The 72,089-nt window shown below is 46.7% G+C and overlaps 1 protein-coding gene and 1 pseudogene across 2 annotated transcripts; one reads left to right on the top strand and one right to left on the bottom strand.

Annotated features, from left to right (window-relative positions):
• The first annotated feature begins 20,294 nt into the window (after window positions 1–20,294).
• LOC146205888 (uncharacterized) lies at window positions 20,295–21,578 on the top strand (annotated as a pseudogene).
• Window positions 21,579–31,621: 10,043 nt separating this feature from the next.
• On the bottom strand, window positions 31,622–68,995 carry LOC146205887 (uncharacterized). Of its 2 annotated transcripts, XR_014704282.1 has the most exons (3): window positions 68,801–68,995; window positions 36,793–37,946; window positions 31,622–36,003 (listed from the first exon to the last, which is right to left on the bottom strand). XR_014704282.1 is itself a non-coding variant. In XM_084590552.1 (2 exons), the coding sequence occupies exons 1-2, from the start codon at window positions 68,806–68,808 to the stop codon at window positions 36,881–36,883; spliced, it is 1,074 nt and encodes a 357-aa protein (XP_084446678.1). In that variant the 5' UTR covers window positions 68,809–68,995; the 3' UTR covers window positions 31,622–36,880. The 2 variants fall into 2 exon arrangements, 1 of the variants encoding a protein (XP_084446678.1); XM_084590552.1 differs by having other exon boundaries at window positions 31,622–37,946.
• Between the last annotated feature and the right edge of the window lie 3,094 nt (window positions 68,996–72,089).

The raw sequence follows: 72,089 nt of genomic DNA, 5'->3' as shown, positions 1-72,089 counted from the left end.
TACACATGGACTTCACCGGACGGTCTGTACAGGAATCAGATCGATTATATTATTTGCCGGCAGAGATGGAGAAGCGCTATACAAGCAGTAAAAACAAGGCCTGGGGCCGATTGTGGCACCGATCATCAGCTTCTTGTTGCCAAAATTAAGCTTCGATTGAGGAAAACGCAGAAAACTAGAAGGCCTTTCAGGTATGATCTGGATCAGATTCCATTAGAATATGCTGTGGAAGTGAGGAATCGATTTCAAGAATTAGATCTAGAAGACAAAGAGCCCGAAGAGATGTGGACTGATGTTCGTGATATAATACAAGAAGTTGCTACTAAGGTAGTTCCAAAGCAAAAGAAATGCAAAAAAGCAAACTGGTTATCTGAAGAGGCTTTGCAAATAGCTGAGGAAAGGAGGATGGCAAAAGGTATGGGGGAAAGAGAAAGATACAAGGTTCTCAATGCGGATTTTCAGAAATTAGCAAGGAGAGATAAGAATGCCTTCCTGAACATACAGTGTCAAGCAGTTGAGGACAACAGCCAATTAAGGAACACAAGAGCTCTGTATAAGACAATCAAAGATATCAAAGGAAGCTTCTGTGCTAATCTGGGCGTGATAAAGGACAAACGAGGCAAGGACCTCCCTGAAGCCTCAGAGATAAAGAAGAGGTGGCAGGAATACACAGAAGAACTGTACAAGAAGGACCCGGATGTACAAACCCAACATAGGACGGTTGTGATTACTGATCTCGAGCCGGGCATCCTGAAGAGTGAAGTTGAATGGGCCTTAGCCAGCCTTGCTAAGAACAAAGCTAGCGGAATTGATGGTATTCCAGCTGAGTTGCTTCAAAACCTCAACCACGACGCTGTTAACACAATGCATACATTATGTCAAAAGATTTGGAGAACCCTGCAGTGGCCACAGGATTGGAGGAGGTCAGTTTACATCCCCATTCCAAAGAAAGGCAGTGCCAAAGATTGTTCCACCTACCGCACGTTCGCGCTTATTTCGCATGCTAGCAAGGTGATGTTAAAAATCCTGCAAGGTAGGCTGCAGCATTATGTGGATCGGGAGCTTCCGGACGTGCAAGCTGGGTTTCGCAAGGGCAGAGGAACTAGAGACCAAATTGCCAACCTTCGCTGGATCACGGAAAAAGCAAGAGAGTTCCAGAAACCCATTTACTTCTGCTTTATTGATTATGCGAAAGCGTTTGACTGCGTAGATCACAGCAGATTGTGGCAAGCTCTCCAAGAGGTGGGAGTTCCAATTCACCTCATCTGTCTCCTCAGGAACCTTTATGAAGGGCAAGAGGCCACAGTCAGAACTGGGCATGGTCTTACTGATTGGTTTCCGATTGAGAAAGGGGTGAGGCAAGGCTGCATACTGTCGCCCTGCCTATTTAACCTATATGCAGAGTGCATCATGAGGAAGGCCGGTCTGGATGAGTCTTCAGCTGGAGTGAAGATTGCTGGAAAGCGTATCAACAACCTTAGATATGGGGATGATACCACTTTAATGGCAGAAAGTGAAGTGGAACTCAAGAGACTTCTTATGCGCGTACAAGAAGAGAGTGAGAAGTTTGGGCTTAAACTGAACATTAAAAAGACGAAGATCATGGCGTCTTGCCCTATCAAGTCCTGGAGCATCAATGGACAAGAAGTGGAAGTTGTGACAGATTTTCTGTTCTTGGGCGCCAAGATTACCTCGGAAGGAGACTGCAGCCATGAAATTAGGAGACGCCTGCTTCTGGGAAAGAGAGCAATGGTTAGCCTTGACCGCCTAGTAAAGAGCAGAGACATTAGTCTGCCAACCAAGATCCGTATAACCGTGCTATGGTCTTTCCAGTTGTGATGTATGGATGCGAGAGTTGGACTGTGAAAAAGGCTGACCGCCGAAGAATTGACGCGTTTGAATTGTGGTGCTGGCGAAGACTCTTAAGAGTTCCTTGGACTGCCAGAAGATCAAATCAGTCGATATTGTCGACCATAAACCCTGACTGCTCATTGGAGGGTCAAATTCTAAAGTTAAAGCTCAGCTACTTTGGTCATCTGATGAGATGAGAGGAGTCGCTGGAGAAAGATTTGATGTTGTGAAAGGTTGAGGGGCGCCGGAGAAGGGGTAGGCAGCGAACGCGATGGTTAGATGGCATTCTCGAGGCATTGCAGATGAAGCTATGTGATGTTAAGAAGATAGTGAGAGACCAGAAAGCGTGGCGTGACATGGTCCATGGGGTCACGAAGAGTCGGACACGACTGAACGCCTGAACTGAACTGAACTAATAATTAGTAGAAGTAATAATAATAGTTCATAAAATTTAGGTGGTGGTTTAACTTCGGTTCACCCTGGAGGGAAGCGAAAGCTTCATGTACAGTCGTGAGCAAAAGTGGTATACTCCATGCGCTGCGAGAAAACTGCCCGCCGGAGTTTTCCGATAGCGAAACAGTTATTTCTGAGATATGCATTACGTACCCTCCTTGATATCTTGTCCAAGCAATTTTGCGTGGCACATTTTTTTATACTGAAAAAAAAAAAAAAGCGATCGTTGCGGTTCGCGTGGAGTATACCACTTTTCCTTATAGGTGTACATACTATCGTGCGCAAAAGTGGAGAGACCACGGCTTCGGCGGCAGGAGTTGTGGCGGCGGTGCTGTCTCGCGCGGCGCGGCTCGCTCGCTACAAGAGTACCCGGCGTGACGCACAACTTCCCTCGCTCTCGCGCTGGCGCTTATCATGACTGACAGACTTCCAGCGCGGCGTTCAGCTGGTTCAGCCGTTCAGCCACTCTGCTGCTGACGGTCGCGTCAGAACGAGCGGCATCGCGAGGTGTTCAGACGGTAGCGATACGTCCACTGACTTGACTCCGCAGCGGCTAAAGGCATTTTACTTTAGTTGCACCGCCGTTTCGTATTTTTCTCCCCACAGAAGGAATAGCAATTTGAAAGCGATAGCGTTAGTAAACCCAGGTCGAAAAACAATGTCCGTCAGCGTCAGCATTTTAAATACTCGAAGCCTTAAAAAATTGAACGATCCCGAACTCCCCCCCCCCCTTTTTTTTTTTCGAGGCATGGCAGCCTCGTAAACTCACGACCATGGTCTGAGAGATGGCATGGAAGTCCGCACTTCTCTTATTATGAGATTATGATGATCCCATTGAGCTCGAAGCATTCACCTGAAAGAAATGTCGACGGTACGTGACAGGATATGTCGTGTGGTCTACGCCGATAGAAAAAAAAAAATCTACGACACACTAAATGATTTAGAAACAAGCAATAATCTCGCTTTGATTTCATTGCAAAGACGGTAGCATAATCATGTAGCATGTTGTAGAAAAGTAATGCTATCGCGTATATGTGGCGTGCTTGTCATTGGTAACCTGAGAATTTTTCTCTTAAGTTGAGAACTCGTTTGCTCGAGTTTCCCCTTCCAAGGAGCTAACAGCTCATTTCAATCGAAGAACCGGAGCAAGCTTTCTCTCTCCACATACCGGACAGCACACTTCAAAGGACGGTATGGATTAAGATCCTGAGTATCTGAGTGGCTACTGTGACGCCGTACTGTATTTTCCGCTGTATCGTTCGGTCCAGATCACAGGCGCGGAAAAGTGGAGCGACGGCACTAAGAGTGATTGACCGCTGTTGCGCGATATGACGGCGAGTGCCTGAATGCTAAGTGTGCTCTTCTAATGACGCTGACTTGGTCATCCATGCGTTTATATAACACGCAACTTTGGATGCAGAAGCGGCAAGAGGTAATTCTTTGCTTTCGCTTTGCTTTAATTTTGCTTTTATATCAGATAGCTTGATGAGCTTCGCTGTGATAGCGGCTCACGCTAAAGATTGCGTCACCGGGCACTCTTGTAGCGAGGGAGCCGCGCTAGAGCGCCTCGACACCAGTGCAGACGTTCATCTAGGGTGTCTCAACGACGGCGCTGACATCGAGGTACCCTACGCTCATCCGTTCATCGAGATAGCAGCGCCTTGGTGCGTACCCGCAGCCGCTCTGACCGCCAAAGCCCTGGTCTGTCCTTTTTTTTTTTTTTGCGCGCGATGGTACTTGGCTACGGTCATTGCCAAGCTTGAATAACATTGTGCGTTTCTTCAAACATAAAACCCGTTCTTCATCGGTCTCTTCAGCAGGCCGCCTTTTCAGGGCCTCATTCCGAAGTGCCTTCTTCGCGTTCCGACGCGTTACTGTAGAAGGGTGTTCATCCTCCTACAGTTTGCGCAGTGTTGTAACCCTATTTATACCCCTATTTATACCCCCGATCTCTACTTTGACGTCACACTGGTAGACTTGTGACCTTGAAAGTGGTCACAGGCCACTTAGTGGCAGTAAAAATGGCTTTCGGCTCCCCGGTCGTCGATCCGTCAGAGACAAATGGCACTTGGTGGAGCAGCTTCTTTTTGTACCTCGGTCAGACGGGCAGATATGTTTAAATGACCGTTTAAGGGAACAGCAGCTTTCTATGAGGACTAAGACAGGGTCGAATTTAGCCTTGCACTGCGGCGCTTGTCCGGAAGCTACACGTGACAAGCCATGCGTATACCTTTGCTAAAGAAAACAAAAATTTTAAAGAGAAGCAGAGACCAGGTCGCACGTGAACTTGCCGAGGTGCTTTTCATTGGTAAGCGTGGGGATGATTGTGTAAGTGACCGTTCAATCAACCTTTATGAAAAAGAAGGCAGATTTCTGAACTGCGCATGGGTCTAGATACGACGCTTGAAGGCATATAAGATGTGGTTCCTTCCATATGAATTTCAGTCGCGAGTCTGCGCTTGTTGTGTACCTTTCTCGTCCTTGTTTTTTGTGTGCGCAGTATACCTTGAAGATAGCAGCATCTGTCACTCGTGGAATCCCGCTATCATCCTCACGGTAGACAAGCGGAATTATGAAGAGCGCTTCATGACCCGCGGTCACAGAACATGACCACGCACCCTTTGGCATGATTGTCCTCCTTGGACCGCACAGCCTGTGGAAAACGCGTATGCTGGATCGGAATGCTGAGCCTCTCGTCTCCCCCGCTACTCGTTTTGGCCAGATGGTGCACCAGCTTAGAGACGCTTACGAAGATAGTGGCCATCAACCGGATTGGCTGCCATTGTTGATGTGTTGTCTTTCGTTGTCACCATTTTAGTGAAGTTGTGCCAAGTCGCATTCTAGTTGTGTGGTGTTGTGTTGTATATTTCAATTGTACTTTTCGCCCACAAGCTGATTACTTTGTAAGTGATGTATATAGCACTTTGTTGAATTTAAAGGCATATAATAAATACCATGCTAAAAAAAAAAAAAGAAGAAAAAACCGCGGCGTGGCGCTGCGGTAAATTCCGCTGTGATGTCATAAATGGCCGTGTGGCCATCCTGCAGCTTGACCTTGAAAAGGTGTTCGACTGTGTTGTCCATGAAATTCTACTTTGTATAATGGACCATATAAATGTTGGTTTTGTTATTCGTGAGGGCGTGGCCCTGGCGTACCGAAATTGCCTACGAGATTAGTCGCAAATAAAAATCTGGGGGCCCCCATTAGCGCGTAGCGTTCTGTGCGGCAGGGCTGCCCCCTCAGCCCTCTTTTATTCTGCATTTACATTGAAACCCTTTGATTAAATATTTTGGACAATGAGAATATTACTGGTTTTCGTTTGCTTGTGCACCGCTGATTGGACTGTACAGATTGAACTTTGGTTCCCAGCTAGGGAAGTGGGGATAACAGACCATATTTGAACGGCGGAAATTGTCTCCACCGAGAGCTCCTTTTCGTCCTTCAACTTGTCCATATTTCATCATGTAAAGAGTTGTAAAAAGAATTTCTTCGCCTTTACTCCCTGGCTGCTCCTACTCCTTCTCCGTCGTCTAGGCTCCTCATGGTTTTATTGCAATGAAGTCTAGGCCCCCGAACCCCGATCACATCATCTCATCCACCTCGAAGCCCATCTCTTCTCATCGTCACTCCGCAGCAGCAGCCTTCCGAGCCAGGACCCGGGAACCTCGGCCCGACGAGAGACATCCCAGGCGAACCAACGGCGCTCCCCTTCAAACAGCACGCAGCGAGGTCGAATGAGACGAAGCGCCGTGGTCATTCACTTCTGCCGTCACTGTCACAGAAAAGAATATCAACATTTTGTGCGCAAACCTCCAGGCAGCGTTCTTCTCTTCGACCGGCTGCAGACTAGGTAGCAATACAACGAGGCACTGCTTACGTTAAGGTTAGCGTGAACTAATATCGGTGCATATTTAAACGGCCGTGAAGATGTATAGTTTCTTCCACCTGGCCTCCTTTGAAATGCACAGGCATCGCATTAACGTCCCCAAGCCATTTTTCGCACGTCATCGACATCAGAATGTGGCAGCGGCGGATGGGATTCGATCCCGCGACCTTAGGCTGGGCAGACGAATGCAGTGGAACTAAGCTGCCGAGGCGGCTTAGTATAGTTTCTTCGTATTTCTTCTGGAACTGTACCTAAGAAAATATATTCGTTGTTATTTTCGTTGATATTCGGCTGGCTCCAAAGTAGGCTGTATATTGACTTGTATAAGACTTTCGTGAATTTCTCTTAAAAACACTGTCCAGGAACATCTCTCTTGAGTATTTTGCCCACAGCCTTTTGTTATTACTAGTCAGTTTATTTTTGACATACGAGCTTACTTGTCAGCACGTAGGAACGCCTTCGACGGCTTGTTGCGCTTGTCAATTCTGCAAAATTTCCATGAAAATGGGTCATGAAAAATGCTAAACGAAGGTCTCGATATTCGCTCTCATTCAACCTTTCAAATCAAAGATTCCTTAGTTACTTCGAATTATTTGAAATGATTATCCGATATTACATTTTAATCACTGGCAGCTATTCCTTCGCTAAGGCCTAAAGAGTACTATCCCACGTATATAGTTGTTCCGTTTAAGTGATAATTTCAGTTCCACACTTCATATTGGGGATGTCCCTACAAATGTCACGCGTAGACGAAGACAAGTCCACTTGTCGAAACGTTGGCTCGGCTTGCGAACTGAGTCTCCCCCTCTACTCTTGTTCAGTGCTCTTTCATACTGTGTAGCTATCTTCTTTCTCTCGTTCTACCACGTATGGGGCTTTAGCATTCATTTAGGGTGGATACCATTCACCAACCTTTCTGCTCATTGGCTAAATTAAACTCATGGTCGGTTGGTTTAGTCTACGAGTGTATTATTGCTCTTTTTTTCTTTTTATTACATACAAGGATGCAATTTTTTTTTTTTTCACTATTGTTCACATGGCAATCGCTGAGAATGCTTTTGATTTGAGTTTCATGCGTCCATATGTTTGCCTCTCTGTGCATCAGTGCGTTGCAAGTGTAACGCCTGCTAATACTTCAGGGGCAGCCACCTCGTCAAGCCACTGAGAACCTCTCTGTATCGAAAGCCGGTTAACGAATTTCAATGTAAAAACTTGGGTCAGCTATTTTTATTATGCAGAACTTTCCCCTGAATGCGAGTTTTCGTCGCGCTTTCGACGATGTTTGTAACGTCTGTTAATGCTCGAAGGGACTGACACGTGTTTTTATCATTTTGTGAAGCGACAGGCTACCAATGTTCTCTTGAACGACTGCAGCAAAAGCACAACTGCCTCTACGATGTTCGAGATTCTTGTAAGCGTTTACCGCGCCCAATCCAGAAAGTCCACCTTTGAAACGAGTGCGGCAGAGAGCTGTAGTGATTCTGATCTTCGACAAACACCAAGCTAACTTGCCGTTATTGCCGCCACCGAGATCACTTCTTCTGCAGGCATAGAGCGAACCGCTCAAATTCCAAGCCAGTCTCTTATCTGACGTCGATGCCTGCGGCCGTACGGTCACCACAGCCGCGTGACAAAATTGCTAACTATAAATGTTATTAGCCTGAAAGATGCAAAACATGAAAGCGTGGAGAAAAAAAATAAGAAATGTCAGCAGCTCGCAATTTAGGGCATAGCACCTTTCTTGGTTGAGGAAGAGGGAGTAGTAGATAGGACACTCTAAAAGAAGGCAAGAAGACGGCAAAGGAAACAAAAACACACAAAAAAAGTAATGGCCTCGGTGATGCGAGTCCATTACGAGCGCTGGAGCGGTCGCCGAGAGGACTCAAGGGGAAGACAAAAGTAAAAACGAAACGCGCAATTCCAGCTCTCGACATAGTGAAAAGAACAAACAAATAGAAACATGGCCGGCCCCGACAACAAACGCTGAGACGAAGGCGAGAAAATGGCGCAAACTTCCCCTCTCTATGCGACTCTTCTGGGAACACCGGCTGGCTTATGCATGCATGTGGAAAACTGTTCTTGCGTAAGCTGTCCAGCAACCCCTGTCTTTTGCGTCGTAACAGGAGTGCAGCCTAATAAAATGCCCTGCGTCACCTTTATCGGCACTCAGGGCTGTGACAAAGCGGGGAAAGTGCTCGCGTCTTAATAGCCCCGCTGGTTACATTTGATAAGGTAATGCATCCTCGCTCAGCCGAGGAATTCGGGTGAATAGGAACTTTCCGGTCGAGTGGCAGCTATTTGGCGTTTTCCCCGTCTCTTTTATAGAGCGCAGTAGCGCTGTGCATTCAGGACCTCAGCCAGCTCGTTTCCTGGCAATGCCGACTTGAGCAGGAATCAATGCAAGCTGGCCTCCCTTTGCTAGAAGGCATATAAAATCTGGGCAGCTGTGAAGCTTTTACGAAAACTAGTTGCATGCCGTGATGAAGCTTGTGAGAACAAGCTGGAAAGTCTTCTGAAAAGCAGCAGCTATGAGCTAGGGCGACCTCACTTAGTATTCACAACGTTATTTGGTCTGGCCGTCCAGGTTAAAACAAGACAGAAGATCAGGAGTGTACGCCGGCAGCCTTCTCATCTCACAAGTCCGCCTGTTCGGGCATTCAGGCGGATTCGGCAAATTTCGCCAATGTGCTCTGACGTAAAATGATTTTTTTCCCAGAATAAAATTATATCTCTGAGGCCGTAGCATCTTTTCCACATATTTTCTTCTACCAGTCGGGATCAGAAGAAGCACTTTCATTCTGCGAGTGTTTCGAGGAGGTGCCTGTTAATACTGGGAGTGGGGTGAGTGGGTGGGTCTGAGAAACATTACTTCTGAATGTCAGTACGTTCCCATGAAAAGAAATTGACTTCGATGCCACTGCGAAAGCTGCGGTGTGTATGAGCCGCAGGCGATGCATCGGGATGCCTAGTTTCAGTGTCCTTGCGAGGAAGGAATGGTTGAATTTAAGCCCACCGAGAGGAATTGTCACGCATTGTTGGCGCATGCGTGTATAGGCCTCGTGTTTGCGTCATTCTGCGCGTTTTAATGCAGGTACGCATCACTTGTCTCTCTCTGTATGCCAACTTTTTTCGCGTCTCTGTGCCCGCAATGACGCCTTATCACGGGACTTCTAAAGCCTTTTTTCATACTTTGGGAGCAATATGACAGAGGCTTGGAAGCTAGCCTTTTGCCTTCATCAGCTAAACCGCATGAAAATAAGTGTTAATGTGCATATATTATGCTACAGCGCTCAAGCACCAATTAACTCAGCTTCAATGCAATCTCATAGTGTTTGGTATTAACATAGGGGGCTGCCCGATCGCATTTTCCGACCATTGCATGAAGGAGACCGCTGCGTGAAAATTTCGACCAACCTGAGCGTAAAAACAGCTTGATCTGAAGTAAAACTCGTCAAAAGCTCGGATAGAACCGAGGTGTTCGTTGTGGAATTCATGACGGCCGCACTACCTAATGTGCGACCAGTGGCGGACGTATACGATCATAGAACTTTGGCACCTGTCTAACGCCGCAGTTAGCAATAAAGGCCACATCACCGTGACGGAATCACGTGCTGCGGTGTCAGTGCTGAACTGACATTCTTTTAACCCTTGAGTGTTAACAGAGCAACGTCTCATTAGCAAGGTCATACATTCTGCCTCTAATAGTTAACATTCAATTGTCAATCATTTTTAGTGGGTTACTTCTGTAAGCCTCTGAGCCTTGTATTTCAGCTTTTTCCGGCAGTACTCCGCTTCGCCCCTTAGGCATGCTGTAAATAACTTACCTCTAAAAAAAAAAAAAAAAAAGAAAAGCTATGATAAATACAACGACTTCCTAATTATTTCCAATTAAGCGTAGCCCTTGGATATAAGTACCACATCAATAACTCCACCCTATGAAATATGCGGTACATGCGATGCTTGCGCTGCTAAACCTGTTTTTGGGTTATCCTTTAAGAATAATAAAGACCTACAAAGTACCTTTATAACTTACTGAGCACATTGAGTGGCCATGCACTGTGTTGCGTACAGCTGTTTTAAAAACAAAGGGGGAGAGGCAAACATGCAAGACCTTTGCATCGGGCGAAGGAATCGCCGAAATTCCTCCTCTTTGGACAGTCGGAAACAGGTTTCGCTGTAGCTTCCACAGTGCTTGCGCGGCGTCTGTCCAGCGAACAATATGGCAGCGCCCAGGGAGCCCAAAATGCAAAGGTCTATACATCTATCTTGGCCATGTTATGGAGATGCGGAGCCAGCGACGCCGGCCGCAGAGGCTTTGTCTCAGTCACGGCAAGGCTGCCGACGAAAGGATCATGCTTCGGCCTTCTCTCCGATTTGACAGGCGGGGCAGCACGTGCGGTCAAGGTTGAACGGGTGCACCGTTTTTTTTTCTTTTTCTTTTTTTACGGTATATATGTCTGCTCTTTCCCGGCAGCCTATAGGCCACTATTTTAAACCTCTAAGCGAGACCAGGAAAAGTGACTGAGATGGTAGGGGTCAAATGGATGCAGCTAGCGCATAACCGGGTTAATTGGAGAAATATGGGAGAGGCCTTCGCCCTGCAGTGGGTATAGTCAGGATGATGATGATGATGATGATGATGATGATGATAGAGTAAACAGAAAGAAAGGAATTAATATTGAATGCGCGAATGGAGCTAGCTTGTTCGTGAGGAAGTGTGCCAGCCTGGTCAAAAGCAGTTCGCCTGTAGACCTGCCACTTGCATGAACCTGAGTGAAAGCTTTGCATCTTTCTTTAGTACACCTAGTATATTTGCCTGATATCCATTCGTACTCTTGATGCACCCTGTCATCGTTGTATTTTCTTGCGATTCTGAGTTCTTGCGCCCACATGTTTTATGCTACCAAGTTAGGCAAGCTGTGTGCAGTTTTTGGAGGGCGGATGGGCTCAGGTATTTGTTTTGATACACTTTTTTTGCTGTTCAGTACAATATGTTCTCAAGTGGCCACACCCTGCCTCGATCTTATTTTTAATGATGTCATCACAAAATGCCTGTACTCCAGATGTCCAGCTAATCTCAGTCAATTAGGATCTTTGTCTGGGCTAGTTTGTTCATAGCTTTCAAAAATTTAACACACAGCGCCTTGTGTGTTGTCTTATTCTTGCGTCCGGTTTCTTCGCGCTGTGTTAATTTTTTTGTAGCCAGAGTCAAGGGGTAAAAGATAGGTAGGCAGGGGAATCCAGCTACATACAACTGCCAGCCGCCTTGCGCAGCACGGGCAGTTTTTTTTTTTCGTAAATATTTATTTATATAATTCAGGTAGCCTAAGTTGCTATACATTGACTGTGGATAACAAATAAGATTTGCAAAGACAGCACCTTCAGAAACCGCCATTCTATTATTTGCCATAAGGGAAGCCTCACGTGTATCTTTTTCTGAGGTCCAAACAATGCCGGCGAAGTGGATATATTGCTACGAAGATGACGATGCGGGCAGTGGCGCGGGGCGGAGCGCTCGCGCCAGGCCCGCTGGCCATTAAAGCATATTTCATCGTCATGTCATCACGTTGTTCTGTTTCTGTTGTGTCGCCGTGTTCCATCGCTTTTCATGCTATCACGTAACCAGAGGTGGGCAACCTCATGAGGTCAACCTCAACCTCAAAATGACCTCAACCTCACGGAATGAGGTGAGGTTGAGGTGAGGTCGGTAACACCTGAAATATTTTTGAGTGAGGTCAGCAAATGAGACCTCGAGGTCGTAACTTAGTGAGGTCGGCTTGTGAGGTCGAAATTATTGTTTCCCACATCGATGAAATAGCCGACAAAACACCTTTCATAATGCCTGTCGTGTACACTCTTTTGGCTACCAACGCACACGTAACAACAGTTTGCGTCCGTGCGTTTACGTTCGACACGAAAAAAAAAAAAAAAGGAGGGGGGGGGGGGCGTAAAGTGCAGCGCGGCAAACGAGTGGGGCCAGACGACGGCTGCAGACACGAAAGAAGGTGAAACAAGATCCCGCCACCATTCCGAGCGAGTTTGGGAAGTAAAGAAAGTCTGCGCAAACTCGAAGGGCTTCCAGACCTACGTGGGTGTGCCGACTTCTCGAAAAAAAAAGCTAGAATAGTAGAAAAGAGGGAAGCGCAAGATACAGCAACCAAGGAATTGCTTGGGGAGGATGGCACGAGAGAGGTTTCAGAGAGGCATATGGAAAGAACAAGGATGCAGAAGAGACGAGAGATAAATGGCTTGACTAGAAGTCACCCCAAGAAGATTGCATTTTAGTAAATAAAATCTGCTTTTGCTATTGTATATGGTACGAGTTAAAACCAAAGAAAGCAATAGGACGGTAGATCGTAGTTGCATCAGTGCAATCCACTCTTTTATTATTATTATTATTAGTCACTAGACATTAAATTAACCCTTACATAAAAAGATAAATTTAATGTGCCCTTCTCGAAGAATCATTGAACAGACAGGTGACTGACGACTCCTTGCAGTCATTCTCATACCCTACGTGAGCTTGCGTCTTTTTCATTTACATGTTTCTTTATCGAGGGCCTCCCCTCCGTTTTACAGCTTGCAGCCAAAGTGGCGGGCGCGCCTTTTGTTCGTAAGCTGGCTTCTGCTCTTTCGGTTCCGCAGCCGGTATCCGATCTCAGCTAGCGGACAAAGAGCGGACCCGGGAACCCCTCGGCATTTCTTGGAAAGTAAGCGACTGCACATAAGCGCGCCTCAGTGGGAGTTTGTGAGTTTTAGGTATTTTTAAGTGCGTTTCTGTCAACGGGCCGAGAGTTACAAGGACAGTGGCAGTGTGGGCGAGAGAGCGAGATGTGTGCGCGGTGCTTGAGCGTGTGAATGCGCTACTGAAGACCTGCGTCTCCTCTTCTCTTTGGTTTTTCAGTACACTTGCACCACCCCTATTTTTCCTCACTTCTTATTTTCGTTTTGTGTGGTCACTTACCAGTGCCCCCTCTCGCGTTTGCGCACCCGCGTTTACTCACAACCGGCCGCTTTTCTGCGGTACGGCCAATCGTCACCCCCCCCCCCCCCCTTTCGCCTAAGAAAAAAAAAAGAAAACAAAATTCAGAAGAGACAACTCTCAGATTCTTCCTCTAGCAACATTTTTTTTTTTGCTTCTTTGGCTTTTGGTTGTACGCTACCTCCGACTGGCGTATTCCTGTTGGTCTAAAGAAATGTAAAGACAGGCCCTTCTTGCTTCTCGAAACACTGCGGCGGCTGCGCTGACTTCTGTCGCTTGTCGACCATGCAGGCATCTCATCGTTTCGCAGGAGGGACACGCCAGTGTTCAAACTCTGCTCTTCCTCCGTGTAGACGCGTCGCCACCCTGCTCGCCACCCGCTAGTCTTCCTCTCTTGACGGATATTGTACAGTCGAAGAAAAACGAAACAACTCCCGTATCATGGGTTAAGTGTTCGCGCTTCCTTCTCCCAGTGGGCGTGGTTCTCTCGTCGCGACTAGAAGCTGGTGTCTCAGCCCCACATTCTCATCGACACCAATCGTTCCTGGAACGTCTGCTTGGAAGTCGCTCCCAAACGGCGTCGGTGAGCCGCCCGAAATCGGCAAAGAAGAAGAAGAAAAAAAAAAGGCCGCATCTAAACAACATATTGTGTTCTTCGCCATTTACCGTGGCCGTCTTTTTTCAGCGAAGACACGCAGCCATGCCGCGGTCGGCGACCTGCTGTAATTTATGACGGAAGTTTCCGCCCTTTCCAGCTGAGGTCTGCTGTTCTTCTTCGAGGTCTATCGCATTGTTGCGTTCGGTGTTGAGGGTGCATGACATGGTTGTAGTTATTATGGCAGATATAGCTAAAAAATCTAAATATGCCAATAATGATGTGTGCGCGCGCAGTTGTCGAATTGACAAAAAACATCGAAGGCAATTCCCGTTACAATAGCCACGCAAAAGAAACGAAAAGCACTGTACACTTGGAATGCATTCACTGCCACAAGAAACTGTGTGGACAAGGAAAGCAGCTTTTGAGCTTCTCTCGGTATCTCAAGGTAATGTGCGAATTATCTCTAATCCAACGTATTATTTCTTTAACTTACATCAATGATAAAAGGAATGTTTTGGGGCTGCATTAGTTATTATAAGTAAAAGGGAGGGTGATCTTTCCAATAATTTGTCACGGGGTTTGTTCTATACAGCACAACCCCCTCGTCAGGATTATCGAAAGTAGCGCAATGTCAAAAGTCAAGCACGCTTTACCTTTTCCTAACTAAGCGTCTCTGCATATGGCAACATTTTGTTCTGTCCGCCTCTTGTGATGAGTCCCGCGTGAGAAGTCAATTTGATAAAAGAATATTATGGTACTACAGCTTCCATATATACGTAAGTGGTCGATCAACTTTTTTTTTTTTTTTGTAACAGAGTCGTAACACTGCAGAAACATTAGATTGCTTGTGATTTTGTCATCCGATTCGATTTCAAATCGCAGGAAAATGTCTTCACCAAGAAATTATGACTTGCTTGTCATGAGGAAACACTATTTGACGGTCACAGATATGTGCGACGTTTCACTGCAGACCTTCGGGGGTTCGCATCCAACAGCGCCAAGGACACAAAAGCTTTATAGCGGGAATTAGGTCAAAAGTCATCATATCAAAACATATAAAAATAAAATTTGAAGAGTTGAAACTGACCAATTATACTGCCGTTATTAGGTCAGCCTGCTATGAATTAGTAGCCCCGCTGGCAAATGTTCATTTCAATTTTTTTACTTTACAAGTAAGCCTCATCATATTCAATGTTGTTTAAAATTTATGTCGTCATTCTGGCGTGTCACTGCACATGACTTGTGCCATGACGTTTATAATTAGTGTTCTCAAATGAAAAACCTTTTCTATCTTTTTTTTTTTTTTTGAGGTCGAGCAACCGACCTCAAACTCACAGTTTTAGTTTGAGGTGAGGTTGAGTGAGGTCGGTGGTGGCATCAAAAAAATTGAGGTGAGGTCACCTGGTCAAACCTCAACCTCAAAGCGTGAGGTTGAGGTTGAGTGAGGTCAGGAAATTTTTATTGAGGTTGAGGTGAGGTTGCACTTTTTGAGGTCAAATGCCCATCTCTGCACGTAACAATATATATATGGCAGCGCTAAAGGGAGAAAAGGAAGTGTGAGGAAGATGAAGACGCTAGCCATCTTTCCGTTAACGCACCAGGTTAAGGTGAAGTCGCACCCCGTAAATAAACCTTAACAGTATGGTGACAGGGGCTGGAGAAATAACCACGGACTCTCCTCTACCTCGTTGGATCCGACGACTCGCTGAATTCCCACCTTTGACCGTGACAATGCTCCAAGACGGCGACGCGAGGCAGCCAGGCGCAGCGGCACCCGCTTGGCAGCACTGCCGTGAGCCGGGGCCCTTTTCTGGCAAGATTGGCGAAAACGTGCATGAGTGGCTCATCAATTACCTTGGGTGAGCGAGTACAATCGCTGGAATGCAACAGTCAAGTTGGCCAATGTTGTTTCCTTTTTGGACGCCACAGAACTGGCATGGTTTGAGAACCATGAAGCGTCTTTAACGAGCTGGGAACGCTTTGAAGAGGAGATCCGCAGTTGTTTCAGGGACACCGCCGCAAAACGGAAATGCACAGAGCAGACTTTACTCCAGCGAGCGCAAGTGCCTGGTGAAACGTGCACAACGTTCATTGAAGAGGTGCTGAAACTCTGCAAAGCTGTAATTCCCGCATGTCTGCAGAAGAGAGAGTTGGCCACCTCTTAAAGGCATCGCGCATGACGTGTATAACTTTTTAATCACTAAAGATAACTTGGATTCTGCCATGGCCGTCATCAAACACTGTCGCATGTTCGAAGCTTTTAAGCTGCATTGCATTACCCCAAAGTTCGGCCGTTTGCCTAATGTGACCATGCACTGTCTCAAGCGTGAATTCCCATGAGTCTCCGAATTTACCCAGCATGATTCGACAAACTGTCCATGATTAACTCTCCTGCCATCAAGATGTGTCGGAGTGCAATCCCCTGTGACAGCTGCTCCCTGCAGGCAGCTCCGATCCAGCACTCCTCTTCTTGGGGTACTACCGCTCACACTCATCCTGTCAGCGAACCCTGGAACGACTCCTCCAGCCCTGCTGCACTCGCTCGTTTCTACTACAGCGCGCCACCTCCTCCACAACAAGACCAGCGGCTGGACTGTGCTAATCGCTTCGATCCTGTTTTCGAGGGCTATTATCCTGACCGTGCTCGTTAATCACCTGGGTGTTAATTACCGCTATGGTATGCTGGGCCACATATCCCGATTCTGCCCCGCCGGAACCAGGTTCCATGCTACCAGCGCCAATGGTCGAATCGTTATTGCAGCCCAGAAGTCCGTGACCTGACCTTTCCACCCCCTTCGGGCCCCTACCGCTACGCACCACCCCTAAACGACTCTCCAGCTTCTGACCGGAGCCTGACTCTCCCTGCTCGCCGCTCCCAAAGTTCGCCTTCTCCCCGTCGTCTTTCACCGCCACCGGGAGACAAGCGTGTGCGGCCGATGAAGGTGTGGTCGCCAGGTCATCGATGTTGCCAATTCTTCTACTTGTCGTTATGCTAAAGAACCGCCTGGAAATGTTAGTGGACGGTGTTTGTGTTATGGCCTTAGTGGATACTAGTGATACAGTGTTTGTGATGAGCTTAGATTTTGAGAATCGCCTCGGCCGTAAAATTATGTTTGGTTGGGATAGAACTGTCATATTTCGTGGCGTGGGAGGGAATCGTTGGTTCCACTTGTTATTTGTTATTCAAATGTAGTCATCGCTGGCCACGTGTTTCGAACTGAATTTAAAGTACTCCCTCGCTCTACGCACGACATTATTCTAGGTGTTGGCTTTTTACAGCAATGTGGCGCAACTCTCAATTTCCACAGTGGCGGGATATCGATAAGCCCTAGCCTTCGATCGGCCCTCATAGAAGAATCGCCACGGGCTCCCCAAGCATTTTCTGTCTTCGAAGGTACCGTTGTGACGGCGATGTCCGCCATCTTCGTCCTAGTTGTGTCCTCGGGAGTGGTTTCCAATGCCTTCGATGCTCTGGTGAAACCCACTTCCCTTGCCGGCTCGAAAAAGAGTGTACTGGTGCTCCGCAGCGTTTTCGAGTGAACGAGGGCAATGCCACGCTTTGGACTGTCAATCATTCCAACGAACCTACCGTATTTACACGTGATTTGAAACTCGCCGACTTTGAAGCCTTTCTGTGTCAATCGCCGTATACAGTGAGTGGACGGCGTTGCTCGTTCAACTAGGCGTCCCGATCTGACCGTTTCCAAATTCCTGTCCATGATAAACAAATCGCTACATATCAACGACCGCCAGATATTGATGAAAGTTCTTTTGAATTTCGTGGACGTGTTCAAACTCTCTCGAGACCAGCCATCACCGATTCCACCTTCCTGCACACATCACATGATCGACACCGGGTCTGCACACCCGGGTTTGCAGACGCCATAGCGTGCACCTTCAGAATGTAAGATACTTGGTGAACAGGCCCGTGATATGCTGCAACAAGGAATTATTCAGGAATCGCCGAGTTCCTGGGCGGCCCCTGTGATTCTCGTGAAAAGGAAAGATGGCATATGGCGATTTTGTGTCGACTATCGCCACCTGAACACCTCAGAAAACAAAAGGTGTTTATCCGGTTCCGCGAGTTGATGATCCCATAGGCTGCCTCCATTCAGCTTTCTAATTTTCCTTTGTTTATTCACGGTCCGGATATGGCAGATCCTGATGCATCCCAAAGACAAAGAATACACTGCGTTCGTGACTCCAGGTGGGTTATATGAATATAATGTTCGACATATGCAACGCTCCGGCTACCTTTGAAAGATTTATGAACACCCTTTTGCATGAACTGAAGTGGGAAATTTGCGTTGTTACCTAGATGACGTATATGAAAGAGCACTGAACAAGGATAGAAAGAAGGGTGTGGGGGGGGGGGGGGGGGGGAAGCCTCAATTCGCCGGTCGAGCCAACGTTTCGACAAGTGAACTTTTCTTCGTCTGGGCGCCCAGACGAAGACAAACGTTGGCTCGACCTGCGAACTGAGGTCCTCCTCCCCCCCCTCTACCTTTGTTCAGTGCTCTTTCATGCCGTGTAGCTATCTTCGTCCTGTCGTTCTACCTAGATGACGCAGTGATTTTCGGGAGGACCTTCGCCGAGCGTAACAACCGTTTAGCTGTTCTGCATGTAGAAAGCCGGTCTCGTACGCTTCGGGGAACGTGCTCGGGCATATCTGGTTTGACAAAGACGGTGTTAGGCCGGGCCCAGAGAAGATTGAATAAGGAAGATGAAAAGAAGGAAAGGGATGGTTGAAGTCAGTATATAGTGACATCAAAGACATACGTATGTCTTTGATGTCACTATATACTGACTTCAACCACGGGCGTGATCGATAGGCTGTGATTTTGCTGTTATGTGACGTGGTACCACGTCACATAACAGCAAAATCACAGCCTATCGATCACGCCCGTGGTTTTCATGAAGTGGAGCAGTGCCTGGGAGGCCTTCACCGCCGACGATCGCCTTGGCCAGTGACCTGGAAACTTGATTTCAGTCAGATTGAAGCTGTCAACTGCGTCAAAGAGCCCAAGTCTTTGAAAGAACTCACGAGCTTCTTGGGACTTTGCTCTTACTTTCGGCGCTTCATCCCCAAGTTTGTTGACGTAGCCTACCCGCTCACATGCCTGTTGCAGCAAGATATTCCTTTCAAATGGACTCCCAAATGTGATTCTGTTCTGTGTTTCGCCAGCTCAAGTTTATTCTTACCTCGCGGCCCATACTGCGCCATTTCAGCCCGACAGCTCCCATTGAACTCCACGCTGATGCCAGCAGCATCGGCGTGGCTACTGTGCTCACACAACGGCACGGCGGAAATAAACACGCTGTCGCAAGTCGCACCCTCAGCAAGTCTGAGCGCAATTATATCGTGACAGAGCAAGAGTGTCTTGCTGTTGTTTTCGGCGTACAGCGGTTTCGCTCGTGCCTTTATGGACGTGCCTTTACAGTCATCACCGATCATCATTCGCTTTGCTGGCTGGTGAATCTGCGCGACCCGTGCGGCCGTTTGGCCCGCTGGGCATTTCGCCGTCAGGAGTTCAACATTACTGTGTCTCACAAAAGTGACCGCCAACACGCCGTCGCTGACTGCCTCTGGTGATTGCTATGACTACAACTTTGACGACAGAAAAAAAAAAAAGAAACAAAAAAAAAATAGCGTTTCCTACAATTCCTGGATTTTGCCACTTTTCAGCGAGAACAGCGCAATGATCGAGACTTTGTACTGCTTTTTGAAAAAGCTCGTGTTCAGATATCTGCGAACCCTTTCTGCATTCGCGATGGTTTGCACTACAAAAAAAAAAAAAAGAAAACAAATACCTTAGTGCGCTAAATGTTGGCGTGAAGCAACATATCACCTAGTTTTTTTTTTTTTTTTGCGTGTATATGTTTAATTGTTGTGTTCCTAATGATGCAGAAAAGCTTCAACTTGTGCTGTTATTTTTGTTTATTTTTGCTTGTTTTGTTAAACTGCTTAGTTTGTATCCCCACCGTGCTAAAATACCAACACCGGGATTGCAGTATCAATAAAAAAAAGATATATAACTATATGAGGGACTTCCCCTCAAATCGGACTGCAACCATCAGTATTGGTGGACAGTCACTAGAAAACACTGAATTAGGGAATAGAGGGACGCCGCGAGGGTCCATCCTCTCTCCGACCCTGTTTAATGTAGCAATGATTGGGCTCCCAGGGCAGCTGAATGGAATGACAAACCTCCATCACACCATATATGCGGACGACCTGACGCTGTGGATGAACAGGGGTAGTGATGTACTTACAAATTGAGAGCACACTTCAGAGGGCCATATAGTTATAATAGAGAAATAGCTCGAGCCGATTGGATTAAAATGCTAGGCAGAAAAGTCATAGGCTCTTTATCTGTCATCTCAGAAAAGAAAAAAAGTAACACTCCCCCTTGCAAGAGTTGATATTGTTTTACGAGTGAATGACAACACCATTCCTACCGTAGACAGTATCAGAGTGCTAGGGCTGCGCATACAAGCAAATGGTAAAACCACTGAAACTATAATGAGACTTGAAGCGAGCACCAGCCAGACATGCCGGCTACTCAAGCGTATCTCTAACGAGCATGCCGAGATGAAGGAGGCAAATCTTTTGAGATTGGTTCAGGCTCTCGTTATAAGCCGTGTGCTATACGTTGCCCCCTATTTGAAGCTGACCAAAGCAGAAAAAGACAAAATTGAAATCATAATCAGAAAAAGGATCAAAACCGCACTAGGTCTTCCTCCGAACACTTCGACGGCAAAGCTTCTAGGCTGGGTGTCTCCAACAACACTGAATGAGCTCGTAGAAGACGCCACGGTGTCGCAGCATCAAAGACATTTAAGAAGCAAAACAGGAAGGAAAATAATGGAGCGCCTTGCGTTCGAGTCTTTGGAGTGTTCAAAGCGGACAGATAACGTACCTAGAGCAACTAGGGATAAACTTAAAATTCCATCGCTGTCAAATAACATGCATCCGGTATTTCACAAAGGTAGACGCAAAGATAGGGTTGGGGTCCCACAGGTAAGATTTGAAGCTAGATCCGATGTGCTCTACACGGATGCTGCCGAATAAAATACCAAGGCAGCACATACAGCGGTAGTGGTTTGTGAGAATGGAGACCTGGTCTCGTGCTGCACCGTTAAAAACACAAGTTCTACTGAGGCAGAAGAAGTTGCCATTGCTCTAGCAACAACCCGAAAGGGTACAAGGGTGACAGGCAGTGACTCTAAGGCAGCCATTAGGAATTACGATATGTGCAGAATCTCTGCTGTTGAAAGCTGTTGAATTTTGAAAGAAGCGCAAGTGCCACCAGAGAAAATCGCACTGATCTGGTCTCCGGCTCATCTGGGCCTTGAGGGGAACGAGAAGGCGCATGCGATCGCCCGAGGGCTCACTTTCCGGACGATGGCCGTTGAGGCGCTGCCTCCACGCGAGGAACTCCTCCCTTCTGGTGACAAATTTAGAACATTCACTGAAATAATTTCTCATTACAAGCTCGGTCGTAAGACCTATCCAACAGCGAATAAACAGGTCAGTAGAAAAGAAATCATGTGGAGGAAATTGCAAACGGAGGTGTTTCCAAACCCTCAACTGGACAGTAGATGGCATCCGGAAGTCTTCAATCACTGCAATAACATAGCAGACCTAGTCCACGTGGTCTGTACCTGTCCATTTTATAAAGATCTGAATAGAAATGTAGAATCCTGGGAGACCTTATTACTCAATCACGAAGCAGAAGAGCAAAGCAAAGTCATCGGTCTCGCCCTGGCCGCCGCCGAGTCCCAAGGGATTCCGGCTGACGGTTAGGGGAACGAATGGTGTTTAGGCTACAGCTGCGAATAAAAGTTATCTCTCTCTCTCTCTCTCTCTCTCTCTCTCTCTCTCTCTCTCTCTCTCTCTCTCTCTCTCTCTCTCTCTCTCTCTCTCTCTCTCTCTCGCTCTCTCGTCTGGCAGTGTGCGCTTCTTGCTCATCGTTCCGGCTAGCCTCTACTCCTTTGTTCTACACGCAATGCCAGATATGCGTCGCACGATACCGCGTTACGTGACCCCCTGTGTGCAGTGCCAGCAGTTCAAGCTTCCCACGCTTCCCACCACTTCTCCGCCGGACCGCTTAGTGACGCCACCGACAAGACCATATTAGCAAGTGGGTGTTGACACAATAGGCCCGTTTCCCCGCTCGTCCAAATGCAATCGCTGGGTCATCGTATGCGTTGATCATCTCACGCGTTACGGTGAAACTGCCGCCATCCCTTCCGCCACCGCCGCTGACGTCTTGCTCTTTCTTCTTCACGCTGTCGTCCTCCGTCATGGGCCTCCTCGTGTCATTATTAATGACCGCGGCCGCCAGTTTAGGACAGATGTTGTGAAACGGGATCTGTTTTGTTCTTACCGCTTCCGACACTCTACACCGTACCACCCCTAGACAAACGGCCTAGCTGAACGCACAAACCGGACACTGACGAACATGTTTGCGATGTATGTCGACTCTCCCCAAAGAACTGGGATGACGGGCTTCTCTTCATTACATATGCCTATAACACCTCGAGGCATGAAACAACTGCTTATAGCCCATGTTTCATTTTCTGTGCCCATCCGCCTCCAAGTTCTCTCGACTGCACCTTACCGTTCTCTCTCGACACCGAGCCTTCTGTTTCCATGCACACTCTGTTGCGCTTAAGAGGCTCGTCGGCTTGCCTGGTTACGCACTCTGGCCTCGCAGGACCGCCCTAAGCAGCGCTACTATCGTCGGCGCCAGGACGTCTGCTACTTTCCCGGATACTTAGTATGGCCCTGGACGCCTCTCCGCAAGCGTGGCTTGTCCCAGAAGCTGTTGTCGCACTACACAGGCCAATTTATTGTGTTCACTCGGATCAATGACTTGAATTACGTGATGTCTCGTCAATCTTCCCAAGGCCGCCTCCCTCGGAAAACACAAGTTGTGCATGTCACAAGGATGACGCTCTGCTACTCTCAAGACTCGATCGGGACTTTGACTAACAGCCTAGGGGGCTTCGTCTGAGAAGGGGGAAATGTCAGGCAGCGCTGAAGGGAGAAAAATGAAGTGTTAGTCAACGTGGGGGTGTGTATATATATATATATATATATATATATATATATATATATATATATATATATATATATATATACACCCCCACGTTGACTAACACATTCGCGCGCCACGATCGTGCTAATCTGCAGCTGGGGTTTGGCGAAATCAGCTATGGCCAACGCCTCGCGGAGATGCACCCCGACAAGTTCGAGGAGGTATATTGCTTGATGACATTTCGGGGGAGAAAATGGAAGGGGGTAGAATGCCATTGCTGACCGTACTTTCTGGGCGCAGGATTGTCTGCGTATGCAGAGATTTGTTTTTGCAAAGGTAGCATTGTTATTGCAATTTCCTCCTGATATTTATATTACAATGGTACCTTGTTCATTCACACTGTGTCATGCATGTAAAATATTTTAATTGGGCACATTTTTGCATAACGAAAAAAATCGTTCCATTGCAGAGGCAGGCCGATATGTTGACAATGGTTCCTTCGTCTGGCGCGTGTCATGGTACAACCACCATTAACATATTCAAACCGCGTTTGAAAGCAGCGTGACTGTAGAGCAAATGCGCTAGTCACGTGATATTTTTATTTCATTTCGTGGCCTTTCTTTAGAGCCCGGAAAAAGTTATACGCGAGGCTTTCTTTATCACAAATGGGGGTTTCTAAAGATGCTCTGCGACTTAGCAATTCCCCTTTATTGCCCATGATCCACGAAATAGTTCCTTCGAAGTAGTTCCTTCGAAGTAGTTCCTTCCAGCACTACCAAAGCTGCGTTGAGTGCAGAGGCGACGTTGTGACGCTTCGTGATGTAGTGCCTGTATAAAATGTCCATACTAGCACATGGGATGAAGTGTGCGCAAGTGCGCATTTGTGAAGCGTTATTTCAAATGTAGCCTTAACGTACGCTCGCATTACAAACATTTAGAGTTTAGCGTTCACGACTGTCGCGTATGATAAAATCACGTTGCTGGCATGACGGCCCGCTTCGAAGGAGGACGTCTTGCTTCGGGAGTGAACGCGTCATTCTTACTAGAGTTTTCAGTACGTTCGCTAATCACAAACGGCGCATCCGACTTCCTTTTGACCTCATATCCCCTACAGCGACATCTATAAGCTCAAAGATCTGTTTATTTTCCATTACCAGTCATGATTCTGCCTCGCCTAGGCTAAAGAAGAAAGTCGGCTGATTGACAAAGCAAATTTCTGTCCGAAAACCCCATGTCGCCACAAAGCCGAAGTTATCGCCCTAGCTTCTTTGGGTACGCTCAACTAAATGTGAAAATGTTGCAAACAGCGTAACGCCACACAAAATGCTATCCTACAACTTCCGAATGTTTTCTCAGGGTTTAATACGCAGACAGGGTATATGCGTTTTTGCGATCATATGTCCACACGCCGCGAGTAGACTATGTGCAGGAGATGCAGCGCGCTGGAACACGCTCAATGAATTCGCGTGATTGGTTGGAGAGGTCTCCTAGCTTTCATAGTGTTGCAAGTTAGTATGGGATAGAATATAAAGTTGATATTTAGTAACTTCAGTAAATTACTTTAACTAATTAACTCAAAATAAGAATTGTATGTGGTGCGCAAGACGGCCGAAAGCTGTATTGAACTTTTTTTTTTTTTTTGAGTGTGTATGACCATTTTCGAGGCTAGGAGGAAAATAGCCTCTAACCGGAGCGCGCAGCGTCACTTTTCCTCTATGGTATGTAGGGATGCGGTGGTAGCAGCGGGGGCGCCAGGGCATTCTACGCAGAAAGCGCACCTGCTACGCAGTCTTTTGCTCACAAAGCGTCCTGAATACCAGAACAAAGGTCTAAGCTGCCCTGCTGACACGTGCGGTGCGCTATGTTTACAGTTTTTCTTTAATATTTTGTAGGCTTTTTACATACCCTACCCCTACCCCTATTCTTTCTTCTTTTCGCTCCTTTCTTTTCTTCTCCCTTTTCGTTTCATTTCTGCCGGCCGCAGCTTAGCTGCTAACGAGTGCCGTGACTAGCAAAACGTTTTTTTTTCTTTACTGTGTTGTTCGAATCAAGAAGAAATTAACAATCGAGAGCAGATTATTAAAAGTAAATATAAATAACAGCGGTGGTATGCATGCGTGTGGCTGTACGCTGTTCCAGTTGCAACTATTTAAATCAGGTGAAGACCAGCAGTCTGTGAATTTCAAACACCAACCGAAAGTGTTTCGCCTTAGCAGCTTTTCGTGCGAGTTCCGAAAGCTGTGTTTGTAGAGAAGGGACAGGAAACGCTAAATACCCGTGCAACAAGCAGCTGTAGTGCAACATGCGGATGATACTCTTTGCGGGAGAAAAATTACGAGATGCCGTTTGGCGAAGAAAAACTATTTCGGCACAGTCACCTGAGGTTTATGAAGATACGAAAGAACATGCATGTCCCTTTTGAAGACAACGATGCCTAATAAATTGGTTGTGAACCTATTATTCAGTGAAACAGCACTACAATATTTTTTTTTCTAAAGACACGCATCTCGCAAAGTTTTTGCTGCCTATAATAAATGTGAATGTGGCCATGAAAACAACAGCCGTTCCTTAAAATAAGGATATTTTTCGACAACAACGGGGCTATGAAATAATTGTTCATAAAGTTAAGCAACTTTCGTTGAGGTTATTGGGACATTATTTGATAGAGTCACTATTCCATAATGATCAATTTACCATTTACTTTATCTGTCCGGGCGTCAGAATCACGGCCGCATCAGATGAACGCAGCTAGGGGCCAGTCACAGAAATTTCAGGGTAACTGCTCCCGACATCGACGAGTTATCGCCACTCACCGCGCGCACCCGCAAACTGGTGGCTGAGTCTTGCATACAATGCTGAAATCTAACCACCAGATAACCAGATAGCCAACGCTATGGAAGCTACAACAGCGTGGATTTATCACCCAAACAACAGTGACTTAGAGTAAATGGACCCGAAATGGAGAATGGATCATTTTGAACAGAACCCCAATGTAGGTGTGAGAATTCCATTCAGTAACCATCCAAGCACTAAACAGAGTATATGCATGATCGGTTGACCCAACAAATCTAGCACGATAGCATTGCTCATAAAAATGTCATGAAATGGCTACGTTCGCTTGCTGTTACGGTAGCCCGTCTCTAGAAATCAGTCAAGGATAAAAAAAAATAGGGCGAAAACTGCCTAGCATTACTTGCTTCACTCCCCTCGCGACTTGTGGCATCTCTGTGATGTATAAAATTTCCACACTGTATTGTAATCAAGCTTGTAGTGCTCGGCCGACCCGACTAGGCGCATAATTCGCAGTCATTTCTGACCCAATGGCTTGACTGCTTCTGAAAAGCTTTCTTCTTTCAGTCAGGTTATTCCAGAACGCAAAAATTTGAATGCGAAAGCTCCAAGATGCCGATATGCTCTGCTTCTCTCCTGTTCCGTGGATGCGACCGCACATACCAGCATGGCGGTTGTTCTCAGCTTAGCCGATAGGTGGCGCCACCTACACAAAATGGCAGCGCCCATGCCCCGTGCAAAGCGATGGCCATGCCACTAGTGGCGGAGGTCAAAGTAAATCCGGAAGTGGAGTCGGCCGCGTCGCCTGTTAGCCGTGTGTTTCTATATATGCAGTCCTCGCGTCATGAATTCGTTTTCCCGCGTCGTTTGCATAGTTGCATAAACAGCCTCCGCTACCAATGTTCTGTGACACAAACTACAGAGCATCTCCAGGAATAGTTTTACTTTCGGTAAATGTTCGAAAGCTACAAAAAATGCGCTGGAGATTGTGTTTACTCGTCCCATTTCGGCAAACAATACGACCGAGAGCGTACTGTTCGAGTTCACTTCGCGTTAACAAGCCGCTTGTCATTTATTCCGTCTTATATTTCGATTTGAAAGCACTTCGAACAATACTGGCGCATCATCGTAAATTTTCTGACGATCGGTACCATTCGCGTTTAGGTACAGGAAAAAAAAATTATGTTGGTTACTGCGTAAACCTATAATAGTTCGTTTACTTCGTGCAGTGCTGCATATTTTTGTGGCGTTTAATTTTTGAAGCCATTAATAGGTCCTGAGTGTGAAGTGAAGACGGACATGATGAGCGTCAGGCATAAGATTTAATGAATAAACGTTGCTCCAAGCGCATGGCCACATGCATTCATGGGCCCATAAGCGGTGCTTGTTAAGAGCCGCACCTCGAAATATTTTGTACTTTTACCTGAGCTCACAATCTTTACGAAGCGAAGGGTGTATACGCGCTCGCTTTATCGCGTTTCACTAGTTTTTGACTGTATGCGCTATAAAACGTGTCGTCACCACGATTCAGTCCTTCGTTACGGCTAAGTCCGTGGGGGATGATTTAAACATCGGGGCGCTTATTTAAGCATTGCCTATTAAGATCAAAACGTGATTGCTTTGTCGGACCTCGTTCACATTGCGAATTCAGTAGGCTTTTATTTAGCTTGAACCAGCGAGCCTTCGCGACCTACGATCGTGTGTCTGTCGCAACACGAAAGTCACGGGTTCGATTTCCACCCCCACTCGAAGTTCACTCAGTTTTCAATTTCACTTAATTATCTTCTTTCAGTTACGGAACTTCCTTAAGAAATTATTTTTAATCTGAACATTTCAAACTGCTCCTGGATTTTCCATCGAGGTTTTTCGTTCACGGCGCCGAATTTCCTTCGATACGGGACCATTAGCGACATCGCATTGAAGTCTTGTGAATTCGACCGATGAAGCGATATGTCTATAAGAGAGCGGTACTGGCACGATTTAAAGGATGTCTCATATAATGGATCGAGGCGCGTCACCGTGAGCATATGTAAAAGAGCTTGCAAAATAAGGACAGGGTAAATGAAAAACAAGGAAAAAAGAACAGGCATTATTGTTTTGAATTGGTCAGTCGATGCAGCATACTCCCAGTGAAACAGGGCTCAAAAACGCAGCTGGTCATTTAGCGCTTGCTTGTAGGAGGCACTTGGTGAGTGTACGCATTACTTTCTGCCATGCAGATGGTTGTAGCGTCATCAATGTTTTCGCTTCTACACAAAGACCAACTTTAACTTTAAGGTACAGACCGCCGTAGAGAAAAACGGCAGTATATAAAAAAAAAAAAGAAGAAAACGCCGCCACGAGTAACGGCAATCCTCGCAGCAACGCATGAGCAGCCGCAACTCTTATCCCGGGAGGACTTTTGAAAACGGCCTCTAGGCGGCTTTCAGTAGCGCCGCTATAGGCGGTGCACGGGGCGTATATAGCCATATCCTTTTTTTTATATTTCGAAAGCGTTACTTCCTCGGCGTTCGGGCTCAGCAGGTTTCTTCGAAAAGCGCTCGGCGCTAAGCGACGTCTACTCTGTGGCGCACACCTTCTCTGTCTCGACCCTGCTTCGGTTCTCGCCGCTGTTCGCCCACTTAAAAGAGAGAAGTACGTCTTTGTTTTCACCGGTATTCACCTTCTCTCTCAGGGAGACCACGCATATTATATTTTCAGCCCATTTTCACACCTACTGTAATCCGTGCGACATCTCATATCCCCGTTAGCTCTGTAACCAGCGCTGCCGTCTGTGTGCCCTTAAAATTACACCTGACAATTTTCATTCTTCCGTTAGCTGCTCTATACGTAGACGTATTAACGCGGTAGCGTTAAGGAGCTCGTGTCGCAGAAAAGCCGGTGTCGTCGGCGTCGGCGGCGTTGGCTGTGAGCGATAAATCTTGGCATGCACTTCATAAATAAAATGCAACTTCCAAGATGGGCTGGGTGGGGATCGAACCAGGGTCTCCGGAGTGTGAGACGGAGACGCTACCACTCAGCCACGAGTTCGATGCTTGAAAGCGGTACAAAAGCGCTTCTAGTGAATGCGGTGTTGCCTTAGAAACGTGCCGTAGAACGTTATACTGCGGTGTATATCGGTAATTATGAGCATGTTACTTACAGAAGTCGCAGTTACACGAGCAGCGAAGTACGTTTCCACTACATTTCTGCTGCGCTCTGCGCACATGCAGAGCCATCTTGCGGCAAACAGACAAGAATCCCTCCTCGCAATGTGCGGCGCTGCCCCGACACGTGGCGCGCCACTCGCCCCGGATGTTTCGCCGTGCACCCTCACGGGTTGTAGAATCAAGCGTCTTTCCTTTCTTTAGATCACTATCTTCGCTCACCCGCTTCTCCCCTTCGGGCCGCGCGGGTACCGGTGCGAGGATGTCCCAATACCCTTGCGTTTAATAAGTTTTCTCGACGAGGTGCAATGACGCTATCGCGTTCCACTCTTGAAGGCGAAGCTTAAGCGTTCTCCAAATTTTTTCGACATTTTTCGCTAGCCTTCAGATCTTTCTTTCTCACAAGAACGTACTAGCGAGACATATTTGTCATAAATAGTTTCGTTAGCAGATACGTAAGTAAGCTGCGGCTCGTAAATAACGAATGTCTTGCAAATGTGTTTCGAATGAATGTAATTCCTGTCCGATTATTTTTCTTGCGCTTCCGATCTGCCCCGATCACTTATGGACGTACTCCGCTCTCATTGCCTGCTTCAACGCTAGACCGTCATTTAAATCAAGATTTCGCCCGCATTACGCAACCGTTACGCAACTTGTTCATATCATCGCCGCGCAAAGCCGAGCTCATCGAAAGCAGACCCCGTCACTGCAGTTTTTTTTTTTCTTTTCTAAAGCGCGCGTCTGGAATAGCCGGCTGTTTTTATCCAGCCGTTTCAGCTTTATTTTCATAAAGGAACTACAACACCGGCTTTTACAAAGATACCAGCAACAGTTTTATTATCATGTACACACAAGCAGTGCACAATTTCGTAAAAGGCTTGTAAAACGTACAGATGTAACAACACACTGACAAAAGCACGTTGACCGACGAATGAGAACCCCCTCCCTACCCACCTCCTCCCATTGAAAAATATCCTCTCGTTCTGCTCTCCGTTCCGTCGGCCACGTGAAATGCACATGTAGGTAGAGTATGCAGTACAACAGAACGGCGCACGGGCACGCTATGGCAGCACGACTCTGCCGGAGCCACATTGCGCACACACTTTCCTCAATGACTATCCTTCTACGCCTGGTGCCGCCTCGCGGACGCCGGCTGGAGTACCTGGTCGACATAATCCTCGCGCCCACGCGCTTCGTTTCGCCAGCACCGTCGCCTGTGCTTGGAGTCCCTGATCCGCGACTGCTCGGCGCCTGCACTGGACTTTCCCCCTCCCCCCCCCCCCTCGAAAAATAAAATAAAAAACCAGAACAGAAATGGTCTCCGAGGTCCATGGCCAAGCCTACCAGTCTAGGAAGCGGGTTGACAAGGCTGGACAAGAAGCGCCAACATATAGCCCGCTGCAAGCTAGTCGCATTGTGGCTCACCCAGTGCAGGCGTCCGACACTCGCGGAGCCTTGCAGCGTTGGAAGCGTCGGCTGCGGTAAGACTTGTGAAACGAAGCGATAACAGCGAGTCACCTGAACCTGGCGCGATGTGCGGGATTCGGAGCCTATCCAGGCGTGCGCCCCGGAACGCGTATCAGTGCGTTTTTGAAAGACCGTTTGCGTTCATTTCAGCGCTCCCTCTTCCAATAAGACGTTTCATCGCGCGCTCATATGAGCTCCCTGCTACCAGCACTTACGCACAAGCACACACAAACAAATAAACCGAAAGTTCACGGAGAAGGCAAGGGGACGAAGCAAAGTAGCGCTGTACGAAACAAATTACATGTGTGAGAGCAGCCTGAATATGCGAAACGTCCACAGACATGAGCATGCGCGCTTTTGTATAAGTAGACAAAAATATAGACAACATGCTACAGAGTATACAAACAACAACCGTTTCTGGGCATCATACTGGCGACAGCATTTGTACAATGTTGCACTCGCGGGCCACAAAACTTGCGCTCCCTTGCCGAATATGCATTCGGGAGTGCCGGGGAAGGGGGATGGGGGGAGGTGGAGGAGGCAAACTGGAACCCTGCGTGTATTTTTGTATACAGAAAGAATGCACGTGTTTTTATTCCCAACGAACCCTTCTACGTAAAGCACAGTGACCAGAATGACGAAAGGCAGATTTTTTTATTTTTATTTGGCCTGCAATAACTATAGTCTTTGCCTTTGAATTCTCGCTCTAAATAAAACTTAATGTACAGCATGCGCTAGTGCAGGATATTTTTTTTTTCTTTTTCACATTACGATGCATACCTGAGACTGGACAATTCTGCGCATTCGGTACTATGCCTACTTTTATTTTCTACTACTTTAGCTGTTTCTCATTTCTCAATCCAGACATCTTGAATCGTGAAAACGTTATGAGAGCTTCATTAGATGTGGGTCACTCACCTTTATACTTCATAACATCGCTCAAACTAATATTCGTGTTTGTTCTGCAATATTTTGCAAAGAACACAATTATGTACAGAGACAACAAAACGGTATCTTCTATTCACACGCTGTGGGCGCATCCGGGAGAGTGTATGGGGTGCACTATCGAAAATTTGGTAGCCCTTCTTGCGACACCCAGTAGTACCAAACTTGTCATTTATTTGACGGCAAAACTGTCTTCGAGTAGCAAGCATTATTCGTGAGTCCTAACGCCACAAGAATTACTTTTCCTTGATTCATTCGCTTTTACCTTCGTTCAGCGTAAATTTGTGTGAAAAGCAATGAGTCTTTTATATATATATATATATATATATATACACACTGATACTTTTTGTCTCCTTAAAGGCAAGCCTACAGTTGTTAAAGCACGTTTTAATACATTCACGGTTACCGCAACTTCTTCGCGAGTTTCCCAGCGCGGACGCGGTCGATGCGACGACAGAAAAAAAAAAAAAATGCATGAGACTGTGTCCTGCGAATTTGTAGTGTTCACGGTTCCTAGACTCTAAAGTCCGTCTGGTGGAAGGAATCATGAAATCGCTAACAACTTTGCAGAGGCGTGCGCTGCTGCCACGCAGTCTAGAACGCTGCGTGAGGGTATGAAGAAAAAAAAAAAGATTAATCCACAACCTATGTGAGATGCCTTGTTTTTTCGGCGAAAGGCGCGCTGTGGACGGCGACGAATCACTCCGCGTGTGATGCGTGGTGTGCGTTGTGTGGCGCTAATCTGGACAGTGTATAGTTAAGTGAGTTTAAGTGTGCGACGCATGCACGACTGAGTGCATGTATAGGTACGTGTACGTGTGTGAACGGCGCGCGTCAGCGGATGCCGTGCGGGAACATTTGACCTAGCTCAAGCTTGGACCTAATGACGAGGTGTGCCGTGGCGGCCCGCATCAGTCTCAAGGACGGCCTCCCCAGGTTACGCGTGCGCGGGAGGAGGTTCACGCGACCCGAAGAAGCTCTGCGCGCGACGAGGCTGACGAGTAAACGGTCTTGGCACACTGTTTGCTACTGATCGATCGACTTCCTATAAGCTCATGCCAAGCGAGCCGAACCGGAATAGAACCACAAAGCAGAATCGAAAGTTTTTTTGCTTTTTTTTTTTCCTTCTTCCTTCTCCCGAACCGGAGGTAAACAGAATCAGTATTTTTCATGTACACCGTACAGATAAAAAGGAATCGTTTCAAACCGGACTGAAAGGCCTAGAGACAACTCTGTTTAATTTTAAAACACTCTCCATTGCAGTTGGAAGAATCGCGACAGAGGCGCACAATACACACACACACAAAAAAAGAAAACGATGGAGCGTGGATGGTCGGTAGAGTAAGATGCGGGACGAGGGATGCGGGATAGAGCTCGAGAACATTGTGCCTAAGGAAATTCGATTATACGTTGCCCATACGGTGCGCTTGAAGGGGCGTTAGGGATAAGCGCCGAATGGCGCATCCGTTGCATGCACGCACAGACGAGTTTGGTAGATGCACACAAGGCTTCCTGCGGGAGGAAAATGTGGAACATCCAGTATGGGCTTTGCGTACTTCATAGTTGTATGGATACCGTGTCGCTCGACAAATAAGAATAAAGGCGTTTGCATGCGTTCAGCTAATTCGAAATGGAAGTGCTTTAAAAAAAAAAAAGAAAGATATACTAAACGCGAACGAAAGGTCAGTACGCCACACCAATAATAATTTTCAACGAACTCGCAGTAAGTGAGGGCCACGAATGTATTACCAAGTTTTCGATAGTTAGAGCGTGGCTGGTAGAAATTTCATGCATTCACTTCAGGGCGCAATGGACATAGACGCAATTGCGAACGCGGGATTTGTATGTCATTGTTTCGCTTTGATTACCGCATATTCGTACCTGCCCTGAGACTTAGGTGACTGCGTTCTGATTATCGACTCAGTTCAAAACAGCTCTTCCCTAAGCGGCATGAAGCAGCGTTCTGATTCTGCCATCAGGTACCACAAGCTTCAGCTCGATTTCATTTTTGTAGTAGCAAAGCATGGTATACCTGCAAAGAAGCTCCCCCAGAAAATGCCGTCGATACCCACAAAGCGTACACGCGACTTTTTTAGGTAACAAATTCCATACCCAAGACACACGCATAAAAAATGCGGACCATTCAACACAGAAACAAACTTTATAAAACCGGCACAATTTCATTTGATTAATTTTATTCGCTTTAACCTAATTGTTCCCCGGTGCCGGTGACATTCCCTTACTTTTAGGCTTTCCTCCTCTACTTGAGGTTTGTTTAAACCGACAAAACTCGTAAATTCATAAAACCCGGATTTCATAATTTCTCGACGAAAAATGTGAGCCAAAGCAAAGGCACCCATCAACAACATTTCTGTACTTGATACGTTGCACTAAATGTCATTTGCTCTGTCCAAACCTTAGTTTACCCTTATGTTATAAAATAAAGCTAATCCTGTCCCGCCTCATGGCCAACCTGAGTGGCATATTCCTAAGTACACCAGCTGCTCTTGTTCATTTGTGCGAGCAGTTTACCTTCGCAGTGAGACAAACGCTGAGCCAGCTGTTTTCGTTGCCTTCATTCTCGGCTTGTGTAATGAGAAGAGGGCGTGAATGCTCATTTTCTCTTGTTACCTTCTTGGAGAGCGTGACAAAGGAAGCGCGTGCAGAGAACTGCACCCGTGCGACACGCACTAGGTCAGCACGTGAATAAACTGTGCACCCGTGCTCTGAAATTCGATGGGCTTTCTGACACCGAAGTATTGGAGAATTATACCTCTCGCATCAATAATTTTCGATTCACGACTACGAATCCCACTTTTGGAGTTTCGTTCTGAGCATAATGCGCTTGCTGTTGTTAACGTTAGGTTTGAAGTGTTGTGAGGCTTCTGTATGACGATGAGCTTGCCGAATTATCATCATGACACAAGCATATTGCGATGCAAAAACACCATCAGTGAGCAACTTAACTACAGAGTGCCCCCACGCTGAACATTCTGGCAAAAAAAAAAAAAAAAAAAATCTCAATCACGCGTTTTGCACCAGTGAGCTTATATAAAGGCGATGAAACTGCAATGTTTCCTAATACTTGCTGGTGGTAGCCACTCGAGCATAGGGGTCGGGGGAACAAGCGCTGATGGAAGCAAAAGACACGATTTTTTTTTTTTAAACGCATCAGGAATCAACAAAGGTTTATAACTGAGATCCTACGGCACTAGTTGAGTTATGTTAGCCGCCCCTTAACTACGAGGTAGGACGCTGCTAACTATCATATCTTCCCAGAGGTGCGTCGAAGTGGAGCTCTGATCAAAGGTATTCAGGCTATATGGTTTGCTTTTGAACACTATGCAGCCAAGCATACAAGGAATCCGTTTAAACGAAAATGTACTCGAATGTAAAGAAGAGGGCTTTTGCTCCCCCCAAGGAAGTGTGGAGCCTCAGAGTTTGTCTCTATCGCACGGCTGATGAGCAGACCGTGTGGCTAGCAGACTTTGGATCAAGGGTGTACCTTACGAGCTAGGCGAGTGTTGCGAAATGTCCTCGGTTGCCTGTGAGGACATTGTGGAGGGGTCAAATTTGAGGGCCAAACGTTGTTTATAAGCTTCACTCCGACGAACGAGTTCAGCCCAGCCTTGAGTGCTGCAGCCTACCAGCACTGATACAAGTGCTCCCTGAGGAGCTTCCACGTGTAGTTCTGAATAGTTTTGAATTTATTTAAAAGGAGAGACAATTACTTTCAACCGGATCGACTTTGTTCATTTACGAGATGTAAGCTTGCTCGTTTTCCGGCTCGGAAGAATAAATTGCCAATCGGGACCAGGGTATTTGGTTCTATTCTTGTTCGGCTCAACACTCAAAATGACGCTTCGGTGGAAAACTAAATACGAAATTACGCATCCTAAGTTAGCGTCAGGTAAATTGGCTGACAATAGTGGGCTCTTACTCAGTCTCCACAGCTAATTTTGAATACCGCGATTATTTATTCCTCTGGTAAAAAGCAGTGCCATTTTCAATGAGGCGAAATTCCGCTCGTAATAAGTAACACAAGAAAGATTCAACAGTGCAAAGCGGTCGTTCCGCTATTGTGGATTTAAGCCAGAAAATTCATACTGTTCAACTAAAAAGCATGAGAAAACTGGATCTTCGAAGCTTATCCGGCCATCTATCCAACAGTCCTAGAGGTGACAGGCACTTTAATGGCGTTTTTTTTTTTTTGGTACGTTTTCAAGCCTACTACAGCTGCTATGTGAGTGTAAACTTTGAAATTTCGGGCTTTTTTGATTCCTCTCTTATTGTCCTAAGCCTAAGAACTACTTATCTGGTGAAATAGTTTGGCACTGTGGTTGCGCCCCTCACCGATGCGCGTGGTCACGAAGGGACCGCTTTCGATGTCTGCACGGCGGACGTTTTAGTCGAAGCGTGTTTCAGCGCGCCTACATAGCAATACTGTGTTGCGGCTAAGACAGAAAGAGAAAAAAAAAAAAAGAAAAAAAAAACTTCCTTAAAAAATAGAGCATATCTATCGGCAAAACCTAGCCATTTATGGAAATGCAACTCATTGCAAAAATTTTGCGGTAAAAGCAGACGCCAGCAAGCCTCGGCTATTTGTACCCAAGTGCTGTGTGTCTGGTGGTCGCCACTAAAGCCGAGTTTGAATAAGGCGACGCTGCTTTGGCAATTATGCGAATTTCCTACAAGAATAATACTCGGTATTATTAGGAAAAATCTTAGCGACAGCGTTGGCGTTTATTTGACAACAAAAATATTCTAGCTTGAGCTCAGGAGTCGGCTCTTCTCACGTCTTTTCACTTGCCCTCATTCACTCTTCGTCGTACGAAAGCACCTACAAAGCATAAATGCATCATTAATAGTGTTATTATCCCAAGTTATGGTTCAGCTGTTAACAGTTTGCCACAACAAAACAACAACACAACTTTCTAAATGCTTTGTTATAGTTTATAGTGCTAACACTGGTACTGTTGTTCATGTACGCAGCCCCTAAATTATATAATCTATGAGGCAATACAGGCTCTTGTCCTGAATTGTTTACGTTTTCTTTTTTTTTTTTTTCAGAATTAGGGGGATAAACCAAATGCCTATATTTCGTTGGTGAACGGTACAAGCAAATGAACGCTTGGCGAGGAATGTAGGTGTGATCATAATTCGACGTCTCTGAATCGCAAGGGCGATGCAGATTGACATGATATACTTTGTTGTTGAGGCGTTGTTCTACTAGCTTTCCGCAGTGTAGCTTTAGAACTTTCGTGTTCTGCTTGCTGCTGCTATGGAAGAAATGTGCTGGGAGATTTACTCGGAATGACATTTCTTGTTTTGGTAGTCACGAAGTTACCCACTGTACAAGCAGTTGCCTGAATTTTGTTGATAAGGGAAGAAACTGCTTGCGACGTTGCCTTGATCGGAATGCAAACGTATTAAACTACGTGCCCATCCTCTATGCTTACGTCCTTTTTTCTCACCCGGCTCTTTCCGAAATGCAGCTACACATAGCTCGACAGAACTTTCGAGACATTGAATGGGGAGGAGGAGGAAAAGAACGTAAGTACACCTTCCACTGACACACGTCTGGACCGTTAGATATAGGCGAACGACACCTCCCACGGCGGTCGCTTACCGATGACATTGTAACGAATACTGAAAACACACAGCGAAGCAGAGCGAAGAGGTCAGCGCCGTAGCACCACACTGACGAGAGAGGCCGGCTAAAGGTCGTAGCTGCAATGCAGCCCCTTGCCCTGGACGCAGTGCTTGACGGCCGCCTGGCTGGAGTCCTTTTTGGCCGAGTAAATGTTCATGGCGGGAATAATGTGGACCCTGAGGCCGACGCCGGAGCCCTGCGGGCCGATGCGCTGCTCACGCGAGGGCCTTGAGAAGGTCACGTGGCTCTTGCAGCAGCAGTAGAAGAAGAGCTTGTTGAAGGCCACGCGGAACGTCCGGTGCGTGGCGGCGTACACGTAGCTGTAGAGGCAGGAGTGCGACAGCGCCAGCCACCAGGCCACGTCCACCAGGTGCGGCGGTACCTGGCGGCTCAGCGACACGGCGGCCAGCGCCACGCCGGGCACCCACATGGCCAGTGTGAGCAGGTACACGGCCACGTGGCTCTTGAGCAGCTCGAGCGCCGCGCCGTCTGGCTCGCGGCGCCGGGCGCGGGCCAGCGCCACGCCGAAGCCCAGCACGGTGAGCAGCACGGGGAGCAGGATGCACAGCGCCGCTACGGCCGCCTGCAAGGGCACGTTGTTCGCGGCCGGCGCGCCACCGCAGAAGGTGGGGCCCAGACCGAGTCCGCGCTGGCCCAACGCCACAGTGGCGGCCACGGCCCAGCTGGCCAGGGCCGCGGCCAGCACGGCGCCGCGCGAGCACCGCAGAGCCAGCCCCTGGCTGGCCGCCAGGCAGGCGAACGATAGCAGGCTGGCCACCAGACAGACGACGAGCAGCGCCCACTGGAAGTGACACAAGCCCGGGTCGCGCGTCACTCCCGCCAGGATGGCGACGCACGTGGACGGCAGCAGCAGCGCAGACACCAGCAGGTGCGCCAGCGCCGACGACACCAGGAACGCGTTGCCGCGTGTACGCAGTGGCTCCATCACGATCACCGCGCTGATGACGAACACGCCGCCCAGCGAGCCGGCCGCCGACACGCACGAGAGCAGCGTGAGCCGCACGGCCGCGCTCTGGCCGGAGCCGGCGTCCTCGTCGCGCGTCCAGCTGGCCACCGAGCCGTTGGCTGCGGTCGTCATCGGGTCTGGCAGGCCGCCCGCTCCGTCGCGCCTGCGACAGGGAGTACTGTGTCATCTCGCGCCGAAAATAAACGAACATTGTATCACAGTGAGAGTCGTCACGCTGAAAATGAACCATTCCGCACTTAGTTGTCTCCCCGGGGTGTGTGACTGAGCCAAAGCGGACAGTGAGCCTTCACAGTGTGCGGACGAAGGGACAAGGGGCCAACGGCGGACTGCTCCCGCTTTCTGCCGATCACATTTCCCTTGTGTTCCAAACGCACGCAGAGCCATCGATAAGCCAAGCCCCAGGCGTCACTTATTCTGTTTCCTAGCACCCGCTACGCCTTGGCCACTCCTCCGTGTCTACTGTGTCCGCATTAGCGTATCTCAGCCACCGTCCCTTGAGGCGCCTTGGGGTTCCTGTTCCATTAAGGGCTCAGCGGGAGAGCGCTTCCCCTAATGGTCCGCAATGGCAGCCCTGGATGTACACACAATCAGGTCGAAAGATTGAACCGGAAAGCGCGGCCGTCCGTTGGCCAGCGACGGCGAGAAAGTGCATTAGGCGTACCGAGGTTGTCTGGTCACGAGTGCAACATCACATGGTAACATTTTCAAGGTGATCCCCACGTCTGAGAAATCAGTCTGTGCGCCTGTTTGAAACATCGTTGACAGGTGGCCAAGTGGGGAGGCTCCGCTTTTTACAGAACAGGGAGTGATCAAAAATATGCGAGGGTGGGAGTCGACGGATCGCGAAGAGTGGAGGAGAGTACGGTGCTTCATACTGTGTTAGCTAGATCGGATCGGGAAAGTGAAGCGGGGGAGGGCGTGCCATACGGTGACTAACGGACTGGATCTCGCCACCCACTCGCACAGTATGAACCCGTCAGCCGCATCCTCTGCTCTGCTCAGGTAGAAAAATAATGCCGACGCATACTCTGCCACCTCAGTCCCATTGATCATCTATACTTTTTGAGCACTATTGCTCCGCGTTTTCCCCTTTATAATGTTAGCAGGTCGTGTTTGTTATACCTAACTAATCCTCGTTCGTAGAATTTGTTGACCTTGTGGCGTTTCGGTCGAATTTGACGAAATATTTACTCGGTCTGACTCATCTTTACCAGAAACTTAGTAACAAAATTTATTTGCGATAAAGTGCATAATCCTGACAAGACGACGGGGGTGCTTCAATACAGTGCAACTCTGCTTGCTGCCCTCAAGAAAGCTTAACATGGTTTTCATGTGGGGAATTAAGCGATGCAAGTACATGTACCTGAGGCAAGTACATGTACCTTTGTCGTGCTTATCTACCACACTATCATGTGAGCATTGGGCTCATCGATAATCAAAAAATTAGTGCTGACGACCAATATTTTTTGCAAGGTTGCTCAGATCACTTCTATCAGTCGGTTTTTGTGCTTGTATTCCATTGTCGAGCAAGACCACTCCACCAGGTTCGCGTCGCGTGTGCGAATTGCTTGCTGTCTTGCGTTTCTATTTAAGGATTTGTGCTTCATGCTTCACTAAAGTGTGTCAGAGATTCAAGGAGAAGAGGGGGGGGGGGGGGGGGGGAGCGTTTTCAGCGGACTTTATCTTTTCATTTCCGCCTTTAGCGTTTTGAATTGTTAATTTGTGGTGGCGATATTGCGAGGCTGCAGGTGTCCGCGCGTTTTACGCTATGCATAGCGTACGTAAATGTTAAATGCTTGTTTGCATTGTCATCCACACAAACAACCTGTTCCAAGTCGTCTACATAGCTTATCTCGTTACTTTGTATCTTCTCATCATCTGGCAAAACACGAAATGAAGGTTATTCGGTTTCTGCTCAACAGGAATCGTCTTATTACTTATTATTCATCATTTCACAATCGCTCAACTGCCCCCGATCGCTGACGTTCGCTTCCACTGACAAGCAAGCTTGCCCTTATAAGCTATGTCACGCGTGCTCCGGTCAATCCAAGATCAGTAGCTAAACCGTCAAACTATCACCGCTTGAACGGAGTTTTTACCGGTAGGCACGTGTGGGCAATGGATGCGTTGTAGAAAACATTGTTCGGATGTATTCCCCTTGCAATGTTTAGCGGATTCCTTCGTGCTCAACTGGTTTCCTTCGAGTTCTGCACTCTTTTTTTTCTGAAACGTTAAAATTAAAGGAAGCAAAGCACACACGAAAGAAGAGAGAGAACGACGATAAGGGCGCATCTCTCTCCTTTTTTGCGTGTTCATGTAGCCGCTTGTTTCTTAAATTGAACGTGCAGAACCTTCTGAAATTTCCGCCGCCTGAACGAGAACGGGTGAGCGCGGCGGTGAAAAGAGCGCATCAGCAGTGTACAGCGGGCGTATTGAAGGAAGCGCATCGCGCATATTCTCGTGTCCTTCGCATGCCGACCGCGTTCCCGGAAGGGGGCTCGCGTGAACGAAGACGGCGGGCGTCTCTTGCAGCTTGTCCGGGTTCGGATTGCCTCGCGTGCAGCCAAGGAGAATCGATTTCATTTTTGTTGGCGTCGGGGCAGCCGCCGCCGCTCCTCGGCGTGTCCGAGCACTGCTAGCGATGATCGCGGCCTTGACTTTTTCGACAGGGGTGCACGGTGGGCTCCGCGCGGCGAGGTTGAATATTTAAGCGCAACTCTTTCCTCCTCGACCCTCGACGACAGCCGATGTGCTGGGCTCGGCGCTCATGTCCGCCGTCCATACTGATCGAGTCGGCTCGCTCGTCCGGCACATGTTTGCACATGTCTCGCTTCCCCTCGTCATTTGCTATGGTGCGCTGCTCCTCCTCGGGTGGCCCATTCCTCATTGCACGGCCGCTCCTACTGTTGTTTCCCGCGTTCCCTATATCACGTTCTCTCAGGACCTTCATGTTTTCATCTGACAAATATCAGTTTGAAGAATGACCTGCCGTTTTTTTTTTACCATTTCCTGTTATTGCTATTTTCTGTTTTTCTTTTTTAAAATTTTGCAGACTCGGAATAGCCCCAAACAGCATAACTAGCGCAGGTTGTATCGGATGTTCCTCTCCAGCGGCAGCGTGGTTACACGTTGGTTTGCATGGAAAGCACCCAACTATCCTCGACGACGACGTTACTTGAGACGAGGATCCAAGGTCAGCTCCAGTAGCTACCACGAGCAAGCGCACAAACACTCCAGTGTGCATCCGCAGACGCTTATATAGTTTCAGGAAGGACAAAGGAGTGCCATAGCTGCATGGTAGATTGTGTGGAGCTCATGAAAAAAAAATTTGTTCCTTGCAGACTCGTGCAAGAAGAAAAAGCAAAAGAAAAATGTTTCCGCGCTGCCTCGCTGGTCAGTCAGCTGGAATTTCTCTAGAGGACGAAGCAAAATTTCCCCCTCATGTTTCAATGCTTTCTGTTCACCTCCTTCGATTGACTACATAGAAATAAGAAATAAGGAACCTGACAAGGGACGGCTTTAAGGACCGAAAGGTTGGATCGTAGGGGCGGTACCATTTGAATCATGCATGGGCAAGTTCAGCTTTGTTCGTCAAAAATAATTTTTTTTTTCAGCCGTGTTTTCGTGAGTAAATTTTTTTTCCTAGCAAGGGGAGGGTAGGAAGGAATGCTAAATTCGTCCTTGGCACCGGGAAGGATCCGTAACACTAGTTCTTCTTTGTTTCTTGTCATTGCACTAAGTCCTCTGCTTGCCAGGATAGGCTAGCTCTTTCAGCAGATGTTTCGTTAGGCTGGAAGATAAGAAAAAAAAATCATCCTAGATTAGTTGAGTGCATCATGTAACCTTGGAAAGAGTAGTGGGGTGATCTACTGCGGCAGCAAAATACTGTCGCACTGACCAGAGCACTAACTGCAGAAGTAGTATTCAATGTGTCGGCGGTTTCGATGATGGAAAGACATACGTTGGACCCAGCTAGCAGCGAGAAAAAATTAGGAAGATTAAGAGTAGACGCGATAGCGCATTTAAAACCGCCTTTGCATATCCCGGATTTTTGGCATTAAGAGACTGGCACAAAGTTGGGCAAAGTGTCGAAAGTCTTCAGATGGTTTCATTTTTGGGGAAAGGAAGGCGCAGTATCTGTCTCACTTCTCCTTGGACATCTATACGCTTGCAATGAATGTCATATAATTGGAGGTACATACGTCGCCGTTTCGTATTCCGATTGACTAGCTTTCAACTTGACTATATCATATGGATGCCAAGTCGGAAGCGAAATGGTATGGCACACCTTGAACGCTGCACAAAGAACGGTTGAGTCATAATTTTGATACGAAATCACGTGCGTATTTTTTTCCCAACTTGTTGTTGTTGTTGTTTTTTTTTTTTTTGCAGTTCTGGGTTGCGACAACGGCAACGTCACTTCGACCGAACGAGCTGCGTACGCTTCGCTAAAAACGCAACCATTTAGTATATGAAACATGGCTGCTGTACAGTGAAATGCTTCAGTCTAGCACACCGGCTAAGAACCCCCCAGCTGTTTAAAGAACTGTGGTCTGTGGCTGCTTTCGGTGCAGTGTTTGCGGTGCTGCTGCGCGCTAGAAACCCATGTCACATTTCAGCATATTTCGCTTAGGCGAGTTAACGGGCGCCGCTCTCAAGCCTCGAGAGACGCTGCGGCCGGCTCACGAAAGCTCGCCCGACGGCGTCCACCGGCACCTCAGGAGAGATCGCCTGTCAGGCGCGAGGCCCAGGGAAAATCCTCCCTCGGTCCCGTCTCGGAGAATTCGGCGGCGAGGCGGCTTTCCTCCGTCGTTCGTCATTCACTCGCCGCCTGCGTGTGCACCCGGCTGTTCAGGTCGCGGAGTTGGCGCAAGTGCTCCATCAAACCGAAGGCTCGACCCGCTCCCTGCCGCCGCGATGCTTCTTCGAGAGGCCCCGACGCCAAATTGAAGCCACAGAAACTTTGCGGGCAAAGATCGACCTCTGTGTCGAGGGGTCCATTTCGCTGTTGTACCCTTCTCGCGCGATGAGGATCATTTCATCCGACTGCGCACGCTGAGGCCCCTAGCTTGCTCGGCATACAGTAGCATCCCGGAGAGCCTGTTAGTGTATACACCGCGCAGTTCTTCCGTTTAAGAGTGAACGTGAAGCTGAGGGAAGGGAAATGGTCAAAGTACCGCATCGTAGTTCATCTCTACATTAATCCTGCTCACCTAAAATTGAGAGGCATTGAGCAAAAGATCCTAACCGGGGTAGCTTTATTGAAATATGATCCATGCAGAAAAAAAAAACGGTATCGGAAACTGGCGTCTACGCTAAAGAACTGCAGATGCCGTAATTATAGCCAGCTCTAGGCGCTTAATTATTTCGCTACGCTCTCTCGTATGGTCAGTGGCGTTAATTTGACACCCAAATCACTTAAAGTCCCTGTGCCTGTGGCGTGCCGAAAGCGAATTAGTCTTTGAAGCAGTGCTTCTAAAAGAAAAGCACACTTCATTCCTACAATGCTATATCCTTGCAGCAAGATCTGTCTTCGCTATGGACTCCGCAAAGCACTAACAGATAAAACGAAACAGATCATGTGTTGCAGCAATAAGGTAGCGAGAAACAGAAAAAAAAAGTAAAAAAGCTTATTACAAAGGCGCTGGTCTCGCAATGGAAGTCTGAGAAAGCCTGTGCACTTGTGATTACATAGGCGTCTTCAAACACTCGCATAAAAGAAGGTGGAGCAACAGCGCAGTGGTGTTGTCGCCTCCTGCCTCGCACATGCAACAGGTGCGAGAGATTGATCGCACTTTTGCACAGGGACTTGAAAGGCAAGCCTCTCACAATGTCTAAGAACAGGAGAAGAAATTTACTTCTTTTTTTTGCAGTTCCGCGGCATTTTTTTCTTTCTTTTTGATGTCAGACACAGACTGCTCACAGTACCGTGTTCGACTGCAGTGGACCGTACGGTATCGTTGGCTCGAGCGGGCCACAATGGCTACTGCTATTGCCGCAAATATAGCGTCAAAGTTTCCCTCTCATTGTGCCCATGCGTTTGATGGCGGCAGCTTGAAAACACACTTTTTTTTTACTTTTCGCACTTCCTTCCTCGCTTCCCTGTTGCCCCTATGAGAGGCCTTGAGAGTCACTATAAGAAACTTTATTGGCGCTACTCATTCACTACTCACTGTCGCTACGCATTGTCACAACTCGAGAAAGCAGCATACAGCAGAAAACAGAAGAGAAAATCTAAGAAAGAAAGAAAGGAGAAGAGGAGAAAGAAGAGAAGACAGGAGAACAAAAAAAGAACAAGGTGGAATATATGCCGCCGAGTGCTGATTGTGGGAGGCTGCATGCTAGACAAAGCTTTATGTATCACTCTTAATTTGTTGTTTTATTTTAAAACTGTCTCTCTAGGTACTAGTCCGATTTGTTTTATTTGTACTTCTCTTCTTTCTTTCTATCTTACGGCACTCATGTGGTGCGGGGAATCCTCCACTATCGGACTAGTCTACTAATTGTCACCCCTCATTCGAGTGGCGTCCTATAACCACTCACATCGTTGCTTACACCTTGGCCCAGGATACCAAACTCACTGCAGCATATGAGCTATTCTTTGTACCAGTGCATAAGAGAGGCGTCATGACTGGCAAACGTGGCAGCAGAACGAAAAGGTGGAATTTATGAAACCAGTCCGCCGTCAAAACAAGGAAACACGTTTTGCGCTCTTAGGGCGAAAGTATAACCTCCCAAGGTCTAATCGGTTCACCGGTTCGGTGCGTCCCTTGTCTTTGACGTGTCATTGTCAACCTAGCATAGCAACAGCATAGCAACAGCATAACAACAGCATAGCAACAGCTTAGAAACAGCATAGCAACAGCATAGCAACAGCATGGCAACAGTCAAACGAAAAGAGAAAACCGTTGGAGTCGAGCGGATTCAAACTCAATAGTTTTTCGACGGAAGCGAATACGAAACTTCGTGGCTATCGCTGCCGCCGATCACCCTACTTGTTGTCCTGCTACTCTCCGGCGCCGTGCATTGTACTTCTTCGCCTCCATCAACTTCTAAAAAAAAAATTGCGAGAGCACTGTGGAATCTACACTGTATAAATGCAAAAACCGGAGAGTTGCTGCTTCACAAGATGCATTACCTTTGCTCTCACTATTATTATCAACTAAATGCACCGTCATTATCGTTGCTACAGTCATTATTGTCATTATCACTAATTGCAACGTCATTAATTGTCATCGCTACTATCATCCTCAGGGTAGAGAAGGAGAATTATGATGAGCATTTCATGATCCCGGGCGTGGCGCAGTTGCTTCAAGCGCTCGGCTGAAGATCCGAGGGATGGAGGTTCGATTCCCGGTGGAGACCGGATTTTCATTTTTCTGATGGCGTCATCAGAATGATTGATTGACAGGTGACATATCAGTGCACAGATCCGACGCACAAATCCCGTGCACATCTCGCGCACAACTCTCGCTCACGGGATTTTGTTCCACGAGCCTAGAAAGGCTTTCGCCTTGCAAATAAAACCATGAGCCGACTAAGCTAAACATATACTTTCGCACGTTTACTTGATGCAAGTTAAAAACCTATCATATTTTTAGCTCAGTTACATGAATCAGAGCACAGGCTTTTTGCGAACTATGTTTTCTTTCGAACCATGTTAAAGCATCACTCTTCCGTTCTGCTCTCATATCTTTTCTGTTGCCATTTTCCCCACACTTACAGAATGTGGGGACGATCGCGGATAACAATTCTGAGGTGAGATTGAAATGATAAATTCGGCACTCTTTTAGAGGCTATTTCGCGAATCCACATATGCATATGTTTCTACAGCAGCTATCAGTTGATTTTTACACGAAGTTTTAACAATGTCTGTGCAAAACCTATAACTGCTAAAATTTTTGCCTGCAGTCTTTTGAAACCGCGCGTAAAGAAACAGAGATAAGGGAGATGGTTTAAGGAAATAGCGGGCCCGGCTATACACCCGTCCATGGCCTTCACAAATATATGTTCCAAATAACTCCATGAAGGAAGATTAACATTACAGGATGAAATTTACACAAGATCTTTGTAAGCATTAGTGATATTTGGTGACTGGTGGTATGGAAAAATAATTTCAGTACACAAATCGGGATCCAAATTTGAATTGAGTAACTATGGATCGGTATCGTTAACAAGCACAGGCTCCAAAGTTATGAAATACATATTACTCAAAGTCATTATCTCTTGCTTAGAAACTAATAGCCGCATTCATGAAAGAGAACACGGTTTTGGAATAGGACTTTCGAATGCAACGCGGCTTGTTTAAATTACTCACGCTAATAAAGGCATTCAGCTAGACCCAGTAGTTAATTTCATTTAAGAGTTCGATTTTGTGTCACATGACTACGAAGTTACCAAGTCATTAGCAGAGATTTGTAGAGATTAAAACTAGCGGAAGGACGTAGACACAGAGAGGCACACAGGACAATGTTGGGCCAGCGTGTGTTGCCTTGTGCACCTCTCTGTGTCTGCGTTCTTCCACTGGTTTTAATCTCTGCAAATATGTACCAACTGGCTCAGCGTCCCACTCTGCTGAAAGTCATTAGCTTTTAGCGTAGAATTTAGCATAGTTTCATCGGCTTCCAGTTATTTAGAGAATGGGGAAGATGCATATAGTATAGATAAATCTGGAATCCGGATAAATCAAGAATCTCAGTCAGGCGTATACCCCAAAGGTCAGATGTTTCACAGTGCACCTACCTTATTACTAATTTACATAAATGAGATTCACTTCAGGGTGTCCTCTCATTTGTTCAACTTCACCGTTTTACGGGCGATTGTGTCATATATTAAGGCGTCAAAAAGTTGGAAGGCAAAATTCAGCTTCACTATTCTCTGGACTCGATCAGTGTATGGCTTGGGGCACGAACCAGAGCAAGACATAAACAAGCATGGTATTCACAGCCACCACGTTTTCAATATATGCTTGGCGACACATATGTTAAGAAGTACAATTAATAAAGTACCCGGACAGATTTCCTCAACGTTTAACTTCATTTGAGAGCAAAACACTTTGTTTGAAAGCAAAAGGAAAATAATATTAATAACCTCAGCGCTTATAACACACTCATCGCATCAATTTTAGAATAAGCCGATACAGCCTGGAGCCCCTATCAAAATAACTTAATTAAAGATAGAATACAGTAATCAGCAGTAAATTTTTCTTCCTGAGATTATTTACAACAGACTAGTGCTACTAACCAATTCGCAAGTGGCACACTTTTACGAACGCAGTCACAGCTCAAAATCACGTCAACTTGAAATATTATAGGTCCTCTTTCACGCCGCGTTAAAATACTAAATTCTCAATATTTTCGACCTCTTTTCGGGCATTTTTATAGAACAAATTAATATCCACAACTACTCAATGTCTCGAATCATCATTTTTGCTGAAATAATTTTCCCTTGAATGCGGCAGTGTTCGTGACAGCAGATTTATATGTTAATTAGGTTCAGGGTGATTGAATTTCTAGTTTAACTGCCTCTTTTTTATTTTTTGATGTTCTCGAAGTAAGAACGTGAATCTTGCGTCATGCATTTTGTATAAATATATGTTGTATAACCACTTCTCCATGTCCCGAAAAGGCCTACAGTATATTTAAATAAATAAAGCAAGAACAAGCCGACGCACCTGAAGTGATGATGTTATAGATAGGTGCAGGGTCGTCCACTCTTACATTGAGCACGGCTGCTGTCTTCAAGGCACATCGGCCCGGTCGCGTATTGAAGCTAATTGGCAGGCTCTTCAAGGCACGGACTGCAGGTCTCTCTACGCTTGCGTTATTTTGCTTCAATACGCAGCCGGGTTTGGCGTAATGGAGCTTTGAAGACAGAAACCATGTTCCAGCTAAGAGCGGTCGGCCCTGTACTATCCTTTATTTGATGTTCTTCTTACAGTGTACTGTTCGCCTTTAGCAGCTAAGATTCGGAGCTCATGAGAACGTTATAACGACTCTTCAACAGCATGGTTTCGTTCGCTTATAGGAACCCAGAGCCGGAGAGCAGAGTACATATATACTGGCCGTCCCGGCAAAATGCACCCAAGTTAAGAAAAAAGAACAGTTTTCTAAGCGACCGAAACCAACTGAGTTCTGTTGAAAGTCATGTCGGACCGTCTGAAGCACTTTTTTTCTCCTGCCGCAAACTCAATAATCAACAGAGGCTAATTAGTTAGCTTTTTAAATATTGGCTACAGGAAGAAGGTGTCAATCCTGAAATTGTAGGCCGTCATGAAAAAAAAAAAACATATATATAGGCCTCTGGTTGTGTCTAAACACACGCAAACTCATTAGTATACAATCATAAGACATCGCTTTGGGCAAAATGCCACGTGACATGAATATAAACCCTAGCTTTGCGCTGCTTAGTTGGTAGTGTGTCGGGCTTGGAAGGTCGTGGGTTCGAGTTTCGGCTGTAACTCTGAAACTGTTTACATTTTAATATTTTTCTTTAAGTGTAATTAATTTCTATACTAATCACTCATACGTTCCACGTAAGCGTTGTTGATGTTTGAAATTTTCAAGCGAGGTCATATATGGCGCTGTCGTCATGACCCAACCGACTAAGCACTATTTTCTCGACAGGACGCCGCACGCCGACGGGACAACGGAGGGTTTTCCGCTGAACATCGCTTCGAAAAATTTCAGTGATCAATTGAATTGACGCAGAAGAAATGCGACAGCAGTGTTGCCAACTCAAAAATAAAAAACCCGCAACAGGAACTCCCAAAACCCGCTAAAAACCGCTAAATGTATTTTTTTTTTTTTTTGTGCCAGAAAGTTCATTTTTGAGCATTTTATTCAGTTTGCAAACAAATATAACTAATAATATAAAAAGAAAGATCGCACTTTTTCTTTTCCGACTAAACACCGTTGAATATATTATTTATCGACTAGAGGCTGCATACATGATAATATACGTTAAAGTTCTAAAAACTATTCTTTTTTTTAAATTTCTGAAATGGAAAGTAACTGACTAGACACTGCTGAGTCCTGCCTGACTGCAGGCACAATCACAGAAAGATGCTTCATCTGCAAGCGACTGACCACTCGTACTGCTGGTACCAGGTACAGGTGGGCTTCCTGCGCTTTTGGCAGCGTACGCCTCCATCGTGCCGATCTTTCGAACTAAATTTGGTGGCAGTTCGTAGTCTGAGCAGCATTTACCCTGCAGGTTCGAGGATTAGGCATGGATTAGGCTCAAAAGTGCCGCAGAAATCGAGTCATGGTGTGTTCCAATGTTCCGCACTGTAGCATAGCGGCATCCCACCGACGTCATGCGCTCACATGGTGACGTTTTCTCGCAGACGCGACTAGAATTTTAAGACACGTTTACGGTTCAGAAATAAAATCTATAGAAGTACCAAAAACCACCAAAAAATCGCCAGAAAGGCTTAAAAACCGCTAAAAATTCCGCCTCCCGCAGTACAAGACTTTTGCCCGCTAAATAATGTAAAAACCCGCTAAATTTAGCCGGAAAACCGCTAAATTGGCAACACTGTGCGACAGTCTTTCGGACTCCGCGAATTAATTAATGAGCACAAAAAGACTCGTTATATCCAGGTGTTTCGTCTCTGCCTTACAAGAGGAAAGGGGCGATTTCCCTCTCCTAACTTTGCCACTTGTGTAGTAGGTGGCAGGCGCTCTTCTTACCTGCCAGGCGGTAGGTGGCCTAGTCTTGACACACGACAAACGGTTTTTGTCTTCTTGGCATGCATGCTTTCAAATTAAAATTTGCAGACTGGATTGTTTGCACCAAGATGCTATTTACTGTCCTTTTTGCGGTCCACCGGCGGGCGAGGTTTTGCTAGCGATTGTGTTGTGTCCACGGAAACCCAAAGCCGATTCCAGGACAGCGCTTTAGAGACGAATGCATATTGTGCGCAAAGAGCGCGTCTTGAGTGCTAAAATTGTACCGCACCACGCGGTTGCTTCCGTGTATCGCGCACATTCACTTTAGCTAGGCCGGCAAAAAGACCTACGTAAATAAATCTCGTCGTAAACATTTTAGTCTCCAGTTTCTGATCGTCTATTGAACTTGCGAAATGACACTTTCTTCCATAAGCCAGTGTTTTAAATGTCAGTTAATTAGCATCTACTGATTAACTAACCTTGCAGAACAAAAAAAAAAAAAAACTGCAAAAAAGACCACACTGCTCTGAACAGCGCTCAGTTAATTTCACTCGCCTAATGCTCATTAAAATTTTGGTTACATTTAGCTGGGACACCTGGCATACCTGGTCTTGAAGAAGACCTTCATTTAGCTACTTTTTCAACTTGTGCGCCGATGTTCTGCTGCTTCCAGATACAATCACATCAATGTACCGTGAAGCGAAACGCCGTTCGGCTGCCGGAAGGCTGCGCTGTCATGCCCTGTACGCAAATTTCTAATCCGGATCATGTTATCCTGTCATGCAACCATTTCTACCTAACTATATTTTACCGAAAAAATGTTGTGCGCCGAGAACGAAGATGTAGCAGGCAAAATGGGCTTTAAGACATCTGACAAAACCGCCTGCGAGATTTTACCTCCAAGGGCGCGATAGCTTGACCCACTGGTACTTCATAGGCTGTCCTAAAATGTTTGCCAGGCCTATAGCATCTGGGAACTAACTCAGTATATAGGAGATGTGTGCAGAAAGAGGAATACAGCATTCCAATTCAGAGCACGAACTAAATGTGCGCGGCATCAAAGTTCTTACTCTTTTTTTTTTTTTTTTTTTTCTCAACCAAGTTTCGTCAAGAACTCAGTTGCTAGCCCGGAGATATCGACGATCATCCGCTTAGAGTTTCTTTTTTTTTTTTCTTTTTTTTTTCTCGCAGACTTGTGACTGATAGCAAGCCCCTTTCATTCTGTCTCCGCGCATGAAGAAAAAAAAATAGTTCGAGACGCACTCCTGAAACCAGCGCAATTTATCTGACTTAGGAGTTCAGCTCCAGGAAGGGCAGCTTTCGGTTTATCGAAAACATCCCCAGTTGCACATCCCTCTGGGTGAGTGCCCGCACGAGACATTACTCGGGACGGGCTTTGCGCCTGCGCAACGCACGCTTCTAAATGCCCGCAAGCAGACAGCGAGGTTCAAGGGGAGCAAAAATGAATCAGCTAGCCCCAGGATTTCGCACGAGACAAAACTGCGCGGCTTTCGCCCGGGGAGATAGATCGCGGACTGCAAGGGCATTGCTCCAAGAATCCACCCCCGCATCGTTACCGTCGCTGCTATGGTGTCGATATTTTCATTACGCAGTGCTTGTCATTTGATCGACCACCTGACTGTCTATCAGTTTCCACAGCGCACTCAAGCTCTTTTGGCGGCATGCTTTGTTGTCATCGACCACGCCAATCGATTGCTGTTAGGAGCCGGCGTGCGGCCAAGATGCGTATCCGCTTGTCTTACGCGCTGGACCCATCGAGGTGCCGCTGAAAGAAATGCGACCTCCGAAGATGGAAGGGCACTTCATCTGACAAGAGCATAGGCAACGCAACGACGGTCTTCTCCGTCTTCTCACAGGGCCAGCAAGAAGCTAGAATCGACGCAGAGCAGCCACGGTACAACAACGACCCGTACATTGGCGAAAAGAGAACGCCTTTTCTGTGCGTCAGGTTGGAGTAGCACGAAAGGCAACGATTCTCCAAGTCTCTGCCCTAGTAGTGGGCAGCACTGGTCCCCCTGAAATTCTGCGATAAGCGCACCGAAAATGCAATTTACGGGAATCAGAAGCGTTCAACAAACGACCCGATAGTCCTGAGAGGTTCGCAGGTGCAAAGCATCGCTAGTGCTGAGGTACGCTGAGTGCACATCCTAAAGAAAGTTGATAGGCATAGCGTTTCTTGTGCAGGATCATTTTGTAACGATGTATCTCACCAGTTTGCATGGCAACGCAACATGCTGGAAGATAGCCAGGAGGAGCAGAAATCCAGAGGAAGGAAAGAAAGTGACGAAAAAAAAAAAGGGGGGGGGGGGGGCGGTAGAGGGAGGAGTGGAAGCGTACAGCATCGGTCGGCGAGCCCATCATGGAAATGAGAGACCGGGAGAACGTTTAAGACCGTTTTTTTTTTCTTTGTCATTTCGTTATTGCAAACAACACAAATTATCCGCGGCCGTGTTAGCGGTAATGCCGTTATTTACACTACTCCTCCAGTAGCATGTCTAAACAAACTGGGAACGACCGCTTTTATAAAACAAAAGTAAGGTCGAACTGCTCCTTCGCTGCAATAAACACGCTCCCTGCCGCATGCCGGCACGCAGTTAAGTTTGTTTGCGGGAACAGCAGCACGCCAATGTGTTGCACGCCAAGGAAACGGCGAACACACAGCGTTTAGCGAAAACTGGAAGCCGAGCAAACAACCATTTCAGGGCTTATAAATACAGAGCTTAAGAAAACACGCAACGTGGTATACCGACGTAGGAAAAAAAGAATCAATACTCACGTAAACAAGTTAGACGTGGGCGAATTCTTCCTGGTATGAACAGGCGTACGTTCTCAGTATAGCTGGGTGTGGTTAATTTCTTAATCTATTAGAGCGAGAGATCGGGCGCCAGGAGATGGATAACGTGACAGAAGGTTCCTATGTAGGCGAAACTGGCCGTTGCATTAATGACCGGCTACGGGAGCATGCAAAAAAATGTAGACAATAATGATAAAAATTCAAACCTTGTAAGGCACATTTCTTCCTGCATTAGCACGTGTAGGGCAAGATTTGAGATGACAAAGATTCTAGGCAGGAGTACCAATGTGAAAGCCCGGCTTGTCTTAGAGGCCTTCCATGTCAAGAAACTATCTGATCGCTGCGTAAGTGATGCTTCGTTGCAGATCTATGATGCTGAATTTTCATATCTTGATTCGTTTGCGCAAAATTGCGGTGTTTGTGATGTGTGTGCCTGCTCTCTGCCTGTCTGTATATATGCTGTTGTTGATTCACCCTATTAAACAGTTGGTAGTTGCGCTCGTGAACTGTTGTGTGTGTTTCTTCCTGTGTCCTGTTTAAGTTGTTGCGCATTTCTCTTATATACTATGCAGAACCAACTAGCCCGACAACACGCTCTTCTGAAGGTTACCAATATGAAAGAGCTCCCTCTATACCCTTGTTCAGTGCTCTTTCAAACCGTGTAAGCCATCTTCTTCCTCTCGTTCTACCTAGAAGGTTGCCGAGGATCACATGCAAGCAATTGTGAACTCGTTAAGTTTGCGGACATCTATTTATAATGCCGACGCTGTTGTTTTCACAATAACTTTTGAAAGGCCATTGTCGTTCAGTGGATTGAACTCGGCTAGTAATGATGACGGTGGTATCGGCATTAACTGCAGGTTTATTTGAGATGCACGAGGTAACTGTAAGGGAAAATTCTTTAAAAGGATCACGAACATAAATTGCTTATTACAGAATATGCAGACGAGCCGCTCTTTCTTGGAATCAGAGCTCGTTCGATGCGGTATATATTTTTTAAACCTGGTATTTTTTTTTTTTTTCGAGCAGGGTGCGGGTCTGGCAGTCTTGTACCTCTGTCACACGGTCACATTCAATCCTCCATGAACTCGATCTGCATTGAGGTTTTCAAGAAGGATTGAAGCATCCCATGCTCCACGGGCGTTTTCAATGAGCATTGAGAAATTTTCCTCATGTGCGCTACGAGGGTGTCGACGACCGCTTTCGAGTGTGCTTGAAATCTCAAGGGCGATTGAGGAAGCAGCTTGAAGTCGAGCAGGATCGAGCTCGATTGCACTTGAAAGTTGCCGTATGACATCCTCGATCTGCATTCAGTTGAATGCAGATCGAGTTCAATGAGGATCGAAACTGTCCGTGTGACAGGGGTATTAGATGTATGACTTCAGAAGGGCATACCCACGCCGCGTCGTCAGCATGACGCTGCTCGCGGTGTTGAGATACTCACGCCGCGTTCACGGCGGTCGCTCAATCAATTCTATTTTCTTTCTTTTTACTAAAAGCAAGCCATTTCTTACTCGATAATTTTTAGCTCAGTATTCAGTATTTGAGATTCGTTACCCTTGGAAATTTGACACTTCGAAGAAGTAGAAATCGCAGGCCGTGGTGTATTTTTGAGGCACACATTTCGAAGTAGGGTATTCGTGCGTCATGGGAGGAATCGTTTTGCAGCAGCCAGATGTGTCCCCACATAGGCCACACTGCACATCTCGTATCTTCCTCTGTCGACGTGCGTTGAAAGAACGTGGTGGGGATGTTGGCATTGTCGACTACCGTCATGAAATAGCGCGTTAAAAACAGTTTGCATGTGCGTGCGTGCGTGCGTGCGTGTGTGTGTGTGTGTGTGTGTGTGTGTGTGTGTGTGTGTGTGTGTGTGTGTGTGTGTGTGTGTGTGTGTGTGTGTGTGTGTGTGTGTGTGTGTGTGTGTGTGTGTGTGTGTGTGTGTGTGTGTGTGTGTGTGTGTGTGTGTGTGTGTGTGTGTGTGTGTGTGTGTGTGTGTGTGTGTGTGTGTGTGTGTGTGTGTGTGTGTGTGTGTGTGTGTGTGTGTGTGTGTGTGTGTGTGTGTGTGTGTGTGTGTGTGTGTGTGTGTGTGTGTGTGTGTGTGTGTGTGTGTGTGTGTGTGTGTGTGTGTGTGTGTGTGTGTGTGTGTGTGTGTGTGTGTGTGTGTGTGTGTGTGTGTGTGTGTGTGTGTGTGTGTGTGTGTGTGTGTGTGTGTGTGTGTGTGTGTGTGTGTGTGTGTGTGTGTGTGTGTGTGTGTGTGTGTGTGTGTGTGTGTGTGTGTGTGTGTGTGTGTGTGTGTGTGTGTGTGTGTGTGTGTGTGTGTGTGTGTGTGTGTGTGTGTGTGTGTGTGTGTGTGTGTGTGTGTGTGTGTGTGTGTGTGTGTGTGTGTGTGTGTGTGTGTGTGAAATACTCGAGCATGCATTGTTTTCGCCTGACATAGAGCCTTATATTGTAAAACGCAGCGCCACCGGGTGCAAGTTCCTCAGTTCTGCCTGATTTTGATGTCAGTGTGGCATAAGCACTAGAATGCTGAATATTGGCTCCTCGAACGGAAAAGTGAAACTGACGACAAAAACAACGTACCAGGAAATAAAACAAGAACATTAATTTACTTTAAAAAAAAAAAACGAGGAGAAACAAGTGACAAAAACAGAACCAGTCGGTTTAGAACCGACGATCTCTAACTTCCAGAAAGACGCGCTGTACGCGCTACGCCAACAATCGTTTTTCTTTTTTTCCCCCCCCAAAAAAAAAAAAAAAAAACACATTTATTTACAAAATCAATACAATGCAGGTGGTGAATAGACCGAGTGTAATCCAAAGGATCTAACATTCGTGTTTGTACTTATAGGCTTGTGTAGGTAAATCCGACAGAACAAGACAATAATTCTTGATAGTACATATAGTAAATACCCTCAGTGTAAATACCCTCAAGAGTAGACAATATGGATGTAGGAAAAGGGGGCGAAAATATTGAGAAAAGATCGGCGTTTGGAGGCGAAATGCAAGAATATACTGGCACTTATTGGGCATGGTGAGGCTCTCTGCATTTGTGCGCTGTGACGAGTAAAAGTTTTATTCAATACAGTATAGTACAAGGCTAACTTTTGGGGTGCTATAGATATTCGGGATTTACAGAGCCAATGTAGTAGGCTCCCTGTTGAAACCTCCAGGGAAGTCTTAACATCACAGCACCGTGGATTGGTCTTGCTTTTGCAAAGCTCGTAAATCTTGAGACATATCATCATCATCAGCCGGACTGTACCAACTGCAGGGCGAAGGCCTCTCCCATTTTCTTCCAATTAACCCAGTCCTGTGCTAGCTGCATCCACTTGACTCCTGCGAATTTCTTAATCTCATCCCCCCACCTAATTTTCTGCCGCCCCCTGCTACGCTTACCTTCCCTCGGAATCCAGACCATCGATTATACTCTCTTCGCACTACATGCCCTGCCCATGCCCATTTCTTGTTCTTAATTTCGACTAGAATATCAGTAACTTGAGTTATTTCTCTGACCCACTCTGAACGCTTCCTACCTCTTAACGTTGCACCTACCATTTTTAGTTCCATGGCCCTCTGCGTTGTCCTCAACTTAAGTAGAACTCTCTTGGTTAGCCTCCACGTTTCAGCCCCATAGGTGAGTACAGGTAAAAGGAACTGTTGTATACTTTCCTCTTGAGCGATACTGGTAAGCTGCTTGTCATAACGTTTGAATACCTTCCAATCATGCGCTCCATGCCAATCGTATTCTCCAAGTTATTTCCCTTTCGTGGTCGGGATCTGCGGTCACTAACTATCCTAAGTAGACATATTCGTCTACCACTTGCAACGCTTCGCTACCTATTTTAAGCTGCTGTTCCTTTCCCAGATTGTTTAGCATGACCTTAGACTTCTGCATTTTAATCTTTAGGCCTACCTTTCTGCTTCTCCTGTCTAGATCATTTATCATTAGTTGCAGTTGGTCCCCTGAGTTACTTAACAAGGCAATGTCATCAGCGAATCGCAGATTAGTGAGATATTCTCCATCGATCCTGATGACTAACTGCTCCCATTCCATGCCTTTGAATACTTCCCCCAAGCAAGCTGTAAATAGCACTGGGGAGATTGTGTCTCCTTGCCTAGCACCTTTCTTAATTGGAATTTTATCATTTTCTTTATGCAGAACTATTGTTGCTGTGCAGCGAATATAGATATATTCCAGTACTTTCACGTACGGCTCACCTACACCCTGATCTCGCAATGGCTGCGTGACAGCTAAGGTTTCGACCGAATCAAATGCTTTCTCGTAGTCAATGACTGCTATGTATAGGGACTGGTTATATTCCGAGCACTTTTCTATTACCTGGCTTATAGTGTGGATGTGATCAATGGTAGAGTACCCTTTCCAAAATTCTGCTTGATCCTTTGGTTGATCAAAGTCTAAGGTTGTCCTGATTTTATTAGCGGTTACATTGGCAAATATCGTGTACGTAACTGATAGTAATTTGATTGGTCTGTAATTTTTCAAGTCCTTAGCGTCACCTTTCTTATGAATTAAGATTATATTAGCGTTCTTCCATGATTCCGGTACTTTCGATGTCTTCAGGCATTGCGTATACAGGGTGGCCAGTTTTTCTAGCACGATATTCCCTCCGTCCTTCAACAATTCTGTAGTTACCTGATCCTCCCCAGCTGCTTTCCCCCTTTTCATGGATTCTAATGCTTTCTTAACCTCGTCCTTCGTTACTGGCGGCACGTCTGATTGCTCTTCATTACAGCCAATTTCATTCTTGCCCTCACTACTATGGCCGCTGTAGAGGTCCGTATAGAGCTCCTCGGCTACCTTGATTATCTTGTCCATGTCAGTAATGACACTGCCCGCCTTGTCCCTCAGCGAATACATCTGATTTTCGCCTACTCCTAATTTTCTCCTTACCGCTTTCAGGCTACTACCGTTTTTTAAAGCATGCTCAATTTTCCCCATGTTATACTTCCTTATGTCGGGCACCTTGCGCCTATAGATTTGCTTTGATATATCTGCCAGTTCTATCTGGTCGGTTGGGTTGGAGGCTTTCATACTTTAGCGCTTCTTAATCAAATCTTTCGTCTACTTAGTTTACCGGTATCCTCTCTAACAATTCTACCGACTACTTCTACCGCGCACTCAGTAATGATATCTCTGAAGTTATTGTTCCTTGCTTCTAGGCTAAGGTCGGCTTCCTCGATCAGCACTGACAATCTATTCTGCAGCGAGAGCTTGAATGCTTCTATTTTTCCCATTACCGCTAATTCGTTGACTGACTTCTTCCTCACTAATCTGTTCCGCTCCCTCTTCAAATTCATATTAATTCGAGATCTTACCATCCTGTGGTCACTGCATCGCACCTTTCCGATTACCTCTACAGCCTGCATAATGCCGGCTTTAGAACATAGTATGAAATAAATTTCATTTTTGGTCTCCCCGGTAGGGCTTCTCCATGTCCACTTTCGGTTTTCCGTTTGCTGAAGAAGGTATTCATGATTCGTAAGCTATTGCGTTCAGCAAACTCAACTAGTAACTACCCCCCTACTATTTCTTAATCCAATGCCATAGTTAACCACTACGTGGTCTCCAGCTTGCTTTCTACCTACCTTGGCATTTAGTCGCCCATCAGTACAGTATACTCAATTTTTACTTTCCCCATTGCCGATTCTACATCTTCATAGAAGCTTTCCACTACCTGGACATCATAACTACATGTAGGTGCGTATGCTCGTACAACTTTCAACTTATACCTCTTATTTAGCTTAATTACGATGCTGGCTACTCTCTCATTAATACTATAGAATTCATCTATCCTTATTTATAAGAAAACCTACTCCTAGCTCTCGTGCCTCCGGTAAAACTCTATAACACGGTACGTGCCCGCCCTTCAGTACAGTATATGCCTCATTTAGCCTCCTCACCTCACTAAGCCCTATGATATCGTATTGCATGCCCTATAGTTCCTCTAACAGCACTGCTAAACTAGCGTCACTAGCAAGGGTTCTAGTATTAAACGTTGCCAGGGTCAGTTTTCCAATGATGGCCTGTCCTCGGAGCCAGAAATTCTTAGCACTCTCTGCTGCGTCACAAGTCTGACCGCCGCCGTAGTCGCCTTGATAGCTGTGCGCAACAGGGCCTAAATTTAATAATCTCTTACTGATCGTTGGTGACTTTAACGCCAGACATCGAGAATGGGGCTACGCTATACAGGACACCAAAGGTAGGCAGCTATGGGAGGACACGCACGAGCTAGGTCTCACCCTCCATACGGATCCCGATCATTCAACGAGGACGGGTAACAGCGTATGCGCGGACACATCCCCAGACCTGGCGTTTTAAAAAAAAAAATTACAGGGTTTAGACTGGTAAAATTCGATGCAAAATTTTGGCAGTGACCATTTCATTGTCGTTTCGGTCCTCAAAGAGGGTGTCAAGACGCACAGGGCGCGCCAACCGGCCGTTATTGAATGGGATAAATTTAGAAAAATCAGGGAAACCACGCAATTAGAACGGATTGGGAACATTGAGGAATGAGCGGAGGCGTTCAAACGCTACGTTGGGGAGGTGACAAAGACGCTGGTAGGAGGCGATGCTCCTAGTATAGCGGATAGCCGATTGCTCCACGTGTGGGGCGCTAAACAAAGCATGTAACGTAGGCTGAAAAAGCAAAAGTGGAACAAGAATCTTAGAAGACGAATCGGGAGGCATAACAAGGAAATTGAAAGCTACGCGATCAAATTGTGCGAACAAAACTGGTTCAGCAGATGCGACGAAATGGAGGGAGGCATGAACCTCTCCAAGACATGGGGCATGTTCCGGCGTCTGCTGGACCCAACAAATTCAAAAGCTCAATCGCGAATAAGATTTGCAAAAGTCAGACACGCCTTCGAAGGAGACGACGCGGCGTTTGTGAATAAGTTAGTAAAAACGTACGTTGCGGACAACCAGCGTCCCCCCCTCTCGAGCTGCGGTGAGGCGCCCAAAGAGGCGCTTGACGCCCCCATCACGGAGGCAGAGGTGAAGGCAGAAATTGTAAGACTGAAAACTAAATCAGCCCCGGGCCCGATGGGATCACCAATAAAATGCCAAGGAAACTGGACGATGACTCCATTAGTCTTCTAAAGGAATTCATTGGAGAAGTTTGGGAAACAAGCCACTTGCCAGATCAATGGAAAACGGCAAACATAATACCAATACCCAAACCGGGCAAACCCCCGCAACTGGAAAAATTGAGACCAATTTCTCTAACCTCATGCGTTGGGAAGTTGCTGGAGCACGTAGTCCAGACGAGATTACCGTGCTTCATGGAGCAAAACGACCTGTGGCCGCACGAGATGGTCGGTTTCCGACCACACTTGTGCACGCAGGACGTAATGCTCCGACTAAAACGTGATATCATAGACTCGGGATCGAAAGACGCCAAAGTGATCCTGGTCCTAGACCTCACCAAGGCCTTCGACAATGTCAGACACGACGATATATCTTCGAAGGGCTCCAAGCGCTCGGAGTAGGGGAGCGAACGTACAACTACATAAAAGACTTCTTATCGGGCAGAAAAGCCTGCATGATATTTCAAAATTTAGATTCTCCCACTATAGAGTTAGGAAGCAGAGACACGCTCTATTGCCATTCCTATTCAACGTGGCGATGAGAGGCCTTTCAGGTAAACTTAACCAAATCAAGGGGCTAAATTTTAGCATGTATGCGGATGATATCAACCCCTGGATTAACCAGGGGAGCGATGCGAGTACGGAGCAACGCCTGCAGGCAGCGACTGACATCAATGTCGATTACGTAGTTGAAAGGGGACTTTCGTGCTCCCCGCAAAAATCGGAGTTGTTCGTATATAACCCAAAGTACCTTCGCTACAAGAATAGCGGGGAGTTTCATAATCAGGTAGAGGGCAAACCGGTGCCAAAAGTAGATCAAATCAGGATTCTGGGGATGGTCATCCAATCTCATGGCCATAACGGAGAATTCCTGAAGAAATTAGAAAGTTACGCGATGCAAACCTTCGGGCTCTTGAGGAGGGTCGCCGCTAAAGGAAGAGGCCTCAAGGAGAGAAACTTACTAAAACTAATCCAGGCGTACGTAATACACAGAATCAATTACGCCACGCCCTAACTGGACATCAAGGCCGGAGAAAAGGAGAAATTAGACTGCCTGATCCGAAGATGCGTTAAGAAGGCGCTAGGACTGCCCATGGGTGCCTCGAGCGAACGACTGCTCGAACTCGGGGTGCACAAACACGTGGGCGGAGGCAGTGCGAGTCTCCCAGTTAGAGAGACTAAGCACGACCGAGACGGGCAGGGGGAGCCGTGCAAAAGTAGGACTCAACCCAGACAGATGAATTAAAAAAAAAAAGTCACAATTAGTAGGGAAAGCAGGAGTCAGTGTGTCGTAGTCTGTTATAACTAAACAGTGGATGAAGCAAACGAACGCACGCTACCGCGTCTACTCGAATTTTAAGCTTCACCTAACTTCTTTTATTTATTTTTTTGCATAATAATTCCACGCAGTTTCCCAATCAGCCATCAGGGCAGCCGAACACATCATTACTTCCGGCGAAATATTTCGGAAATGTAAACACACTTTGGAAACATAAGGGGATCGACAGGAAAAAGCGCAAGACTAGACCGCTAAACCAACGACGTTTTATTTTTATTTATCTTACACCCTGGCGACAGATTATTAGTAGCTTCTTTTCCGTGTTTCTTTACTTTTACAAGGTCATTTACATTCCGGCAATCTGCAAACATATCGCGCTTGCATTGCATGAGTATCTTAAAGCATATTTTTAGTGTTGCCGACAGAAATGTACGTTACAGCTTTCACCTTCGTGCAGCAACTTGTTTGAGAAACAGATGCTGCTATGATCTCGTAAAGAAAGGGCCAGGAGTCGTGTTCGCTGAAGCCCTCATTGCACACGACGCGGTGTCGCGCATGACTCTGTGACGTCACAAGAAATTTAACTATGGCAGTAGCTGTTCGTGGCAGGAGCTTTTCGGTACGAATTTTGATCGCTTTTTTAAATATACCGCTCGTCCAGCGCACTCAAGCGGTCGATTTATATTAACGATGTCATAAATATTTGCCGAACAACAAAAGTGCAATATTCCGAGCAACCATGTCATGGCCTTTTTGACAATACCCGACTAAATCATGATGCACACATGAACGGTGCGCACGCAGGCACACACTTTTTGTTTTATTTTTATCTCTTTCTTTATTTTATGACTTTGTATGTGTCACATTTTTTAGTCCATTTCGGAGACTTTTCGCCATGAAAAAGAAATAAGAAAGAAATTATCACAATCCCTAATATCACTAACTATCATCAGCATCACTATCACTACCAGCATCATCACTGTCATCGCCGCTGTCATCATCGCTATCACTAACTAGAACGTGGTAATCAAGTGATCCAACACCAAATGAATGCTTCGAACGCGAAGGTTGGCAGAGAAGTACGGAATTCCACAAGCCGGCCTCTCGGAGATATCTTCAGGCCGCGTGGAGAAAGCAGATTCACAACCAGTTTCGGGAAGCAGAAACGAAGAGATGGCACATCGAAGCATGGGCGAAGTCACCCCTGGCGTTGTACTCCAGTGCAAAACATCCAATCGCTAGAGAGAGCACCTACGACAACACAGGAGGCAACGGGCTACTCTGCGAGGCGCGCACAAGGAAGACCGAGGCCAAATACACTGAAGGCTGGGATACCAGGCGCCCCATGTGCGACGCAACCGATGAGACCATAAGGCAAATTGTGATCGAGTGCCCGTAACTATACCACTATACCTACTCGTACATCACTACCTATCGCTAACACTAACTATGTGATGACTGACAGTTCACGCGGACACACCCTGTCCACATTCTCCGCCGACGCTTTTGCCGACACTTACATCCAAGCCACACATGAGCCAAGAAAGGGTTTCGCCTTAAAAACGATAGTTTAACGTAAAAATGGGAAGACGCTTACGATTCGCTTTAAGAGTAGACGTGATAGCGCCTTTAACGCAACCTTTCCATCCCACGAATTTTTGCCACTGAGAGACTGGCACAGGCTTCGGCAAAGTGTTAAACGTCTTTACATGGTTCGGTATTTTGGGTAAAAGAAGAAGCAGTATCTGTCTCACTGCACTTACAATGAACGGTGCACACTTGGAGGCACGTATGTCGTCCGCACGAATTTATCTCGCAAACTGGCCTCCAGCTTGGTTAGCAGATGAATGCCCAATGCGATGCAAAATGGTATGACACCTCTCTGAATGGTGCACAACGAACAGTTGCGTCCAAGTTGTAATGCGAAATCACGCGCATATATTTTCCAACACGTCTTTCTCAAAACTAGGATAAGGCAACGGCGGCGAGCTGTGCAACAGTGCCGCGCTCGATTATAAGTCGCGCTGAATCGCCCGCTCCTCTGCAAGCCTCCCTCGTCTTAGCTTTTCCTTGCTGTTATTTCAGGCTCTGGCTGCACTCGCCGAGGAAGGTGAGGGATAGTAATAGGAACTAATTATGCGAGAAGGCAAGAAGCGTTTAGCGGAGTACTGCTAATGCAGTTCTGATTGCTCATTTACAGCAGCTTCATGAAAGGGGCACTGGCGAAATGTGAAGCGCTGTATGCTTCGCATTTTGTCCGCGTAAATTCATTCCTCGCTGCGTAAGGTCAACTATGTGCGGCCCTAACCTCTCAGGGGCAGAAGATGGCGGTGAATATCGCAATTCGGAGGTCAATTAGCGGCCAGTCGACAAAAGGACACCCCTGGACATATGCCCAGACATTTAGTCGCGCTATTCCCCATAAGGGTACTGAAGCGGCATCGAGACTGACAGAGCGATGAAGCAGAGCTAAAGTAGCTCTATGTACTTAATAGTTGACAAATACAACTCGTGCAAAGTGGCACGCATCGCCGCCTGACATCCACCTACTTCTGTGGTCAAATTTACGAAATTTGATATTCGATAGGTGCCACTGAAAAGTCCTTTGTTTGGGACACTATAAAAAACCAGCAAAAGTAAGTGCGCGAAAATTGTTTACCCTGTTTCGTGGGGTGAGCTTAGCTATCAAGAAAAAGAAAAACAATGTGACCAGAAAAGCCTAACACAGCTGGTGGGAACTGAGCAAGAGCTTGAAGCGGTTTAGCAAAACACGTTACAAAGTAAGCTGAAGACGCGTTTTTGAAGGATTAGTTGCAGGTCTGAATTTTTGTGCCGAAACACCCTACAGCTCCATTCGCGAATTATTTGGTTGTCTTCTTTCACAGTGTGTGTGTGTGTGTGTGTGTGTGTGTGTGTGTGTGTGTGTGTGTGTGTGTGTGTGTGTGTGTGTGTGTGTGTGTGTGTGTGTGTGTGTGTGTGTGTGTGTGTGTGTGTGTGTGTGTGTGTGTGTGTGTGTGTGTGTGTGTGTGTGTGTGTGTGTGTGTGTGTGTGTGTGTGTGTGTGTGTGTGTGTGTGTGTGTGTGTGTGTGTGTGTGTGTGTGTGTGTGTGTGTGTGTGTGTGTGTGTGTGTGTGTGTGTGTGTGTGTGTGTGTGTGTGTGTGTGTGTGTGTGTGTGTGTGTGTGTGTGTGTGTGTGTGTGTGTGTGTGTGTGTGTGTGTGTGTGTGTGTGTGTGTGTGTGTGTGTGTGTGTGCGTGTGTTTGAGGGGGGTTGTAAAGTTTATATATGTGTTCTGTCGATCCAGTTCAGTTTTTCATGGCGTTTTTCATGCATAGTGTGTGATTTTCAATGCTAAGAGATTCATAGCGTGGTCATACCGGTGTCTGAATCATTAAAACGCACATCAGCGAGTTGAATAAAAGTATTAAAATTTGCTTTCTCTACGTAGGTAGGTTGCTTATTTAGAGCCCTTGTCATCGTGGGAGGGAAAGGTTTTGTAAATTCGGCTTCCGTCTCAGCTGAGGTCTCCATATTTCCCAGCTCTGCGGGATTAGGTCAGATATGAATTGATCTATTGATACAAGATGGGCTTGCTGGTGGGTTTTGCATTTATTTGAGATTCTGATCCTAACACGGCCATAATTGGGGTTATCTGCTGTTTAAGCGATTTATCTTCATCTATTAAGGCATTAATTTGATTCTGGAATTTTTCATGCTTATGCGACTCTCCTCTACCCTTCTGTAGTTGAGAGACTTTGTTGGCCCAGTACACATGTTTGGGTGGCGTGTCCCTGTCGGCGAATCATCCTTTCCTCTGCGACTGGTTTCCTGCGCTACTGCTGGATGATCTGCTGCTACCCAAAAGAGACGGAGGAAGGATTCGGGTCTGTATTTTTTCTGATCGGCTCTGATTAATCGATTAGACGGAATCCGAGAAAAAGCTTATCGGTTTCTTTATTCGCAGTGTTCGCATCACGTCAGCATAACCACAATACGGAAGAGGGCAGACAAATTTTGGCGATCCGGCGATACGTTGCCTCTTTAATGTTTCTGTACCCTCTCTATCATGACTGCGTCAACAAACGTGAATAAAGCACAAGCAGCCATGACAAGACAATTCAGGCCATTTATCTCTCGTTCAAGCACTCAAGTATCATTTCTTTATTTCCATCATATAATTAGAGAACAATGCGCCGCGCGACATTGTAACCTCGTAATCAGTCGATGCATATCTGTCAAGATGAAATAATGTTTTGCCAACAAACTGCACTATTGTGACAGCCGAATTTATGATTGGTGGCCCAAATGCGCTACTTCACGGAGTGCATGCTTCATGCTCTATACATGAAGCTTGCAAGCCTTTTCGCGAGATAGATGTGCATGATGATCAGCGTTTCTTGTTAGTCTTTTTCTTCTTATTTTTCTTCCAGATGTGAGGTTTGTGTGGTTTATCGTCTCAAAGCAATGTTATACGGCTTTTTTTTTTTTTTTTTTTTTTTTTTCATGTAGCGAAGAGTTCATCGGCGATGACATATCACTGTTCGGAGTGCTAGCGCGGAAATACTATAGGATGCTATATACAAGCCTCATATATTCTTCATGCATTATACCCCTCGAATCTCGTCTATTCTCTGAATAAAATGTTAAAAAACCGCCTCACATTTTCTTCAATACTCCCTTTTACGCTTTGCTACCTCACAAACGAACCGGCCGAGAGCGGTTAGTGAGATATAATCTAAACGGCCTACGCGTTGAGTGCCCATAAATTTTTCAGACCTCAGTCTGTATTATTTTGACCTATGTTTGATACATCTAACTAAGTATAATTCCTGTGCAGGTTACGTTGAAGAAAAAGATACATTAAGGGGGAGGAAGAAATTCACACCACAAAGAACCTCCACCAAAAGCAGTTTGGTGGCCCATTTCACCCCTTATCGAGCCGGTAACTGCCGCCCGTTCGGTAGAGCTACTTTTAGTCTGCCTTCACGCACTTCTACAAAGCATGTCATAAACTCATTGCACTGCCATCCTGCGCTGTTACGCCATGGCGCATTGTGAAAGAGTCTCGCTGGAGCATCACGCCATTGCGTCCAAAGATCTCTCTTTTAGTCTGCGATAAATTCTAACGTCATTTGTTGCAGCTTAAGCGATACCTCTGCCTGCCGGGTGATTTGTTCACTCGATAGCAGCGGCAATGTGTTTCAGGCCAACGTTTCAATTACAGTGCTTACATAGCGGCAGATAATGGATACGCCGAAAGACCTCTTGCATGTATGAAGGGGAAGGAAACGGGAAAAGTCTGGACATTGTCAACTCAATTACAACCCTGATAAAAGAAGGATGATATAATGCAGCCACTCGCTCAAGCTAACAACCCTAGCATTTCATTGGCCTAAATGTGGCATATGAGGCGTTAGTTTCAGGATGATGATAGGTCGAAGGGCATGCAGTGCGTGTATCAGATTTCAAATAGAAAGAAACTGAGGCAAAAACTGGCATGACGAGAAAAATAAGAATTCCGGACGAAGCCTCCCTTAGGAGATCCCTGCCAAGGGCCGTTATCGGCTACAGCATTTTCAAAGTCATCGCGAGCCGATTCCGAGGTACATATTAAGCAGCAAGAGCCAGCCCCGGAACACTGAACAGCCACAAAGCTAGAAAGCTTCTTCTTCGACTGGAACAACGCGATGGCTTCCCTTGTGGGTACACGTACACAACTGTTCTGTAGAGCCCTCGAATGAAAGTTGACTATTCACTCTGAGGCTGTTTCTCTGCTCTGAGCATCGTAAGAGCTCTGGAAGCTACCTGAGCACACGCGGTGAAGGTCGTGCAACACCGCTGGCAGTGCAGGACCGGATGCGCCATTGCACTGCGTCTTTTCATCTGGGACGGGCGGCTGTCGGCCAGCTCTTTTTCCGTTTATCTCGAGAGAAGAAACTGTGAAAACGGTGACGAGTAATTTGTGCGACTTTTGTGCGGCATCTAACGGCTTTCCAGTGACGTTAAAGACGTTGAGAGCTGTGCGAAACGCGCTAAGAGACCCTTGAAGGCCCGTCTGCTGCATACGTGGGCGGAACACACTTGTACTCTTTTACGCTTTTGCTCCCCGTCTTAATAAGGGACAACATTCTTTCAAACAAACGAGAAATTAGGATTCCAGAAAAGAAGAGTCATCACTGCGTGTGAAAAAATCCGTGAATCAGCATTAACACAAATGACCAGAAGGAAAAGAAAACCGAAGTAAATGACTTCAACGAACAGTGCGAACCACAAGCGGGACAAAGAGCAGAAGGCGCCCGCACGCACGCACGCAAGCACGCACGCACGCACGCACGCACGCACGCACACACACACACACACACACACACACACACACACACACACACACACACACACACACACACACACACACACACACACACACACACACACACACACACACACACACACACACACACACACACACACACACACACACACACACACACACACACACACACACACACACACACACACACACACTGCCCCGCCGGGGTGGCGCAGTGGTTACGGCGCTCGACTACTGTTCCCGAGGACGCGGGATCGAATCCCGGCCTCGGCGGCAGCTTTTCGATGGAGGCGAAAAGCAAGGCGCCCGTGTGCTGTGCGATGTCAGTGCACGTTAAAGAACCTCAGGTGGTCGAAATTTCCGGAGTCCTCCACTACGGCGTCTCTCATAGCCTGAGTTGCTTTGGGACGTTAAACCCCACAAACCAACCAACAAACCAACCAACACACACACTGCGTGTGTGCATGTCTTTTGCCCTTTGTCTCGTCATGTACCAACTGGCCCAGACCGGCACCTTTCCGCAACCAGGTGAATGTGCTAGCATACGGAATTAATCAAGAGTTCTGGCCTGCTTTTTTGTTTAGCCATTTTTCTAAAGGAAGCGTCCTCTATAGTCTTATGGTATGAGCCTAGAAGTGGTTAGCTTAGGTTTGAATGCAAAGTGCCCCAAAAACATGAGTTCAATAATAGCTAAAAAAACAAACCTAACGCGACATTTTTGGCAATCACCCAAAACAACAAAATTGTTTTACCTCGTGCTGAACTACCTAGCTCATTAGCTAACTTTCCAACCCCAGGTCACACATCGAGATTGCCATGGGTGTGGAGCTTCAAGAAAGACTGAAATTCGTCTTACTTAACGGCATAGCTTTATTGCATAGATGTTTTCCGCGCCCGAAATAAAGGTCGCGAAATTTGAAATGCCCATGCCAGGAACGAATGCCCTAAACATTCGGCATTCGGTGCCCTAGAGCACTTCCCTACCAGCTCTTGAGCTGAAGCGCGCAAGGCGGCGCGGTCGGTCTCAACTCACATAAACGACCGCCATCTTGAGTTATTTGCGCGCTTCGTACAAAGCATTAGAAAAGTTCCCAGAATGAACCTGTAACCGTGAAAATCATGGCATTTTTTTCTTTTCCGAATTGACGCGTGTACATGTCCAGCATTTTAAAAGTGATCTGAATAATTACTAAACTTACTAGAAATAAAAATCAAATCTCCAATTCAAGTCCAATCTCCGTTTGCTCTATGAGACCATGGAGGAAGGAAAAACCTTCCTCCGTGTATGAGACCACCAGCGTTAGCGATTGGCATACTTGGCTCCTGTTGCGTGGAACAGATGCTTCAGTCCGGGCTGCACAACAGGGGTGCAAAATTAACCGCTCTGCAAGAGGACTGAGCTTGTGGCGCTTGAAGTTCACAGTGTCGGCCGAGGAGGCGTCTACTCAGAAGAAAAAAAAAGGAGAACGATCGCCCTCATTCACGACAAGACTGCGAGCGGTATTCCTTCCGACATAAAGTGGCCGCTTTCTTTCTGTGTACAGGCGGATGCATTCGCTGGAAGAGCCGCGCCATCCTGGCACTGAAAAATCGCGAGCGGCCCGAGATCACTTCTACAGTGTCGTCCGAATCAACAAGCACGTGTGTCTTTTCGAGTGAGCGGAACGATGAAGGGGTGCGGCGAGTACCGAGTGAAAGCGGCGATTTGGCCGACAGCCAAGTCGTTTTCGAGGGTTCAGGAGGGAAGCGCTTCCTTGGGCGCCCAGACTGCGCAACAACTGCTCTACGACTTACAGAATCATGTTATCCTTTCCGCGCTTGCCGCGTCCATCGCCAGGCGGCGAGGCGGGTAGCTCCGCTGTGTGAGACTGTGCTGTCAACTGCAATCATGCTTTCGGTTATTACCTGCATAGAGAGAGAGAGAGAAGAAAAAGGGGGCGCTCGTTGATTGCAGCAGACTGGCCCGACGGTGCCGCCCTGCGCGCTGTTTTTCAACCCCCCTCTATCCTATCCACGTGCACACGCCAGAAGGGACACGGCCTTATCGGGCCAGAAGACTGATCGTCACCACACACCCGGGAATTGTTTCGCGCATCGCCCAGGCGGAGAGAAAAGCAGGCTTGGCTCGCGCAATTTTATTTGTCCTCTCGACGCTGACCAAGGCTGCATGTAGCTCGACCCAGGAGAATACCCTCAACACGGTTCGCGGCACGACCACCGACGAACGTCGCTGCTTTACAAAAAAGTTTCTCGATTCACTCTGAGTTTCTTTAGTGTTTGTTTCCCATTTTTATCCTCCTTGTTACATCCGCGAGAGCTCAATTAACACAATTATTTACCCCCCCCTTCCCCCCCCCCCCCCCCAGGTTCTTCTTGTATATGGTTAACTTTTCAGCGCATAATTTGTTATTCCCGATTTTGCCGGTCAGCAACACGGAAGCTCATATCTTACATTAAAACCCTGCGGGGAAGTAAGTGCATATCAATCTCCGGTACAGGCGACGACGAGAGTAACGCGTCATAAAGCTGGCCCATATTCCGGCTCTGACCGATAATAGACCACGGAGATATAACGCGGAGTGGGGATCATTGTTTGAAAACAGCCCACTCTCGAACAGACGAATGCAAATGACGCCGCTGAAGCGACACACCGCCTCCGAATGATAAGCGTTCGAAGTCGAAGGCTTTACTTTATGTGTATAATCCATGGTTTTGAATGCACGGTTGTACACGCCTTTGCTGCTGATTCAGAATGTCCAAAATAGGGTGAATCAGGAGTATTATGGGCGAAACATCGGCGCTAACAAATAATAATAATAATAATAATAATAATAATAATAATAATAATAATAATAATAATAATAATAATAATAATAATAATAATAATAATAATAATAATAGCCGATTTAGCGTGGTTAGGCAAAATGCGAATTATGTGCGCTAGCACTTCTGTTTACACTGGGGTTTTGGGTGGCACGTACTCATTTTCATACAGTCCTAGCCTACCGCAATATGTGAAAGACCACCAGGCATTAATGTAACAGCCCGCTTTAACAAAGTCGTATGATCGGGCTTGCATGGCCCAGGAGTCTGTCTCGGGATGCAGAGGTTCCGGTGGGTTCGACTCCAATCTGAAATGTGCTGTCCAAGTTAGCAGCTTCTACCAATGGCTTCAGACAGACCGGGGACTTTAGTGCTAGCGTATGAAATGGGGGAGAGTTCCCAGATTATATACTTTCGCAGAGCCTTACTTCTTTTGCTCAGTGGACAAATAGCATCCGCCGTCCGTAATGCAAATAAGCGCAATAAGTTTCTGGACAGTGAGGGAAGAAGAGCGTAGAGCTGGTAACAAGCCTCAGGCTCCTCTACCGCACTTTATGCGTTTCTGTGATTCATGTTCATTGTTCTTTTTTTATTTGTTTGTTTTAAGCCCTGAAGCAATCATTCTGCCTGAAAGGAGCTTCATAACCTGCATTCGTCTAGAAAGCAATAACTTCGGGTTTGAGGTTTTATTTTTGCGCTGATTGCGATGTTTCATTGTAAAGTTTATCTTGCTATGCTCTGTTATTATCTGAAAGCCCTCACCGAGATCGTGCTAAACAGTTTTAATCGACTATTCGGTTCCCTTCATTATTTTCCTTCTAGGTATACGACGGGTTCGCCTTTCTGTTTTAACGGCACAACGCGGAGGTATATTGATAGGCGACACTTGACAATTCGATGTTCATTAACATCGCGAAGTCCTTGTTGGGTAAATGAACGCCTTATAGACGCAAACAGATTTGTTAAAGCAATTTCCGATAACTCTGCTATGAAACTGTCGCAAAGATTATAGGCGTGGACAATACCCCGATCACCTTCTCCACGACATTTTGTGTCAGTATTGCAAACAGGCCTTGAAACACAGGTCTTTGTTGTCACTCGCCAAGCTAAGGGAATAAAATAAACAAACAACTGAAGAGCGAAGCGATCGGATATCTATTACACGACGCCCCACAACGGCTCTTATTGGCTGACCGCCGAACGGGTCAGCCCATTCGTCTAGATCGCGTGTGATCCCCCGCAACGCTGGCGGCGTGGCGAGGGACTCAACTCTTCAAGTGTGCCGAGTTTCAGGCCAGGGCTCAAAAGAGAACGATCGATGTGCGCAATATTCGCGTGCGCGGATTCTCCCGATCATTTCTTTAGATACAGCAAAACTGAGCACATTTTTGTTCGCCGTCCAAAGACAAATATTGCTTTTCAATATTCAGGGCATCGCCAATGCGCCAGGCACGGTGGCCCGCCGGGATCGATATTCGCAAGGCGCGCACATCCCGCGCACAATGGAGCTCCGCGATTTTTGTTCTCGCGCGCTGCGGAGCCGAGGTGGCGCGCGACAGCCACGTGGTTCTCACGGAGGAACTGCCTGCGCCATTCTCATCGAAAAACGAACGTCCACGTGACAGACTACTTGTTTTCGGTGGGCTCCTTTTGCTGGATGCTTTGGCGTGTAAGTTCGTGAATACCATGATACGCCACCGAAGGTTGTCGCGAATAGGCGTCCTCTTTATAGGTCGCGGGAAACGACGCTGTTTTGTTCCCACTAAAGGACGCGACCCTCTGGACAACCGTAATACACACGTCGTGCCCTGTGATGCTGACAAGCACTCCAACGGGACGGTTATCGTATAGTGGTGTATATATACTACACTTCTAACATTTAACGTCTGATGGTGAAACGAAAGCGAGAAAGGAAAATAAAAGACAGGGTCACTGCTGGGGAAAGTCAAACACGTATAATTGTTGGTTGTTCGGAACTAAGGCATTCCGGCAACGCCGACCACCCTCGAAAAGTTTTCTCGCTAAAATTTTTGCTGAAATTTCAGTTGTTTAACCGAATAAAATAGTGATTGTTCAAGACTGTCGGATTTACAGTCTACGCAGCGTGAGATGATTTTATATTGAAAGAGGAAATAAGTTTGGGCAAGTTCGAGATGCATATCCGAGATCGAAACACGGAAACAAAACGAAGACGCGGCGGAACACGAGACAAAAGACATGAAGGGTAAATGTCAACTTTTGAATGGCGGTTTATCGCATA

The sequence above is a fragment of the Amblyomma maculatum genome, chromosome 1 (assembly GCF_055883805.1).
Source record: "Amblyomma maculatum isolate TAMU_Amacu chromosome 1, ASM5588380v1, whole genome shotgun sequence".
NCBI classification, from domain to species: Eukaryota; Metazoa; Arthropoda; class Arachnida; order Ixodida; family Ixodidae; genus Amblyomma; species Amblyomma maculatum.
This window is presented reverse-complemented; position numbering and strand designations above follow the sequence as displayed.